The sequence below is a fragment of the Hermetia illucens genome, chromosome 2, assembly GCF_905115235.1.
Source record: "Hermetia illucens chromosome 2, iHerIll2.2.curated.20191125, whole genome shotgun sequence".
NCBI lineage: Eukaryota > Metazoa > Arthropoda > Insecta > Diptera > Stratiomyidae > Hermetia > Hermetia illucens.
The window spans coordinates 96,725,496-96,786,443 of NC_051850.1; the positions used below are offsets into that span (position 1 = coordinate 96,725,496).

The 60,948-nt window shown below is 41.8% G+C and overlaps 1 protein-coding gene across 1 annotated transcript; it reads left to right on the top strand.

The window, feature by feature from the left end:
• The first annotated feature begins 46,238 nt into the window (after positions 1-46,238).
• On the top strand, positions 46,239-60,286 carry LOC119649426 (trafficking protein particle complex subunit 11). The gene is made up of 17 exons (XM_038051573.1): positions 46,239-46,496; positions 46,559-46,802; positions 46,868-47,027; positions 47,086-47,269; positions 47,327-47,557; positions 55,740-55,879; positions 55,939-56,108; positions 56,168-56,301; positions 56,363-56,570; positions 56,624-56,814; positions 56,873-57,125; positions 57,183-57,337; positions 57,402-57,550; positions 57,605-58,086; positions 58,834-59,598; positions 59,657-59,851; positions 59,919-60,286. The coding sequence occupies exons 1-17, from the start codon at positions 46,354-46,356 to the stop codon at positions 59,949-59,951; spliced, it is 3,837 nt and encodes a 1,278-aa protein (XP_037907501.1). The 5' UTR covers positions 46,239-46,353; the 3' UTR covers positions 59,952-60,286.
• The last annotated feature ends 662 nt before the right edge of the window (positions 60,287-60,948 follow it).

Consider the following 60,948-nt stretch of genomic DNA (forward strand, 5'->3'; position numbering starts at 1 on the left):
GAGAAAGCACTAATCGTGATCTTTCAGTACCTACATTTGGTGGAAAAAATTTTACACCCGCTTTTAGCATGTCCGAATATGCTTCGAGTAGTATAGGCCTCAGGACGAAACGTGGATTGGCACTCACAATGGAGCATAAAACCTGGGAAACGCCTGCTGAACCAACACCATTAGCTCTACTACCAAACCCTATCTCCATCTCCACGTGATAACCGCTGGGAGCTCTTTCTTAACGAAAAGCTGCAGACCGAGGAGGACGAAGGCGAGTTTCCCGCGCCTAAAAACGGAACAAATTGTACTAATTGGTCCTCTAGGTTGGGGGTTGGGTAGGGCTGACAACCCTACACGGAAATCCAACGTTACGAAACCACGGAAGGAGCCTCGGACAGAATGAATTTTACAATGACAAACCCGGTAACGACAACAGAATAACGAATTACGCATTTTCAGAGATGGAGCTATCAAGCAGCTATACGATACCCCATATAAGGCTGATGTAACAGCATTGCAGGAAATCTGTTGGATAGGGACCGCTTTCGGGAGAACAGGTCTTAAAAGTGGGGAGAAGTGAATCGGCGATTTCAGCAAACCCTTCAACACGAAGGTGTTGCAAAGGAAATTGGGACACTGCGGGAGCAGTTGTTACCAATGAAAAGAGAGCTACTACACTATCATTTGAACACTTGAAAGCACCTGGCACGAATGGCATCTACCCAGCGATGCTAGAAGAGAGTGTAGAGCACTTAGAGCAACTTCTAAGAAATATTCTTGGAGGATGTCTTGCTCTGGACTACGTAACTTCCTCTTGGTAGAAGGTGGAGTTTGTCTTGACACCAAAGCCTGGGAAAAATGACTATGCAAATCCAAAGAACTTCAGGCAAATCATCTTAACATCATTTTCACTGAAATATCGGGAGGGACTGGTTGAGCGTCACATTCGCGATAAGGCGCTAACGACGCAGCCTCTTAATGAAAAGCAACCTGCTTATCAACGTGGAAAGTTCCAAAAGCTCTGTGATGCCGCCAAAGAGCATGGTATTGACGAAACTCTAATAAAGTGGATCTACGCTATGCCAACGCAGAGATTGCTGTGTGCTGAAGTGGGTGGTGATCACTACGTAACAACAGAAACGACGAAAGGCTGCCCTTAAGGAGGTGTGCTATCGCCACTTCTGTGGAGTATGACGTTCAAGCTTATGATGTGGCAGGGGGTGATGTGGCAGTGCTGGCTGTTGGTCGAGATCTCTGAATGGTGTGTAGAAATACACAACGTGCCGGTGATTTGAATGACAGTTGATGTCTCAGGCACGGGCTTTCAGTAAGTCCAAATAAAACCAAAATGGTATTATTTACAAAAAGGAGGAAACTGAATGGGCTTTGCCTTTCAGAGATGAGGGGTACAACCGTTCAACTTTCCGAAAAAGTGAAATATCTGGAAGTTATTCTAAACAAGAAGCTTCTTTGGAACAATCATGTAGAGATAAAAATGAAACGAGCTCTCACAGCTTATGGGCTGTGTAGGCGGACGTTTACCTGGACATGGGGACTTAGGCCTCAGGTAGTAATGTAGATATATGTTGCTATCCTTAGGCCGATGTTCGCTTATGCATCCGTAGTGTGGTGGGTTAACGTGAAACAAACGAGTTTTCGCTGTAAACTTGCCACACTGCAAAGAACTGTGTGCCTGGGTATCATCGATGCCATGAGCACCACATCCGGTGCAACTCTGAATGCATTACTCAATTTGCAGCCCTTGGTTTTGTTTATTCAGAGCATTGCAATGACAGCAGCTCATAGACTAATGCGATTAGATCTATAGGAAAACAATGAACGTCGGGGGCACAGAGCACTGGAGGAGTCATTGGGAGAACTGAATCTAGTTTTCGCAATGCCTCAATGGCTTAAAAACAGAAAATGATTCCGGAGCAGGAGTCTACCTCTCGAACAAAAACGAGAAGTGGGCTTTTGCTTTGAGACAATACTCAACGGTCTGCAATCCTAAGGACGGCAACCTGAATGACTGACGAGCAGTTGAAGGGCAGGCACATCGTAATCTGTAGCGATAGTCAAGCTGTACTGAGAGCGTTGAGTAGTACTTTGATCACTTAAAAAGTCGTCCAATAATATAGAAACCGATTGAACTCTGTTTCTAGGTCCAATATGGTGGATTTACTGTGGATACCTGGTCATTGTGGTATAGAGCGAAATGAAATCTCGGATATCTTAGCAAAAGAGGGTTCTCCATGCCCGGCTGGAGCCAGCAATTGAGATGTCAGTAACATTGACTGATGCTGCTTTCTAAAACTGGGAACAATCTTCCCATAATGACAGGTGGCAAAGGTTTAATGCTGCTATACAGACCAAACTTTTCTGTCAGAACCAAACAAACATACTGCAAAATTTATCCTGTCGAAAAGCAGGAAGACTTGCAGAAGTTTTGTGGGCATTCTGACTGGTCATAATTCACTAGCTGGGCATATGTTCCACCCTGTAATGAGTAGGCGCAATCTACGAAACATTTTCTATGTGAATGCACCGCCTATGGATGCATCCGACATCAGAACCCTCGACCGCGTTCGAGAGAAGAATCCGTCGAAGAATTTTTGGTCCCCTACATGAGCAACGACGATTCCATAGCCTACATAACGACAAAATCTATGAGCAATACCGTGACCGTCTGGTAGTGGATACAATCCGGCTCAACAGGTTACGGTGCGCGGGTCACTTAATCCGTATTGGTGAGGATGTTCCAGCCCGGAAAGTCTATAAGGGCAATATCTATGGTAGAAAAAGAAGACGAGGCAGACCCTGTCTCAGATGGAACGATGGCGTAGGTCAAGACGCCAGATAGCTTTTAGGGATATCCAATTGGCTAACCTCGGCGAAAAACCGGGGTGTCTGGAATTCTTCATTAAGGCAGGCCTAGACCGGATACCGGTTATTGCTTCGTTGATGATCATGATGATAATGTAACTCACTACATACGCGAGAGCTCGTACTCACAATGTCGCAACAAGATTTGTGTCAATAAGTGGAATGCTTCCCAAATATAAAACTTACAAAAGGAATTTGAAATTCAATCAACAAAATTACTCTTGATATTAGAGTAAGAATAAATATTCGGAAAAAGCCCAGCTTGACCTCAGTTTTGGCAGTTTAAACAATCATTGCAAATACAATGCAATGATTGCTAATTAGATGGGTGTACTGATAAATACCAAAAACACCAAGATTTCTCAGGCTGGCAAATCTCCACACACTGGAAAGCCTAAAACCCTAAGTTTGCGCTAGCACCAAAGTATTCTCACCCGACACAATTTCAAACACAAAACTATTATACTTCGGTGCGCTGACCACGTAGCGACGTGCTCACTAACCCACAGTGGCTGAAGAATGAGTCGCCGTAGAAATATCTAGTACAAAACATATAAATGTGGGCAAGAGTCCTCGTTTGATCTCAAAAGAAAAATCTAGATTAACCATAATTGTTCATATTGATTGCAATGAAGATTTGTGATCTTGTGTAAACACAAAACCTTATTAAAATCGGTTTACCGTCTGTCTGTCTGTCTGTCTGTCTGTCCGTCTGTCTGTCTGTCTGTCTGTCTGTCTGTCCGTCACACGCATTTTTCTCGGAAACGGTTATAGCGATTGACATCAAATTTGGTAGAAAGGTGGGAACTGTGAACGCTCACGCATACAGTGAGTTACATCCTTTTACGTTGAATTTAAGGGGGGGTCCCCATACATGCAAAAGGGGGGTGTAAATTTTTTTTTCATCAAATATACTCATGTGGGGTATCAAATTAAAGGTCTCGGTTAGTACTTTTCGAAGCCGGTCTTAGTTTTGACATTTGTTAGAAAGGTGGGGAGTGCGGGGGATTGAAAGTGACCATTCCTTTAAGGGGGCCATTCTCAGAAACTACCCAACCGAAAAATCTGAAAAAAATCAGTAGACTGCCACTATATGGTGCCTGGGCTCCGAAATACCTTCCATACTGATATCTGTACAAATAAAGTTAATAATAGTATATTACCATAATTTTTAGTAATTCGCTGCAAAACCCCCCTTAAGTTCATGTTAGCAACATGAAGTTTCGCAATAATATAGGGTATAACATAGAGCATGATCTGACCAAGTTTGGTCAAAATACCACTATTACTAACAAAGTTAAAATACGTCAAATTTGCCACTTCCTTGTAAATTCAAGACTATGAATGTCAATGTCATCCGAAAGTGGATATTCTCACATAATATATGCATATATTACGTGCTACGTACAAAGAAATACACAAAACCTTTCGTACCTGAAGCATCCAGCTTCCGGTTTCTCGACTTGTTTTTAACTTAAGCTCAGTACAAGCATACATTAATTTAAAACACAGTCGCCGTTTTTCAAACATACAGCTTAAAATATACGGGTCATTTGTTTTTCATACAACCATTAAAGAATACCATTATTTGCAATCGATTTTAATAATAGTACAGTGGTGCAATTTTATTGAAGTGGTTTCGATAAATATCCGGAAGAATAGCGCATTACACACAACAATTAATTCTCAATTTCCAAGAAAACTGTTTGCTGAAAAGAATCACAACCTTTCAAAGGGTTAATGTATTATGTCCACGGCCAACAATTGTTGGTCCACAACAGTTTCGTTATGACAGACCCAAAAAGAATTAACGAAACCATCTCGGCACCCCTTTATAACCATAAAGAGTTAAACATTGGGGTAGGACAAAAGCATTTCAGTAAGAGGAACTGTGGGAGCAAACAAATCGGCACTCTTTAAATCTCTAAACGGTTTTGTTTTTGTTTTTTTTTTATTCTACGATTTGGTAACTACTCAACCCTTCCGACTGTTAACGACGGCAATCTCGTTCATATCACAATTGTTGATGTCACCAGCTTCCTGAAGGAAGAGTTCCATAACGAAAATGAACATATGCAAATGAGCTCGCTCCTGAATCGAGAGGAAAGAAAAGTTTCATAAAGTAATATTTCATCATTTTTTTGGGTGTTTTTTTCAGCTACGTACCTTTCTAGTTTCGTTCCGCTAAACTTTCTCATCATAACGTGGAAATACTTAACAATGTGCGCTGAGTATCACTGGGTTCGTTTCCTTCAATGCAGTTACAGTAAAACCCGTTTCAAGTTGAAAACCGATGCAAGGATTGTGGATTTCAGGTTTTTTTTACATTCAATTTTGGCTTTGATTATTTATTATCAAAGTTTTATAATTGTATAATTTCGGAGATGCAATAGGAATGAAATTTGTTCGAAGATAATTATACCAGGTTTTCAAATGCCTCCTTTCACAATTAGTCGGACGCTAGCTAATTGGATGCTGTTAGGTTATCGCTCCATTGAATCTTTAATTCTGAGTATCAGCAATCCAAAATATATCAGAATATATATGTAGATATGATAGATATGATATCGACGCTCATGTATCGTCGAGCGAAAATACGATATACTTCCTACGTTCGTATAGGGAATTATTTAATTTCTCAGGTAGTCAAATCACACGACTCGGGAAACTTCAACTTGAATTATTCGACTTTCCCCTGGAGACATGTGATACACATCTCGCCTTAAAACGTTTCTGTTTAGACCTAACATATATTGCAATTATTAACTCTATAAAGGATTTCCAAATTTTCAAAGAAATAACGCTTTGTATATTTGTTGTTCTTGGAGATGAAATTGAAATGAAGGAAATAGCAATGTACTTTTATTAATATCGACGGTTATTGATCGGAACTGGTATCTAACATCAATGAGGCAGGGCCTTACTGATAATGTCTACCGTTGTAGACATTTATTTCCACAGAGAGTGCTGCAAAACACTATTGCAATTAGTTGATCAAGCCATTATGCCACTTACCACATTCAAACAGATAGCAGAGCCTTTGGACAATATCTTCTTGGTACATACAATGCAACCCTCACTGTAGTCAGACCGATTCGCTGTCCTCTCAGCCCTTCGGACACAACTAATAATGAGGCATCAGCGATACCCTACCGCCTTTGTTTCTAGAGCAATATGGATGATATTATTGCTTGCTGAAACTGGTAGTTTTCATTCGTGTGAGTGTGTTTGTTTGAAAAGCTAATACCTAACCTATAAATCAAATAAGGGCCTCTGGTCCAATCACATGTCCAGTCCGTTCGCACGAGTTCCGATACAAACGTGTTTGCAAGAACTTTAACAATATATGATAAAGAAACTATTATGATAAATACACTTTTGGCCGTTTGCTCACACTTACTCGTGGTGTTCTCGTGGGTGGTATCAGGAAAGCCTGTTAGCCTGCCGGGACCTCAGAGGGCAAACAAAAATCAACAACAGCAACTGCCTTTATGTATATGAGTAGTTATGAGATTGGACTAAACGAATTAATACTACTATATATATATAATCTAGATCTATGCTATCTGCAAACTGGAATAAATTTAGCGATGTTGTGCAACAATTGCGAATTATCGACGATAGCCTGTTATATCTTCCCTCGCTGAAAAATACTAACTGCTAATAGCAGAACCCTTTTACTTTGATTGATATTCTTATTTTTCTTCAGCCTTTGTCCCGTTCACAAGCACGTTCGGCTCGTCGTGATCGGTTTCCCCATTTAGCTCTATCGAATGCCTGATCTGGGTGCAATCTTGAGGCTTCCAAATCCCCATCCAGCATATCAAGCCACCGTTGTTTCGTCCTCCCTTTTGGTTGTTTACCGTCGACTTCAATGTTGAGGCGAATCTTGGCAAGTGAATTCTCCACGATCGGTGCAACCCCATAACGATCGCGGGTATCCCCATTTCGGATGTGATCAAACGTGTCACGCCACTAGTCCAACGCAACATATTCGTCTGCATTACCGCAAGACGCCTTTCATTGTCTTTTATAGTTGGCCAACACTCAGAACCATAGAGGGTGACAGGACAGACCACATTACGGTAAATTGTAGATTTGAGATCACAAAGAACACCAGTTGTGGAACGCCACTTCATCCAGACTGTGTTGCATAAGGCGATCATTCCATTTTTGGACAAGTTGCTCGAGATCATTTTTGCTGTCAGACGCTAGGAAAACATCATCTGCATAAAGCAGTCTGTAGGGCGCTGGACGTTGGATATCCCATGTGACGGTATCCATAACAAGAACAAAGAGGAGTGATGAGAGGTCGCTTCCTTGATGAACACCAACAGAAACATGAAGCGGTTTTGATATGCCCGCCATACTTCGAACTTTACTTTTCGGATCGTGGTAGAGCAATTGAACCCAGCGCACGAGTTCTTCTGGCACTAGGTATTGTCATAAAGCATACCAGATAAGTTCGTGTGGCACACGGTCAAACGCTTTCTCTGGATCCAGAAATACAATGTAAAGAGGGCAATGCAGCGTGTATTGCGTCAGTAGTTCCGCATTTTTTAACAAATCCTGTTTGATTCACGGTTATTTCAATGATTTCGCGAATACGGTTGTCAAGGATGCGTTCAAAAATCTTCATGGTATGGGAAAGTAACCGGATCGGGCGATAATTTGAACATTCTGCTGGATTACCTTTTTTTTTCCATATTGGAACAATGGTATTTTCTTGCCAGTCAGATGGTGTTCTTCCTTCCTGAATAATTCGATTAAAGAATTCACTGAGCGACAGTCTTGGGTCCCAGCTCTTCGCTTTCCAGAGCTCAGATGCAATGTCGTCAGGTCCTGTGGTTTTCCCTGATTTCATTCGTTTTATTGCTTCCTCGACTTCAGTTGCGCTGACAGTGAGTCCCTGAGGGTTTAACGTGACCACCTGTCTGGACGACTTAATCCCACGATCTTCTTAAGACACGGATTGATTTTGTGACCACAATTAGAACCCTGCTGAGACAAGCAACAACGGTACCAGTCTACACCAAGCGCATGGTTTAGCATTTATACTGGTGGATGCAAGACCTAAATCTCTACCGAACTAAAGAGGACGGCACCCGTGTTGAAACGCAACACCACGAAGGTCTCTTTTCGCTTGAGCATAACCAACAACCCCCATGAAGCTCCCACTAGGGGGCCAACCGCAAACAACCGAACTGTACTCACATACAACGGGAATTCACCCGCAGTATGTGAGTCCAATTTGCCACTTCAGATGAGTTCCCGTGCAGACTCGGGTGTGATCGCCCTGATTAGACCTTTGTAGCATTCGCCTACTGCATCACGGCCGGCAAGCCAACGTGAGTACAGCGTCTCCCGGTACCACCACTATTGATGTTCCCCTCAGCCACTTGGTTTTGGTTTGGCCGACAGGGTTGCCGCCCCGCCTTCCCCACCGCCACCTCTGAGCACCAGTTGCGCTTACAGGTGGAACTGGCCCAAATGTCGGCAATGATTGTGAAAGTGGAGGATGAGCAAATTCTTCAGTTGAAATCTGCTCGAAGTATTCTCGCCATCTATCCGTTGCGGCTCGACGGTTGGTAAGCAAAGTACCGTTCTTGTCATTAACGCAACAGAAGTATTCGATATCCTGTGTACGTTCGTTACGGCTTTTAGCAAGTCGATACAAATCTCTCTCGCCATCCCGAGTGTCCAGTTTATCGTAAAAATTTTTGTAATGGTTCGCTCGGCTGACAGCGACTGCTTTCTTTACTTCTCGGTTGGCATTCTTAGAAATTTACTAATTAGCAAGCGTTTTATCGTCCAGAAATTTGTGGTAGAGCCGTTTCTTTTCACGGACTTTGATAGATATTAAACTAAATAATAATCGCAATTCAGCTTGCCCAGCAAATCTCAATAAATTGAACGAACTTTTAACCTAGTTCTTGGTTCTGAAGAAGTTTCTTTCATCACCTAAATAACAAAAGCAAGTAATCACTTTTGCTCTCCTGCAAATGATGGTATCCCCAATCTTAAACTTTTCAAAGTCCTCACATTCTGTTTATGTAGAATACCATCTAACAATAGTTGGCGAGTTACCTAAAAACCCCGTGATAATCCAAATTCCAGGCTATAAATCATACCTATGTTTTGAACTTTTCAAGCGAAAATGTTTGAATAATGAAAATTATCCGTTTCAGACACCAACACAAAAGAGTTGGAGCTCATTTTCCTAATAGTGTCTGACGTATGTTTTATTCGCCATTCCTTTAATTACTTTTCTCAAATTGAACTCGCTCATTATGAACTTACAGGTTTTCCACCAAGTGGGAATTTCGAAATAATTACCAGTGGCGCGGAAAATATGCATGTCAAAAAGCCCCATAGCTCTCGCTTCTCATCTCCAAGGATCTGTGTTTTGCCCGCCATAAGATGCAGCATTTGCTTTCATATAATTATTATCATCAGATTCTGTAAAGACGAAATCTGAGTAATGAGCTTAAATGTAAACCTCTTGAGCTTAATTCGTTTTTTCATAAAGAAAGTTCTTTAAAAATTGCACTCCCCTATTTTTTCCTTGCGATAGGATGCGAATGCAAAAAGTAAACTGCAAAGAACGCGTCGTTAGTGGTCGCCGTCGCCGAGAAATCGAAATGTTTTGTGTGTCGTCGGAGACAGAGCTCACTAATTCAGAATCAGTTGGTCTGATGCGGAGTGCAAGAAAAAATGGGATGCGGTCTATCTTGTTCCCACTTACAATTTGGAGCTACCGTGCCCCAGGGGCGGAAGGATAAAAAGAGAGAAGTAAGCATGTAGCTGTGTGAATAGCATCCATGACAGGAAGTGAATGGAAAAATCACAGTCTACGAATCCAACTAGCTTTCCAACCCAGCCCAAGTGTACTTCTGTTAGAGGGGTTCTCGGAGCTTTCTATCCGAAGTGACTCTTATAATGCGCACTGCTACCCTCTGCTGCTTCTCTCCCAACTTCTAGGCCCGCTATGCTATTTACTCCATTTTTTCGAGTCGGCATAAAAATATGGCGCTTAATAAAAATGGGTGGATTATGAAGGGTGATTTTTTCCACCCTCGCCTGAACTAAAAAAAATTAAACACCCTCCTCCCTCAGCTCTGGCTGCTGTGCGCCATTGGGCGAAGTCGCAATGTAGTTGGCTGGCACTAAGGCAGTGTATTATAATGATATGCACAAGAGTTCAGTTCAGTGTCACCCCCTCTATATGTAGATTTTTAATTATGGGGGTGGAAAAGAAACCAATATGGACGCGGCAAGAGCATGGCGTACATTTACACCCCAATAACAAGCAGGTTGTAGCATTATGAGCTGTTGGTTGAATGGACCCTTTGCTTTAATAGAAAGAAAAAACGAAAGCATATTATTGCCAACTGTGCAATGAACGTCATTTTCCCTTTCCCCTTCCGTAGGCAATATTAGGCAGACGAGGTAAACGCAGGGAAGCTTGGAAATGATGGAAAAAAATGTTTCTCTCTACCCTGTAGTGCGACGCAAGGCTGCCGCCAGCAGCACATAGTGCCTGGCCATGTTTATTTTATTCATAGAAACGCGGATATTCAGAGTTTCAATTCAATGAAACAGTCGGAATATTGGAGAGCAAGCCAAGCAGATTGGACGGATAACGACGATGATAACAAGGGGATAAGTGAAGTAAATATTTGAGCATTTCATGGAAATACACTTGTAGTATACTGAAAAATGCTTTCATGTGGGAATGAAAGCCGCCCCAAGAAGGACGTTGCTTGTGCGCCTAAATACGGAAATAAACTTCAAATAGTGCGAAACTCTTTTCCCTCAAAAGCAGTGTATTTTCGTAAAGACATACCTCCAAGAAAATAATTGGTCGCGCCTATTCATTAGTATTCAATCTGATGTAATTGCTGGTTTGTGAATATAGTTACTGCGATTGGCGAAGAAAGCCATTCGTCAACAAACGATTCAATAAGAAAAGCCTATTGAAAGGTGAAAAAAGATACGCTAAGAAGCAAAACCGTTTGATTGATTGGGACTGGTGAATCTTAAAACATACTCAAGACGCATTGGACTTGGAAACTCAAAGCATGTTCTAAACTGCAAAACAAAGGGATTCTGCAGGGTTCCAAAACCAACAAACACCAGCGATAATTGAAGCAATTTCACCTGTCAACGCCGCAGAAGTTAAAGATTTAATTAAACGAAATAAAAAAGCAATAGGACCTGACAACATCGCAGCTCAGCCCTGGGAACCGAAGAGCTGGCACCGGAAGGATACAAAGTGTGACAGATATATCAATATGTTTAAGGTTTTGGGTAAAACAAAACCTCTTTAAAATCGGTGTACTGTCTTTCTGTCTGTCTCTCCGTCTGCCAGTCCATCTGTCTGTCTGTCCCTCTCTCTGTCTGAAAGTCCGTCCGTCTGTCACATGCATTTTTTCGGAAACGATTATAGCGAATTTGGGCGAAATTTGGGAACTGTGACCGCTCACGCATTCAGTGAGTTACATCATTCTATGTGGAATTTAAGGGGGGTTCCCATGCATGCAAAAGAAAGTGTCAATTTTTTTTCACCGAATATAGTCATGTGGGATATCAAATGAAAGATCTCGGTTAGTACTTTTCAAAACCGATCTTAGTTTTGACATTGCAAAGGTGGGGAAAGACCGATATCTGTTCAAATGCGGTTAATAATAGCATAATCAATATTAATAATAGTATAATTAATATAATATACAGCTCCGGCATAGCCGATCCGTCACTGTTGAGACGAGCACAATGATGTATATATACGAAATCTAGGCTTCCAAATACATTCCATTTGGATATCTGCACAAATAAAGTTAATAACAGTATATAACTATATTTTAGAAATTTTCCGGAAACACCTTTAAGCTCATCCTAGATATACCAAATTTGGCACTAGTGTAAGATATAATATAAAGCATAACTTTGCTTGGAATCCAATAGGATAGATATGTGTGTACGTTAGCACCAGTGGCATCTACTTTAAGTATATTTGTGCGCGGAGTAAAGTGGAAATGCGTGAAGATGCTTTAGATCAATTTGGATGTGTACATATATATGTATTTATCAGTATGCCGTAAGGGACAAAGTTTAATTTTTTTTTCACGGAATATAGTCATGTTGGGTATCAAATGAAAGGTCTCAATTAGTGCTTTTCGATGCCTACCTTATTTTTGACATTTATTGCAAAGGCGGGGAGTGGAAGGGGTCGAAAGTGATGATTTCCTTTACGGACCCATTCTCAGAAACTACCCCACTGAAAAATCCGAAAAAAAAATCATGAAGCTACCTCTGTGCGGTGTCCAGGCCTCAAGTACTCTCCATATCGATATCTCCGCAAATTAAGTCAATAAAAGTATATTTTATGTTTATATATATTTTTGAAGAAATTGTGTAAACGTAAAGGGGTACGTTTATCTTAGAGTTATAGTAGTAGTACTATAGATTCTAGTATGAAGCATATTATCCCTAAATTTAATGAAGATCATATTATTACTAACAAAGATACAGTAGCTCAAAGTTGACTTTACCGATTAAATTTACTACAACTAAATATCAACATCATACTAAAGTGAGTAGTCTGATATGCCAAATACATACATAAAGAGCTACGGACAAATGGGATAGTTCTAGCTAGATAGCTCAAATATACTCAAAGAAGAAACAAACAAAACCGTTCATACCTGAAGCGCCGAGCTTCCGGTTTCCCGACTTATTTCACGCTTTTTTTAAGAATTTCTCTGTTAAGAACTGGATAGAATTTTTCACTATACATTTAATAATATTCTAAGCATGCGAAGTAATTTTTCCAGGCCGATAGCATAGTTCATTATTGAAATACAAAACAACTTATACACCCATCTCCAAAAAAGGTCTTTTCTGCTACTGTGCTAGAGGGCGCTGTGATAATCTTAAAGAAAAAATGTAAACAGCATTTTAACGTGCAGACTTTTTTTTGGTGTCTTGTTAAACTTTTTTTTGTGAATTTTGGTATTTTTTCAAGGCTTTTTTAATGAATAAAAGAAAGCTACTGAATGAATTGCAATTATCCCAGCTTGCGGACCGTAGAAATATGTTCTGATTAAGTCGTGAAAATTTCAAAGAATTTAGTTGGATAGATTTTGGGCTATAGTGGCAGCAGATTTTCAACATTCTTAGGTTTCTTAAAGAAACACATCTAAAGCCTTGGCTTCATCATTATCATCATCTTAGCGAAGGCATTCGAATCTCATTCGGACCGATAAATACGCGTTTATAACGGCGATCGACGTTAATCTGGCCTGTAATAATTTATCTGTTTAATACTGTAATTTCCGATATATCTATATATATTCGAATCTTATATTTATTTGTGGTTAATGACTAACTGCTGATTCGGAAGCTGTGGCTGCATCTTCCTCTCATGATGCTGATTTTTTAGCGTTGCAGTTCATTATGCACTGTCAATCCAACGGATTTATATTGCTTCTTCCCCCATTTCCGGAGAGTAGTCCGGTAGGCATCATTTTCTGCAATCCTGGAGCGGATAATTAGATGCATCCAGGATTAATCTTTTCAAATCGAATGCATCCGCACCTCTCGAGGCTGCGGTCAATCATTAATCTTGGATGCATCCATTTCTCGCTGGGAATCCTCACCCGCAACCCTCAGCCATCGTAGAATTACACACACTATTCCCGTAGATCACTGTATTGCGTAGCGCTCAACAAAAACCCGCTCTTTGACTTCTATAGAAACGTTTTATTTCAACCTAATGTCCAATAATTATTTGATTCAAATCGAACCGCATTTATAACCGGCGCGTTTCATTCTAAATCTGGAGTCATGCCAGTATTCTGACGGCGAAGCTCAGGCATTTTTATACCCCGCAGAACTCTCCAGGGAACTCTTCGCTATAAAAATAACTTTGTCATTTTAACAAGATCTCCTTACTGACATTCGAACCACCTGTTTCTAACTAAATATACACTCTACTGTTATACAATGTCAATCCCCTAGCTAATTGTCAAAAATGCGATTCAAATTAATGTCACACATTTCTGCAATTTTCATTATTATATTATATCTTCAGCCTCTGCGGGTAGGTGTGGAAAGTGCAGGAACTCTGCGGTCCTGCAGATTACTCACTAAAGCAGCTATCAAGTATAAAATACGCACCCATCAAATGAGAAGAAAATATTTAGGGTCCGGTACGGACAACAGGTGCGCGGGATTCATATGACTTGGTGAATTGGTAAGACTCCCGTAATGGACAACACGGTGAGATCCAAGATGAGTTCCAAGAGCATGTATTGCATTTTCGGAGTGGGGCCTTTGCATAGCCCAGGCATTCTCAAGTTCTGTGCATTTTCAGTAACTCGTAGAATTCTATCACAAATTAACGATATGATTTCGTCTCGGCTGTATACTGACATACCGCTACTGCAACTATTATCATTGTGAATTGTCGTGCAGCTGCAACTGTCAGGTTGCAATGCCATTGGTTTTGGGTAATCGAAGAGATTCACCATGAAAAATTCGTTCGAAATGTCGGCACAACCAGCCAGCCTGAACACTACTAAGCTAACTCAAATCAACGCTGACAATGCCAGCAGTAAACGGTAAATAATAAAGTGCAGAGGATTTACCGAAACTGTCAGTTAACCGCTCAGCACGCTGAGTGGATTACCGCTGAAAGCACTTGCCATTACCAAAGAAAAGTTTCGACGAGATTTTGACAGTTGGGGAAGCTAAGTGACCTTGGTCTGAGTCGGGTGCAGGATCTCAAAAAGTGGTTGTACGTATTAAAAACCAGGTCATTAGTCGGGTGAAGGATTCCACCCTTCTTCAGTCATAACGTAGGTTAGTGGAAAGGTCAATGCGCACTTCGATACTAACGACATTTTTTCCAACGAGCAGTAGGGCTACTGAATTGGATCAATCACGCTTTTTCCACGTTGTACGGCACGCATTTTCCAAATTATATGCCACTGAACCCACTTCATTATTCTAAACCGCCAATAGTTTGAGAATAAGCAAGAGTAAAGCTAGATTATTATTGGGATGTGAGGGATCCTAAGTACACATCCATTTGATGTTGGACCGGTTCAATTATATAAAGGAGCGTTTTCCACCTGTTGCCACTTTTGGTCACGCTGCTCCCAGGGCAGAGGTGAAGCAGCGTCTGATGAGTTGCCTCTGCCCTAGACGGCACCGTGAATCTCTCCTTTTTATGAAGATATATGCTGATACTGGCCATCTTACAAATCGATTGGTCATAGTTGATGGTTCAGCCGTAATATTCGGATAGAATAGACAAGCGTCGAATCCCTATCATTCACAAAGGTCATCATGAGCCTTCACACCTTCACATCCAAACTCTGACCGAGGTAAATTTCTGCAAGTACATAGGAATTCTGCAACGGACCCATGCTCGAGTTAGTGATCTGAAGGATGTTCTGCTGTCCGAAATCCTGCAACGTGTGAAGCTGGTGCTGACATCGCATCTTCCGGGAAAGATATGTATGCATATGCATTCGGAATATTGCCGAGGATGCAGATCAATGTAGAAAACGTCCAGTGATGTATACGGACTACTATTCCCGAATTCCAAATGCATCACCTGCAATCTGTCATGGAGCGAATGAACCGTCTGTCATGTCGACTCGCTACGTGCATATTTTCACAGCAAGGAGCAAGCAAGTTCTCGGCTGTTTATAAGGCAGGTTGCGGGCTGACTCGACTTAACTTAAAAGATTGACCATTCATTTTCAATCGTCTGAGTGGGGTGAAATCAGAACAAATCAGCGGATTGCTGAATGGAAGTCGAAGACAATGCACGGTAAACACGTGAATTATCTCTGGCAGTCGTTTGTCGATTTCCATTTGTCGAACAAATGGTTGTGCCCCAGGAAGCTCTTTGCTGAGACTAAGGTTCTCGGCTGAATTTCCCCCATTGACACAACCAAAGTCCCTATATATTTTTTATTAGGTAGGATCGTTCGGGCCTAACTTCTGAACACTTAGTGCTAGCGTCAAGTCCAACACCTACCGAAATTGTGACAACTCGAAAATATTATAGTAACAAATCGTTGGCATGGCAATCCAATTGGATCTGGATCTTGCACTCGTTCACGAAATCCATCGTTCTGCCATCAGTAAGATTTGACCCGCGACCTTCCGCTGCGAAAGCAGATCGCTCTAACCACTAAACTATACGGACATAGATCGTAGCCCGTCTTTTCAGTACGTAAATAGCACCGATTAATCGACCTATTGCTCATCAATCTTTTCTTTAGTCCACAGATGGTTTCTACAAGTGCTCAGAGCCAATCGAATGGTGAAAATGACTGTTAAACTTAAAACACTAAATCTTTTTCCTAAAATGTAGAACTCCCAAATTGCCTTGGAGGAACTGTCGCATCAACCCTACATTAAATTAACGCTACTAACGCCGACCTTCCATATTACAAAAGCACAGTGCCCCGGAAGCAATAGGATGCCCTCCTGGATGTCCAGCGATATCATCGAAATTCTCGCTCAGCTTGTAGCAAACGCACGATATTCTATCGAGTACTGAGCGCGTTTCTTCAGCAAATTATTTCCGGAAATCAGGAGTATGAGTTTTATTTTTCTGTCAATCCAGTGAGGTAATTTGAAGCATATCAAGCGAAAATGAATTGTGTACCCTGCGCAAATTTGAGTGAAAAAAGTGCCATCAATACACATAATAAATAACTTCATAAATGTTGAATGATCTTCTTTATACAACATCTTAACAATTTAGTCTCGATCTAAATATTCACGCTTCATTCAATTTTACTGACTTTTCTCTTCCTATCTTGAACATCGGTATTGAAGGTAATGGAACCATGTTGAGGTCCCAAAACGTTTTTGTTTCTAAAATGTTTAAGCCGATTTCAATTTTTATTTATTTCTTAAGCATCCTTCCAAATGAAAGTCCTTCTAATAAAAGATCGAAAATACCAAACTGTAATACATACATATTAACATTTACTCTCTAGCGAGAAATAGAATGAAAAAATCGACAACAAATTTATAAAATGGAAACAAACGTCAAGGAATTAGGTTTTTGAACATTTTAAATCGTCTGACCTTAAAGACATCCGACCAGAAAAATGTTTATCATATATGAACTTTTACACACGTAGCAATAATATATTTCAACTAGACATGGACATTGTACATATGTTTGCCAATTTGCGCAAACATTTTCTATACCGAGAGGTCTTAAAGCAGTGGAAGGCTTGAACCCTTTCGAAGCACCATATGTGGAGAAAAAACTGCACGTATGTGCAGATTTCCTCCACATATATAGGTGCACATTTATCGATAATAAAATCTAAACGCCTGTCACTTTTTCATGGCACTACTGTTCACTGGTCCAACTTGCGACCGCTAACATTCAAGGACCCGATGCCGCAAGAAATGTGAAAGTCACTTCTCTCGGGAGAAGCGAAAAGGAAATACAGTTTACTGTAGTCCACTTTTTCACCACTTCCACAAATTCCCTGCCGACACACAGAAATCAACCCTGAAAAAGGAAGATGTGTATATCCCACCCCAGCACTTTACCTACCCCCCTCCATTCTTCAGTCTCTGCGACTACTTTTTCGTGCGACTCCTTACGATTCGCTAAAAACGACCCCGCACATTTTTTCTTCACCCGAGTCCCATGGTCGGGGCCAAGGCACGAATCAAGGATAGTGAAGTGAAGGCAACCACATTTAGATCACCCCTGTATTAGTGTTATTTATTTTCCATTATGAAAGTGTACATACATATACACTCTAATGTCCTGACGTTGAGAGCTGGCATCAATCAGGGGGCGAGGCAACTCCCAATCAACGTCGCAGCGAAGCCAATATGCGACCTGAAGTCGTTTTGTTGGCATTCGATTTGTGTATCGATACTCCGTCAAATTGAACGACCGCCCGTCCTCGTTCCCTTCATATGTCTAATGGTGTATTGGTGTGTCTTTCGCTACCGACGAGCATAAAATCGATGCTTGCCGCTTTCTTTCAATTTTTCAACTATGAAAGGAAGAAGGAAAGTCCAGTGCACATTCATACTTCTCACATATTTATGTTGCGGAAATATTCGTCATCTCTCATCTTCACCCACACCTCCCAATCTACCCACTGTACAGTAAGCCGGCAGCAGGCCGAAAGTAGAATACAGGACTCAGACAAATTTCTCTGCCACTATCGGGAGCGGCTAAGGACTCAATCAATGTCTAATAAAAAGCTCTTAATTAGTGTCTTCCGATTGTTTGTAATAATCACAGCATGCAGTACGGTTCAGAAGTTTTAAAAGAGTTCGAGAAAGTTGCCAATCTTTTCACATTTGTGGAGATGGAAAAGGGGCAAGTTATTTGTTAACTATTCCTTCTTAAAACTAGTATTCCCCTTAATGAAACCTTCCTAGAAATCAAATGGTCGAAATTTGGTATACATTTCGGAAAGGTACTGATCTCTTATTCAAAACAAGTCGGGAAACGAGACGCTGGACGCGATGAAAGGTTTTGTGTATTCCTTTTACAAAACATTTGACTGTGAATTCGTCCCATTAGTACGTAACACGTAAAATACACACATATTATTTGAGAATATCCACTTTTGGGTGATATTGGCATTCAAAATCTTGAATTTCCAAAGAAGTGAAACTTTGATCTATTATAAATTTGTTGGTAATAGTGCGATTTCCACCAAACTTAGTAGAATCAAGCTCTATATTATAGCCTACATTACCGCAAAATTTCGTGCTAGGATGAACTTAAGAGGGGTTCTGCAGCCAATTACTGAAAAGTATAGTATTATACTGTTATTAACTTTATTTGAAGGGACAGTAAACCGATTTTAATAAGGTTTTGTTTTACACAAAACCTTAAACACATTTTTCTGAGGTTTGAGCCACTCCCAGAAATTCGACAGAAACAGACACCCTGAAGCAGACGTTTGGCTGAGACAAGCACAGAGAGTTATCTGATGCAGAGAAATTTTTTCTCTCAAACAAACATTTCTTAACGCAGACATTTGTCTGTCTAATGTCTGGAACATGCACAGACATTTGTCTATCTGTTGTCTGAGACAGCCGGAGACATTTTTCTACGAGAAATAAAAGTAATAATAGTGTTTGCAATATGTTTACCTTGCAAATTAGGTGGTGTCATTCCAGTGGGCGTTGGGCAATCTGTCGTGTTGTGTCATGTACGTCCAGTGCACGGGCTTCTTTAGACTTTGCTCGGTCACCAAAAAAGGATAGAACAGTTGACATCGACACAAGTGCGTTCAACATAAGGGCATGGCGCATGCCTTCCAAGTGATACATAATGAGCCCTATGCTCATTGTCATTTGTTTGGTACAGGACCGTTGGTATGCTTATGGTTAGTTAGGCTACGTCATGCCAACACATGATAGAAATTGGCATGAATATGTATGTATATGATATGTGGTGTAAAATGCAGAAAACTGTGTATATGTATATTATATTGTACGGAATATCGAAATGAAATTTGAATCAACAGAATGGAATACAGCGGGGTACATGAAAATCTATGACTCGTTACACGAAAAATTTTATCTTGAGCCGGACAGTTAGAAGGCCTACTGGAAGACTAAATCATGCGAGGACTGTCAAACCTGTAAAATTTTCGAAAAAAATTCGACTTCTTGCACGGCAGAATTTTGGCATAGATATCCAACAAACACCCTCAAACATAGAACAAATGTTGTCAGAAGGCTAAATGGAGGATAAAAGGGTGTCAGAAGTTTTGAAGTTCCAAAAATGACGTAAAATTTGCATATTAAAACGTGATTCTGACAATTTGCAATTATTACCTTCACGTATACAGGCTGTTTCAAAATTGCCGGTTAAAGTGTATGCCAGGCGATTCTTTATGCACATCTAAGTAAGTAAGTGCAAAGAATAAAGAAATACCCCATTTTATTTGTAGTCAATCATAAAATGTTGTTGTGTGAAATGACTGTTCAAAAATACGTTGTTGGTGCTTTGCTTTTATTTAAATATTGCTCAAAAGCCAACTGAAGGTAACTAAACATTAAAAATTTCTAGACAAAGTAGAAGTATTATATAATGCTAGAAAAAATGTCAAATTTCCAACCTTTTGAACGAAAAAACAAGACGGGAGCTGGAAACTCAACGCCTCAAGTGTGGAAACTTCAACCGTCTATATATACAACAAGTCGGGAAACCGGAAGCTGGGCGCCTAAGGTATAAAAGGTTGTGTTTGCTTCTTCTGAGTATATTTGGATGTAGAACTATCCCATTTGTCCGTAGCCCGCTAGGTATATGCGTTTAGCATGTCTGACTATCCACTTTAGTGTGATGTTGATATTTAGTTGCAGCAAATTTACACGGTAAAGTCAAATTTGAGCTACTGTAACTTTGTTACTAATAGTATGATTTTGATCAAACTTAGTAATGAGATACTCCATATTATATTTTATACTACTGCGAACTCTGGGATAAACTTAAGGGGGATTTTATTCAATTTCCTGAAAAATATTGAAACATACTATTATTAACTTAATTTGCACAGATATAGATGATATGGAGGGTATTTTGAGGCCTGGAAACCATACAGAGGCAGGTTCATGATTATTTTCAAATTTTTCGGTTGGGTAGTTTCTGAGAATGGATCCGTAAAAAAATCATCATTTTCCACCCCTCCCACTCCTCGCCTTTCTAATAAATCTCAAAACTAAGATCAGCTTCGAAAGGTACTAACTGAGACCTTTCATTTGATACCCCACATGACTATATTCGGTGAAAAATCTCAACGTAGAAGGATATCACTCACTGAATGTCTGGGCGTTCATAGTTCATAGTTCCCAACTTCTCACCAATCGGTATAGCTGTTTCTGAGAAAAGTGCGTGTAACAGACAGACAGACAGACAGAACAAAAAAGAACAAGTCGGGAAACCGGAAGCTGGGCGCTCCAGTATATTCGAATGTAGAACTTCCCCATTTGTACATATGGTAGCCCGTTATGTATATGCATTTAGCATGTCAGATTTAGTACTTCGGGTTGTAAATTTATACGGTAAAGACAACTTTGAGCTACTGTAACTTTGTTACTAATAGTATGATTTTGATCAAATATGGGATAATAAGCTTCATATTATATTTTATACTACTACCAGCTTTCATAACTCTGGGATAAACTTAAACAGCTTCATGAATTTTTCCAAATTTTTCGGTTGGATAGTTTCTGAGAATGGGTTCGTTAAAGAAATCATCACTTTCAACCCCTAACACTCCCCGCCTTTCTAGTAAATCTTATAATCCCCCTTTTACATGTATGGGGACCCCGCTAAATCTCAACGTAGAAGGATGCCACTCAGTGCATGTCTGGGCGTCTACAGTTCCCACCTTCTCACCAAATTTCGTGTCAATCGGTACAGCCATTTCTGAGAAAAGTACGTGTGCCAGACAGACAGACATTGAACCGATTTTAATATGGTTTTGTTTTGCAAACAAAACCTTAAAAGGATAGACATTAAACCGATTTTAATAAGGTTTTGTTTTGCAAACAAAACCTTAAAAAGACAGACATTGAACCGATTTTAATAAGGTTTTGTTTGTAAAACTTTGTAAAAATGAATCGCCAAAATGTATGTACGCGCATAACATCGGAACGACTACACCAAACTGGGTGATTCTTTTTTTTTAACATGTCCCCATACATGCAAAAGGGGGGTGTAAAACTGTCGGTTCTGTGCAAATTCAAGACTATGAATGTCAATATCACTTGAAGGTGGATATTTTCACATAAAATATGCATACTTTACTTGCTACATACTAATGGGACAAATGCATACTCAAATCTTTTTATAAAAGAAATACACAAAACCTTTCATAACTGAAGCGACTAGCTTCCGGTTTCCCGACTTGTTTATATGTTCCTTATTGTCAGGACAAGGTTTATATATAAGATAATTTATAAAAAAAACATATAGATTTTTACAATCTAACAGAAAAAGTGATTGACGGTATGTGAAAGAAGGCTTTGGCAGATCTTTGACGAAATAATCGACGTTTGACAGATTGTCAGTATGGTGACTTCTCAAATAGGTACAATCAATTACGGTTTCTTTGTCGACAGAAAAAGTTTGTGTGTGTTTAGAGATTTATCGTCGTGTTATCTATTATTATTGATTGATTAATAAGATAATGTCACCAGCAAGTTACAACAGTGTGTTCTAAATGACTTCATTTCATCATCATCAACGGCGCAACAAACGGTATCCGGTCTAGGCATGCCTTAATAAGGAACTCCAGACATCCCGGTTTCGCGCCGAGGTCCACCAATTCGATATCCCTAAAAGCGGTCTGGCGTCCTGGCCTACGCCATCGCTCCATCTTAGGCAGGGTCTGCCTCGTCTTTTTTTTCTACCATAGATATTGCCCTTATAGACTTTCCGGGTGGGATCATCTTCATCCATACGGATTAAGTATTGAGCCGGATTTTATCCACAACCGGACGGTCATGGTATCGCTCGAAGATTTCGTCATAGGCTACGGAATAGTCCATCCTCATGTAGGGGGCCAAAAATTCTTCGGAGGATTCTTCTCTCGAACGCGGCCAAGAGTTCGCAATTTTTATTGCTAAGAACCCAAGTTTCCGAGGAATACGTGAGGACTGGCAAGATCATAGTCTTGTACAGTAAGAGCTTTGACCCTATGGTGAGACGTTTCGAGCGGAACAGTCTTTGTTAGCTGAAATAGTCTCTGTTGGCTGAGAACAACCGTGCGCGGATTTCATCATCGTAGTTGTTATCGGTTGTGATTTTCGACCCTAGATAGGAGAAATTGTCAAAGGTCTCAAAGTTGTATTCTCCTATCCTTATTCTTCTTCGTGTTTGTGTTTGACCAATGCGGTTTGATGTTGTTGGTTGATTCGTCTTCGGTGCTGACGTTGCCACCATATATTTTGTCTTGCCTTCATTGATGTGCAGCCCAAGATCTCGTGCCGCCTGCTCGATCTGGATGAAGGCAGTTTGTACGTCTCGGGTGGTTCTTCCCATGATGTCGATATCGTCAGCATAGGCCAGTAGTTGGGTGGACTTGAAGAGGATCGTATTCGCCTCAGCATCACGGATCACTTTCTCGAGGGCCAGGTTAAAGAGGACGCATGATAGCGCATCCCCTTGTCGTAGACCGTTCTTGATGTCGAATGGTCTTGAGAGTGATCCTGCTGCTTTTATCTGGCCTCGCAAATTGGTCAGGGTCAGTCTAGTCAGTCTTATTAATTTCGTCGGGATACCGAATTCCCTCATGGCCGTGTACAGTTTTACCCTGGCTATGCTATCATAGGCGGCTTTAAAGTCGATGAACAGATGGTGCAACTGTTGTCCATATTCCAACAGTTTTTCCATCGCCTGTCGCAGAGAGAAAATCTGATCTGTTGCTGATTTGCCTGGAGTGAAGCCTCTTTGGTATGGGCCAATGATTTTCTGGGCGTATGGGGTTAGCAAGATAGTGGAGAATATCTTATAGATGGTACTCAGCAAAGTGATACCTCTATAATTGCTGCACTGTGTGATATTTCCCTTTTTATGTATGAGACAGATTATGCCTCGTTGCCAATCGTCAGGCATTGATTCGCTGTCCCATACCTTGAGCACAAGTTGATGAACCACTTGGTGTAACTGGTCGCCTCCATATTTAACCAATTCGGCTGTAATTCCATCGGCTCCTGGCGACTTATGATTTTTTAGCCGATGAATTGCACGGACTGTTTCTCCTAAACTTGGTGGTGGCAGTATTTGTCCGTCGTCTTCAGTTGGCGGGACCTCCAACTCGTCGATGTTCTGGTTGTTCAGTAGCTCATCAAAGTACTCAACCCATCGCTCTAATATTCTCATTCTGTCGGAAATCAGATTTCCCTCTTTGTCTCGGCAGGATGAGCATCGAGGTGTATAAGGCTTCATCCTGCTGACTTGTTGGCAAAACTTCCGCGCCTGGTGCGATTGCTCCCTGTTCTTTTCTAGTTCACAGACTTGTTGGTTCTCCCAGGCTTCCTTTTTCCGTCTTTGAAGTCGCTTCTCCGCTCGACAGAGTTCGTGATAAGTCTCTGCGCGTGCCCGCGTTCTTTGAGAATGCAACATTACTCAGTATGCGGCATTCTTCCGTTCCGTTGCTAGCTTACATTCATCGTCAAACCAGCCGTTCCGACTCCTTTTGCGGCTGGGGCCAAGTATGCTTGTGGCCGTATCCATGATAACGTTCTTCAGGTGGTTGTGAAGATCATTTGTTGATGCTTCATCTCCAGGTCCTCTGTTGACTGCGGTTATTGCGGCATCCATTTTCCTCTTATAGGTGTCGCGGAGAGTTGTATTGTGGATGGCTTCAGTGTTCACTCTCACCTGATTGTCAGAGGGGATTCTAGGTGGTATTGTTATTCGAGCTCGGAGCACCATGCCAACGAGATAGTGATCCGAGTCTATATTGGCCCCCCTATATGTTCTGACATTCATCAAGGCTGAGAGGTGGCGGCGTTCGATCAACACGTGGTCAATTTGGTTGAAAGTGGTCCCGTCTGGAGAGGCCCACGTATGTTTGTGGACCGCTTTCCGCGCAAACCAGGTACTTCCAACAACCATTTCGTGTGACCCTGCTAAGTCCGCAGTCCGTTATCATTTGTTTTTTCGTGTAAGCTATGGGAGCCAACGTATCGCCTGAATACGGGCTCCTTCCCTACTTGGCTGTTAAAATCCCCAAGTATGATTTTGATATCCTGTCCCAGGCTTCGAGGGTTCGTTCTATTGCCTCGTAGAAGGTATCCTTCTCCGACTCTGCAGTCTCCTCTGTAGGGGCGTGAACGTTTATGAGGCTTATATTTCTAAACTTGCCTCGCAAGCGCAGAGTGCATAGCCGTTCGCTTATGTTTTCAAAGCCGATAACAGCAGGTTTCATTTTTTGGCTGACTAAGAAACCTACTCCGAGCACATGGTTTACTGGATGACCGCTATAATATATGGTGTAGTGACTCTTCTCCAGGAAACCGGTTCCTGTCCATCGCATCTCTTGCAACACTGTTATATCAGCCCTATATTGGGACAGGGCATCGGCTAGCTGCTTATCAGCTTCATCTCTGTACAGGGAGCGCACGTTCCATGAGAAAATGCGCAAATCGTTGTTCCTTTGTCGTTGCCGGGTCCGCCGTTTTAAAATCCGTCCTATCCGAGGCTCCTGTTGTGGCTTCGTAACAAGTTGTTTTCCGTGTAGGGTTGTCAGCCCTACCCAACCCCCAACCTGGAGGACCAGTTGATACAATTTGTCCCGTTTTTAGGCGCAGGAGACTCGCCTTCATCCTTCTCCGTCTGCAGCTTTTCGTCAAGAAAGAGTTCCCAGCGGTCACCACGTGGAGGTGGAGATAGGGTTTGGTAGTAGAGCTGTTGGTGTTGGTTCAGCAGGCATTTCCCAGGTTTTATGCTCCATCGTGGGTACCAATCCACGTTTCGCCCCAGGACCTATACTACCCTTTGACCACCTTCATTTGGTGCAAATATAATTGAAGAACGTGGTTTCAATCCAACTTTTAAGGTATCTTTTTTTACACTATACAAATACATTGCAACATAAACATATTATATATATATGAAAATTGTTTTATTATAGATTGAAGGGGAAATTAACCACCCTGCAGGAGCATTGTTGCCTACAGTTGATGGTGAATATAAATTTCTTCAAATTTATTTTCTGGAAAATTCTGAAGCTGAAGTAAATTGACGCTATGCTATCAATAGTTCAGCTAGGAAAGAGATTATCATGCAGCTGCAACAACTCTTCCATGAACATAGTCATTTGATCCAATTGTTCAAAACAGCCTTGGAAATGATACCATCCGACGATCATAAAATAGTGATCAGAGCAGACCAATGTTAAAGGACATTGCCATTGTGGTTGTTGAAGAGAATATGGAGTCGCGCCACATGGTCATTCCACGTCGTGATGGTGGCAACCTTCAGCGTATTAGCAAAACGCATCGGTCCAACGATGCATTACAATACCCTTTAATATTTTGCCGGGAAAAGAATGGATTTTTGGTCAAGATGATTAATCCAATAGTTGGTATGTATCAAATGCAACTAATGACAGAAATGACGCTCTACTTTTATTGTTTACAAACCAATATATTATATTGTGAAATTATTGATAATGCAACTGATTTGATTTTACCGGAAGGGTTATATTTCCTCAGTCGCGACTGGGGAAATAAACAAGTCGGGAAGCCGGAAGCAGGACGCAACTTTGACCTGTTATAACTTTGTTAGTAATAGTGCGGTTTCTATTAAACTCGGCAAGATCATGGTGTATACTATAGTCTACATTGCAAAATTTCGTGACGAACTCAAGGGGGGTTTCGCGGCCAATTACTAAAAATTATACTAAATATGCTATACTAAAATAATATACTATTATTAACTTTGTTTGTTTCGGTATGGAGGGTATTTCGGAGCCTAGAGATATAGTGGCAGCGTCTTGATTTTTTCAGATTTTTCGGTTGAGTAGTTTCCGAGAATGGGCCTACTAAAGAAATGATCACTTTCGACTCCCCGTACTTCCCACCTTTTCAGCAAATGTCAAAATTGCCACCGGCTTCGGAAAGTACTAACCAAAAACTTTCATTTGATAGCCCACATGACTATATTTGATGGAAAAAAATGTACACCCCCTTTAGGCAGGAATGGGGACACCCTCCCCCCTTAGATTCGACGTAGAAGGATATAACTTACTGTATACGCGTGCGTTCACAGTTTCCACCTTTCCACCAAATTTGGTGTTAATGGCTGGCCGTCTCCGAAAAAAATGCGTGTGACCGACAGACAAACGGACAGACAGACAGTAAACCGATTTTAACCGCCGCGGTACGAAATTCGCCGGGTCAGCTAGTAGTATATATATATAGGATGTTAGACTATTCATTCTAAGGGTAATACAAGCATTCTATGCTATCTTAAGGTAAAGTAAATTCACACGAAAAACGCAACCTTGATCTATTATACTGAACAAACAAAAACAAACCTCAATATTTATTAACCCAACAAATTCAATATATCAATATCAAATTTATTTTTCTAAACAAGTCGGAAAACCGGAAGCTGGGCGGTTCAGGTATGAAAGGTTTTGTTTGCGTCTTCTGTCAGTATATTTGAGTGTTTTTTTTTGTGGGGTAGGGTAGGTGAATGCATTTACGCACACAATGTTGGACTCCCGATTCGGTACGTCGTCGGACTACCAACTAAACACCTCCCCATCGTCAGAGAGCTAGCCTGGAACCGTTTGTCAAATTACTTCGGGCTAGTCCCCGAACTCTCCCGCTTTGCGTAGCCTTCCAATCAGGGAATTCCTTTCACCAACAGGAGGGGAGAGGAGGAAGGGAACTGTCAATTCAAGGAACCCCCTGCCATCCGGCTCCTCCACCGGTCGAGTTCTACCTTCTTAGCAACGAGAAGGACCCAAGCGTAATGGGCAACACGGTTCCACCTGTCAGCAGTCCTCAGAATCTCTTCGACAATGTTGTCTGGAGAGAGATCCCCTGTGTTTAAATAGAGCTGCTGACGAACCCCATCCCACCTTCCACAAGAAAAAAAAGTGTGGTGGGCGTCGTCCACAACTCCATTGCAAAACACACAATCCGGAGAACGCGCCTTTCCAATCTTGTGCAGGTAAGACTGAAAACCTCCATGCCCACTTAAAAATTGGGTAAGGAAATAGTCAGTCTCACCATGCTTCCGACTCAGCCACGCCCCTAAGTTGCCGATGGGCCGCGCAGTCTATCTGCCTCTAGTTTCATTTTGCCAAGAGAGCTGCCACTCGTCTAGAGTGTGTTGCCGTTCTTCGCGAGCAACCACCTCCCTTGGCTCATCTCCCTTGCGCTTGTATATGGCCTGACGCTCCCTAGCAAGAAGGGCAACTGGGATAACTCCCGCGATCACCATCACAGCCGGTTCAGAGACAGTGCGCAGACGCCACCCGTAAAGCTCCCCGTCTCTGTACTTACGCGAGGCGTTTACGATATACCTCCTTTTTAAGAGCGCCAGCCCATACCTCTGCGCCGTAGAGCAGGACAGACTAGGTTGAGCTCATCAGGAGACGTCGCCTACTAGATGTAGGACCCCTAATGTTTGCCATCAGTCTACTTAATGCCAAAACTCCAGCCGCAGCCTTGTTCGCTGCTGCTTGGATTTGCTCAGAAAAGCTGATCTTTGAGTCAAGAGTCAACCCGAGGTACTTTACCGCTGATTTTGACTCGATGATCGACTCGCCGAACGATATGGGACGCAGGGTCGGAATTCTCTTTTTAGTCAGGATGACTACTTCGGTTTTTTCCAGTGCAAGGTTGAAACCATGAGTAGTCATCCATCCGCTTACCCATCGCATCAATATGCCGAGTCTGCTTTGCGCCTGTTCGACAGTGCGTCTAGCAACAAGCGCTGCGACATCATCTGCGTAGCCGACCAGGCGCGACTCTTCTGGTATGTCGAGTTTAAGCAGACTGTCATAGGTAGCGTTCCAGAGGTCCGGCCCTAGGATGGATCCCTGTGCTACCCCCGACGTGACCTCCATCCACCTTTGACCCTCTAGTGTTTCATAGAGCAGGGAGCAGTTCCTCAGATAGTCCCTCAAAATCCATAAGAGATAGTTCGGCACGTTGAAGGTATTGTCTAGTGTGCCTAGAATGTCTTTCCATCTTACGGAATTGAAGGCGTTTGTGACGTCAAGCGTTACGAGGAGCACCACCCGTCGAGTTCGACAGCTATGTGGCCCTGCTCGTCGAACGGCGTCCACGACTTGCATGACAGCATCAATTGTCGATCCCCCTGCCCTAAAACCAAACTGCCGGGGAGATAAATCTCCGGCAGCGCGTATCGCTTCAGCGAGTCTACTTCTGATGAGCTTTACGAGCACTTTCCCAGCAGTATCAAGCATACATAGTGGACGGTATGAAGACGGCAATTCGGGGTCGCCTTTCCCTTTAGGGATCAGCGCAAGCCTCGCAACTTTCCAACGAGCAGGGAAAATGCCCTCTTTTAGGCAAGCGTTGAATGCGCCGAGCAGTAGGTCTGGCCGGTGTTGGAATACCAGCTTGTATACCTCTGCTGGAATACCATCGGGTCCTGGCGCCTTCTTGTTTTTCATAGAGAGGACTGCCTGTTCCAACTCTTTTATAGAGAAAAGTGGACAGTCCTCTGCGCTCTCCGCACCGACGTCACCATCCCATACGGGGTGCGCAGGGAAGAGTGCCCTTAGAATGCGGTCCATCTGCTCAGCCTTAAGTGAACAGGGTTTCCGCAGAGCCCCGATTTTTCGGGTTACCAGTTTGTAACCGAGTCCCCACGGATCCCCATTCACCTCGTCGACCAGATCTTGCCAGCAGCGAGCTTTGCTCCTGTTTGTTGCGCTGCGGAGTCTCCTTTTGGCTGATTTGTACTCCATCATTATGGTACATGACCCCCCCCCCCTCCCGGTCACCTAGACGTTGTGTTAAGCGGCGGAGCCTGTGACACTCCTTCCGGAGCTTTGCGATTTCCACTGTCCACCAATACATGGAAGGTTTGCCGCGCCTCGATGTCTTCCTGGGCATGGAGGCTCCGCAGACCGTCGTTATCAGGTTCATAACTGAATTCACGACAGTGTCAGCTGCGGCGCCACCGCCCCCAGGAGTACCCTCCAGCGTGGTCCCACCTGTTCCCAGAGTTTCGACAAACTTCCCGGTGTTCACTTTCGCGACGTTCCATGTACAGAAAGATCGCTGGGGTGGCGCACACCGAGAGTTTGTGTCCACCACTTCGAAAGCAATGTATTGGTGGTCACTTGCGGAGTAGTCTTCCAGAACTCGCCACCCGTCCACCAGCGACACCAGTGATTCCGACGCGAAGGTTACGTCTGGAATGCTTCCTTCGCAGCCCGGGCGCCGGAACATTGGGGTAGATCCGGTGTTTAGAACTGCCAGTCCTGTTCCCGCCGCCTCGGGAGTTCGCGGAGGTGATACCAATCCAGACATTGGTTACCTCCGGACATTCGCGTTTGATGGCCTCTTCTACCTCGTTCTTTTCCGTGAGACAGTCAGGGTCTCGGATTTCCAAAGCACACGTGGGTTCCAGGCTGGAAACCATAGCTTTTTCTCCTAGAAGCCCCTTGACTGCATCACAGAACGTGACTTTATTCATAGTCTTCCGGCCTAGTTCGACTAATACTCCACCACCCTTCGTTTTACGTATGGAAGACACTTCCGCTCCGTTGTCTTCGGGTTTGATTTTGAAACGGATTTCGCTGAGGACTTCCGCAAAAGTCTTGCCTTCCGCCGGCTTAATAAGCCTTCGTCTCCCCACCGTTTCTTTTGGTACTCCGTCCTTCGTGTCCGCCTTAGTTTTAGGCAGAGGTTTTTCTGATGGCGCGACGTGTTGTTGTCTTTTGATCCTCTTCGCCTTCTTCTTTTCAACCCTGGAGAGTACCTGAGTGAAGTCTCCTTCAAATGTCCCTTCCTCCTTTCGTTTTTTACCAAGTTCGCTCTGCAATGGACTGTCAGCGATCCGTTTGGTACTCGTGGTGTTCTCCTCGGTAAGCACGGTTGTTTCTGCTTCCTGCGGGTTTTGTCTTACTTTCCACGCTCGCCTATAGTATGAAATCCTGCCCAGGGGCTCTTCCAGTTCCATTAGCCCGTTTTTCACCCCCTTGCCCACGTTTTTCTGGAGGAACGTCGCAGATCGCATGTGCTTCACAACTGCCGTGCATTTCTTAATAAGTCTTTCCTCTTCAGCTTGCGCCAGAATAATCGACAGTCCTCCCACTCGGCTTATATTCGAAACCATTTTATTAATTTCGGCAGTTTCCACTGCGCCTCTTTCCCCAATTATAGCATTGTACGGTATGGTCTGGGTTCCTATCTGTGTGGGTCCGTTAAAGAAATCATCACTTTCCACCCCTCCCACTCCCGACCTTTTCAACAAATCTCAAAACTAAGAACGGCTCCGAAAAGTAATAATCGGGGCCTTTCATTTGATACCCCACATGACTATATTCGGTGGTTTTACATGTATGGGGACCCCCCCTAAATCTCAACGTAGAAGAATGTCACTCACTGCATGTCTGGGCGTCTACAGTTCCCACCTTCTCACCAAATTTCGTGTCAATCGATATAGTCGTTTCTGAGTGTGACAGACAGACATTGAACCGATTTTACTAAGGTTTTGTCTTGCAACGTGTTGCAAACAAAACCTTAATAACAATCAATGTAAACATTTTCTTCTTCCAATCATCATCAACGGCGCAACAACCGGTATCCGGTCTAGGCATGCCTTAATAAGGAACCCCAGATATCCCGGTTTTGCGCCAAGGACCACCAATTCGATATCCCTAAAAGCTGTCTGGCGTCCTGACCTACGCCATCGCTCCATCTTAGGCAGGGTCTGTCTCGTCTTCTTTTTCTATCATAGATATTGCCCTTATAGGCTTTCCGGGCTGGATCATCCTCATCCATACGGATTAAGTGACCCGCCCACTGTAACCTATTAAGCCGAATTTTATCCACAACCAGACGGTCATGGTATCGTTCATAAATTTCATCGTTATGTAGGCTACGGAATCGTCCATCCTCATGTAGGGGGCCAAAAATTCTTCGGAGGATTCTTCTCTCGAGCCAAGAATTCGCAATTCTTCTTGCTAAGAACCCAAGTCTTCGAGGAATACGTGAAGACTGACAAGATCATTGTCTTGTACAGTAAGAGCTTTGACCTACATTAATTTCGACTTAATCAGGAAATTTTTTCGGTATGTAAACTTCATTTTTTGCTATCGGAAATTTACCCAAATGTTATTGTTAGAATTAATTAGTGTAAAGTTATAATAAAATAGGAATATATAATAAAGATAATTGTAATTCTTTCAACCAACTATTTTTTGAATGATCCACTCAGATTTAAATTAAGATTAAATCTAGAGTCTTCCCCAAAATCGTTCAGGCATAACTTAAAATTGTGCACTGAACACAATGGACTTCAACCCTACTTATAGTATGTCCCATGCGATTCGTAAAGCACTGATTGAAAGCTCTCATGTGATATCATCCATAGCTTTTTTCGAAAATAAAAAATGTGAGAGGCACCATCCTCTTCAAATTCAGACAGCTTTCAGGAATATCGAATTGGTGAACCTCGGCACAAAACCGGGGTGTCTGCAGTTCCTTATTAAGGCAGGCCTGGACTAGATACCGGTTGTTGCGCCGTTGATGATGATGATGATAGTGATATATGTATATATATTAATCACAATACGAGTGAAGTGAATTGCCTAAGATACGAAAAACGTGGTAAAACGTTCTTATTCTGAGAACTTATAGAACCGAAAAATCACGATAATACCTCTGATTCTGTTTTTGGCCGAATTAAGTTAATAATGGCATATATTCTAAAAATTTCGTTGAAACCCCTCCTTGAGTTTATTCCAGAATGCACAAAATAATTCAGTAATGTATATCTATATGTATAATTAGCCTTATTCCTACGAGAATTACGAATTATCATACGCTCATTACCAGTTACATCCACACACATATTATGACATTACACCACAAATCATTATATTACATCATCAATATCTGAAACGTGGTCACCACCTAGAAATTAGTTTGACCAATCAGGTAGTCTGTCGAGGTTAAGCGCTTTCAACGAATCGTAAATACTTTGATTGGGAACCAGATGGAAATTTTAATTACTTTTTTTTGCTTTTTATGTAAACTGGATTCATAACAAAAGTCATGATACTACCAAGTTTCGTAGGAATTCTATTTTTATTAGTAAAGTTATAACGACAAAACGTCCCCTTCACGTAAATTTATTGCATTCTAAGACATGAGAAAACAGAAGCACCAAATTAAAGTTAACTGTCTATATTATGGCGCACGGCCCACGCCCATATATAAGACGAGAGTTTTTTGTTACCTGTAAACTATTGTAAAATTTTTTGAAAACCGTCTGACCTGAAATTCATTTACTAAAAAATACTATTGCGTGCATAATAATAATAATATTAATAGTTCTCGGTGACGGAAGCGAAAGAGTATTGGGGTGGACTTTGGGGGTTACCTGCCCAGCATGCTGAGCATGCTGAGTGGATCACCGCCGAAGGCACCCGCCATGCCAATACACCTGGCATGAATTTCGCGGATGTTACCGAAGAGGAAGTTCGACGAGCCATAAACAGCTCGAAGAACTGGAGGGGCCCAGGTCTGGATCGGGTGCAGAATTTCTGGTATAAGAAATTTACCAGCGTACACAGTCGGTTGGCACGCAGTATAAATGAGGTCATGAGGTCATGAGTCGGCCGGAGGAATTTCCACCTTTCCTCACTGCGGGGATTATCTACCTTATCCCTAAGAAGGACAAGGCGCAGGACCCCGCAGACACAAGACCGATCACTTGCTTACCAACCCTCTACAAATTCATCACGTCCATTATTAGTGGAAGGATCAATGCGCACCTCGAGACCAACAACATTCTGTCCGAGGAGCAGAAGGGTTGCCGAGTTGGGTCAAGGGGTTGCAAAGAGCAACTCATTATCGACTCGGTAGTTGTAGAACAAGCAACTAAAGGCCACAGAAACCTCTTCAGTTGCTATATCGATTATGCCAAGGCTTTCGACAGCGTTCCGCATACCTGGCTAATCGATATCCTACATCTGTATCGCATTGATCCGAAACTAATAAAGTTTTTGGCGACAGTCATGGAAGGGTGGCATACCACCTTATCAGTCCGTACATCTGAGGGTGCTAATACCTCAGAGCCCATCCGTATACGGCGGGGCATCTTCCAGGGGGATTCATTGAGTCCCCTTTGGTTTTGTATGGCACTGAACCCCCTTTCATGGCTACTGAATGATGCTAGAGGGCATGGTTTTGCAATAAAGTATGGCCTACGTGCTAAGTGCGAACTGACACACTTGATGTACTTAGATGACATCAAGCTGTATGCTGGTACTGACGACCATCTTAGAAGTCTGTTGCGAATAATAGACATGTTCAGCCGTGATATTCGGATGGAGTTTGGATTAGACAAATGTCGAATCCAAGCCATCCGCAAAGGTCATCACGAGCCACATGCCGGACATAGCATTGGTGACCTCCACATCGAAGCTATGACCGAGACAGACTTCTACAAGTACCTAGGAATTCTGCAAGGAACCCATGCTCGAGTTGGTGATCTGAAAGAAGCTCTGCTGTCCGAATTCCTGCGACGTGTAAAGCTGGTGCTGAAATCGCATCTCTCGGGGAAGAATAAAATAAGCGCGTTGAATGTATTCGCCATCCCTTCACTGGCTTATGCATTTGGAATATTGCCGTGGACGAAGACCGATCTGGAAAACGTCCAGCGGCGGATACGGACAACTATGTCCAAATTCCGAATGCATCACCCAAAGTCTGCCGTGGAGCGGATGAACCTGCCTCGTGACATCGGAGGTAGAGGCGTGGTTGACGTGGCGGCACAACATCATCGCCAAGTCGACTCGCTGCGCGCTTATTTTTACAGCAAAGAGCAGGCGAGTCCCTTGCATGCGGCTGTCTGTAAGGCAGTCTGTGGACTGACTCCACTTAACTTGAAGGATCGATCCTTCAATCCTCTGAGTGGGGTGAAGTCGGACCAAGAGCGGATCGATGAATGGAAGTCGAAGGCAATGCACGGTAACCACGTGAATTGTCTTTGGCAGCCATTTGTCGATTTGCATCTGTCGAACAGATGGCTGTGTGCTGGGGAGCTCTTTGCTGAGACGGAGGGATTTATGTGTGCCATTCAGGATGGCGTGGTCGCCACCCGAGCTTATAAAAAGCTCATCATGAAAGAACGGGTGGAGAACGACCAGTGCAGAATGTGTGGTTCGGCGTTAGAGACGTTGGACCATCTCATTTCTGGCTGTACTGTTATGGCACCGGTGCAATACATCACTAGGCATAATGCTGTATGTAAGGTTATCCATCAAAACCTTGCATATAAACATGGGCTGATCACGGGGACATGTCCGGTTTACCGATATGAGCCGCAAGCAGTACTTGATAGTTCTGCTTACAGCATGTATTGGGACCGGCAAGTTCTGACTGATCGCCATACAGCACACAACAAGCCTGACATACTGTTAGTTGACAAGACGGGTCGCTCCGCGTATATTATTGATGTTGCTATCCCCCATAATAGCAACATTGAACGGAAATACGTGGAGAAGAAGGTGAACTATGAGCCATTGGCTCCGGAAATCAAAGAAATTTGGCGTCTCGAGCGGGTGGTTGTAGTTCCCATAATATTGTCAGCTACAGGTATTGTACCTAAATCCCTAACGGCTTCCCTTGATGTCCTGGGACTTTCGCACAGTCTGGTTCAAACCATGCAGAAGTACACCATTCCGCATACGTGCTCGATGTTGCGGGGAGTACTCGACGGATTCTCCCACTGACCTACCACCGGCCACCACCACCAGTGCCCCTTTAGTTTTTAAGTAAGTAGGATCGTCCGAGCCTAAATGCTTGGCACTTAGTGCTAGTATTAGGTAAAATCCGGCATCTGCCGAGATTGTGATAACTCAGAAATAATAATAATCGTGAGGCAGCATCTGATAAGTTTTCTCTGCCATGGATGTCTTTTTAACGAACTTGAGCGCTTAACCCAAACAGGAAAAGGTCCTTGGACAACCAAATTTAGCAAAAAACTCTCCCCAGTTGGCCCGGTCTGCCATCAAACTATTGCGGCCTCAACTCTTCTGCTATCCGTGGACAACAATGTTGTATATTTAGTTTGCAGTTGGAGTGCATATCTTATGTGCAAAGGATGATGGTTAGCGGCGTGCTTACTATGGACCTGTCTATCTGGAACGGCATTTGCAACCATGTGCTATAGATCAAACTCTTAGGGCAAGTTACACATATTGGCTATGGCGATAACATCGCGATTGTAGTAATAGGGGTTTGGGCATGTAATATATCGGTCAGCCTAATCAAGGAATGGCTGATTTCAGAATGTGCTTATCGAGTAGAATTTTGTTGGCTATTGATGCTTCAAAATTACTCTAACCAGGTTTGTCGAGAGTGGGCTGGAAAAGGGAAAATTCACCCCGGGCTCGTAGTTTTCTCAGGGGGCCGGAACAGGAAATTCAATGAACAAAGGGAATAATAAGAGGCCTACACAATTTCCACCTCATACCCGTATAATTTTCACCCCGGGCTTCGCTTTTTCACATAATTTTCACCCCGGGCACGGAGTTTTTCTCTACGACCCTGCCTGTAACTAACCTTAAACTTAAGTTAAACTTGTAGGTACATACCTAGTTACTAGTTTTTAAAAATGTTATTGTCCGAGCATGATGTCCGGATAGCTCAGTGGTTAGAGCGCTGGGTTGTCATACGGAAGGCCGCGGTTCAAATCCCGCTGGTGGCAGTGGGATTTGTATCGTGACTGGACGTCGGATACCAGTCGACTCAGCTGTGAATGAGTACCTGAGTCAAATCAGGGTAATAATCTCGGGCGAGCGCAATGCTGACCACATTGCCTCCTACAGTGTTCTGTAGTGTACCGTTACGGTCTTGAATGAAGTGCTCTAACACACTTCAAGGCCCTGATCCAATATGGATTGTTGCGCCAACGATTATTATTATTTTTTCTGAGTTATCACAATCTCGGCAGATTATTATTATTATTATTGTCCGAGCAGCCCACTATTAAGATCTTTATAATGAACTTAGTACTTGGGATGTAGAGGGAGATCTCTATCAACTGACGTGTCGTTCCAAGGCGGACAGACGAAAATACTTCGAGCATTTTACAACAGAAAAATTTCGGCCTCCGCCACTTCCGTAAGCATACAGACAATTGGAACAATTCCATCTTCCAGAACCATAAAAGTTTAAGAGGCGATTAAATGAATGAAACCGTTCCACTATGGAAAAAGAAATACAGTTCCGCGGAGTCTTCAAATTATTGTCCGATCTGGTTGTTAGTCTATATTATGAAAATTTTTGAGTCCCTTTTTCACGCATACAATACTTCGTTCAAATTACCGGGGACCAAGCCTAGGTTGTTGAGAAAGACTAGCATGAATGTACTCCTGGGGAAACACCGTAAAAGCATCACCTTGTTTACATTGCCTTCCTGAAACCGTGTTGCTCACACACTCATTGCCCAAAGTATCAAGTCCATCAAAATCGCGCCATATCTCGATCAATGTTTATTAAGAAAAGAAATGGACAATCTCAATGAGTAAGACAGCATTTTTAACAATTAACCCCAATGAAACAAGCACTGTCACAGTCAGTGACAGGAACTTGGCCAGAACTGAGCGGCTTAAGTATATATCTCGAATCAATGGTATCAATCAATTATGAACTACGCTATGAAATTGATTTAAACATTAGCGCTATCAGGATGAAGTGATGCCACATAACTTGGGCATCGTTCATCCTGTTGCCTTTTATGGTTCTGAGTACCTTTCGACTATCAAAGGCAAAGCGAAAATGTGGTGTTGAATCAGTGGCGTAACACGCTACAATCGCTTTTGATATGACTTCATTTACGTTCGATATAACGTTCCACCCACTGTAGAGATGTTGGAGGAGACGCATTGATGATATGATCATATAAACCATGCGGATGTGAAGTCATCACCATCATCAACGGCGCAACAATCGGTTTTCGGTCTAGGCCTGCCTTAATAAGGAACTCCAGACATCCCGGTTTTGCGCCGAAGTCCACCAATTCGATATCCCTAAAAACTGTCTGGCGTCCTGCCCTACGCCATCGCTCCATCTCAGGCAGGGTCTGTCTCGTCTTCTTTTTCTACCATAGATATTGCCCTTATAAACTTTCCGGACTAGATTATCTTTATCCATACGGATTAAGTGACCCGCCCACCGTAACCTATTGAGCTGGATTTATCATGGTATCGCTCATAGATTTCGTCGTTATGTATCGGAGGATTCTTCTCTCGAACGCGGCCAAGAGTTCGCAATTTTTCTTGCTAACAACCCAAGTCTCCGAAGAATATATGCGGACTGTCTTGTACAGTAAGAGCTTTGACCCGGAACAGTTTTTGTAAGCTGAAATAGGCTCTGTTGGCTGCCAACAACCGTGCACGGATTGTGAACTGGCTAGCTAAAATGACCTTGAATGTCGGAGTCGATAGGAAACGATCGAAATGCAGACCAAAACAATAATGGTTTGACATACTAAATGGAGATTTATTAGTCTTTCAGCTTCACCCAGACCAAGCGTATCACATCTAAACAAAACAACAGCATGGAAAAGTCTAAAAAAGAAGAGGATTAATTAATTGATAAATTGAGCCTATTTTGGGTCCATATTACTAGAACGAAAAGGGCACTTGTTTACCACCCGACAATAAAAACAAACTTTGAATTGATTTGTCGATTCTTATATGGCTGAAGCAGAAACCTCTACCTTAAAGGAACGCTCCGCTTCTTTTGGGGGCTACTAACCTAGCCTTCTAAGCCTTAGAATTTACACTAAAGCGAACATTTTGACCTACTATAACTTTGTTAGCAATTGTGCCATTTCCACCAAAATTGATCGAATCATGCTCCATATTATAGTCTATTTTGCTGCAGAATTGCATGATTTTAGAGTGAACTAAAAGGGGGTTTTGCAGTAAATTATTAAAAATACTATTATTGACTTTATTTAACAGATAACGGTGTGGTGGGTATTTCGCAGCCTAGGCGCCATATGATAGCAGCTTCTTGATTTTTTCAACTTTTCCATTGGGTAGGTTCTGAGAATGGGTCCGTGAAAGAAATGACCAACTTTCAGCCCCGCGCTCCCCCGATGTACATTAAATATCAGAACTGAGCAAGATTTGGAAAGTATCAATCCAGAATTTTCATTTGATACCCCCCGCGGCCATATTTAGTGATAAAAATGTATACCCCCCTGTTGCATGTATTGAGACCCCCCTTAAATTCAAGAAAGAATGATGTAACTCACTTCACAGTTCCGACCTTCCCGCCAAATTTGGGGTCGGGATAACCGTTTCTGCGAAAAATGCATGTGACAGACAGCAGACAGTGAATCGATTTTTATAAGGTTTTGTTTTACACAAAAACCTTAAAAGGCACTCATATTCTTCGTAATTTTATAAAAAATCATACCTCCAAATTTCATAATGATTGGCTCTATGAGTTTGAACTGCCGCAAATGGGAAAAAATCATTTTGAGAACAACACGTTTAAAAAAGAAATGTTTGCAAAATCCTCCTTCCGATATTGAGTCATTTCTTACTCCTAATTACAAACAAAATACAGTCACAACAAATACAAATGTGCTCGTATCTATGCAATAAAAAAATAGATCCTGTAAACCTAATAATGTGATTTCCACCCTTAAAGGCTAAATATCAGACAGGGTAATACGAGAGCCTTTTGACTCCGAATTCCAGTAACCAAACGCTCAGAGGCAATTGTTACCTCAAACAGGAGCAATTTATTTTACGCGACGATACTGAAAAATGTCAAACCTGATCCGTACCTAATAGTCTAGTCGAAAATATAAGCAAAACCGATAAAACCACAAAAGGCATCTCATGTTTGAACTGTTTCGTCACTTCCGTCCAAGTATATCCTGTAAATATAACTACGTCATAATGTACCAGCCTGTAGCATCCATCCCTCATGAAGCGTGGGCATCAACTTACAATTGTAACAATTTACCAAGACTGGCAACAACAGATATTCACACGTCAATGGTGACTACAGGCATTAGAAATCTTTCATTGATCTCTTCAAAGTTATTATATGTAGTAACTCCACATACAGAATACCTGATGAGCTATAATAGTTTCTCATCTTACTGTGGACACCTCTACCCTAGAGGAAACCCTGCTTCAACAATAGCACAATGATGATGATTTACATTGATATGATCATGAGTGTGGAAAGAGAAACTAAAGAGCTACGCGACTTTCTTTTGAGAAGGCATCAACTGCGACCACGCCGTCTCAATCAGCAGATTGTGCTGTTATACTAGAAGATCTTCAAATACAACAACGAATATACTTACTTTGAATGTAAGAAACCTAGTCATACCGTACTAAACTATTCAGAGACAGCATCAGTAACCCCCAATCTAGCCACGAGAAGACGTGCTTATAAAGCACTCTTCAAAAAGATGGTTTTAGCAGCCCCGTTGATCAACGCGGGAGAAGGCAAAGCAGAATCGTGTCCAGCAGAAGCATGATGGACTTAAGAGCATGATGGAGCATGAGCATATCAGACAACATTTCATTGGTTTCGATGGTTTAGTCAATCAAAAATGGGTTATACAAGCACCGAAGATGCACCTCACTCTGGGGAGGGGGAGTGTGGTAGCTGTCTAGTATCTAACTGTGGTCCAAACTGTAATTGAGTCCCAAATAACCCAAAGCGCGTATTATTCTCCTGTCCGAAACTCTAAGTGAATTGCTGGTTCCAAAAAATTAATTTTAAGTTGAGAATGCTCGCATGACAAAAGTTGGAATGCGTTCTGCTCTGTGGTTGGATCTGCCTAGCGTAAAATGAGAAAAGCGGAAAAAACCAGCAAAACGAATTACATGCGTCGAATAGAAGAAAGAAGATTTTAATTAGAATAGACTAACCTCGTCCCATAATTGAATACCTTACATTAGTCCACGGGGCAGTTTGGTTTTGGTTTTAGTGCATAATCATCTCACACAGCAGCTATTTTTTAAAGGACCATAAATACAGCTATTAAGAGACAAGCATCAATCCATGGGGTAAAACCTATAGAGTAGGTTTGACTGAACTTAAGGTGGAAAAGGTCAACACAATGTAAAGAGTCCGTCCGTACGGATTAAATGACCCGCCCACCGCAACCTGTTGAACCGGATCTTATCCACAACATGACGGTCATAGTATCGCTCATAGATTTCGTCGTAATGTAGGCTACGGAATCCTCCATCCTCATGTAGGGGGCCAAAAATTCTTTGGAGGATTTTTCCCTCGAATGCGGCCAAGAGTTCGCAATTTTTCTTGCTAAAAACCCAAGTCTCCGAGGAATACATGAGGACTGCCAAGATGATTGTCTTGTACAGTAAGAGCTTTGACCCTATGGTGAGACGTTTCGAGCGGAAAAGTTTTTGTAAGCTGAAATATTGGCTGCCAACAATCATGCGCGAATTTCATCGTCGTAGCTGTTATCGGTTATGATTTTCGACCCCAAATAGGAGAAATTATCTCTCCTATCTTTGTTCTTCCCGTGACCAGTGTGATTTGGTGGTGTTGGTTGGTTTTCGGTGCTGACGTTGCCACTATATATTTTGTTTTGATCAGGGTCAGCCTAATCAGTCTTATTAATTTCGTCAGGACACTGAATTCTCTCATGGTCGTGTACAGTTTTAACCTGGCTATGCTATCATAGACGGTCTTAAAGTCCATGAAAAGATGGTGCAACTGATGTCCATATTCCACCAGTTTTTTCATCTCTTGCCGTAGAGAGTCTGTTGGCTCCCAATTAAATCTGATGTGTTGTTGATTTGCCTGGAGTGAAACCTCTTTGTTACCGCATTCCGCGCAAACCAGGTACTTCCAACAACCATTTCGTGTGACCCTGCTAATTGAATAATCAACAGCCCGTTATCATTTGTTTTTTCGTGTAAGCTAAGGGAGCCAACGTATCGCCAGAATACGGGCTGCTTCCCTACTTGGCTGTTAAAATCCCCAAGTATGATTTTGATATCATATCTGGGACAGGCTTCGAGGGTTCGTTCTACTGCCTCGTAGAAGGTATCCTTCTCCGACTCTGCAGTCTCCTCTGTAGGGGCGTGAACGTTAATGAGGCTTATATGATATTTCTAAACTTGCCTCGCAATTGCATAGTGTGTGCATAGGCGTTCACTTATGTTTTCAAAGCCGATAACAGCAGGTTTCATTTTTTAGCTGGCTAAGAAACCTAATACGAGCGCATAGTTTACTGGATAGCTACTATAATATATGGTGCAGTGACTCTTCTCCAGGAAACCGGTCCCTGTCCAACGCATCTCCTGTAACGCTGTTAAATCAGCCCTATATTGGGGCAGGGTATCAGCTAACTGCTTGACAGCTCCATCTCTGTACAGGGAGTGCACATTCCATGAGAAAATGCGCAAAAGGTTATTTCGTTGCCGTTGCCGGGTTCGTCGTCCAGTCCGAGGCTCCTGTTGTGGCTTAACTTCCATGCAGGGTTGTCAGCCCTACCTATATGAATTTTTCACGTTGTAATTTTTTCAGCCCGATTGCACAGTTCATTATTGAAATACAGAGCAATTTATATACCCATCTTCAAAAAAAGGTGTTTTTCTGCTGCCACGCTAGAGGGTGATCATCTTAAAGAAAAAAGTAAACGGCATTTTAACGTGCAGACTTAACTACAGTCCGCAAACTAAGATTATTAAAAAATATTAAAAGCTAAATTTTTGGCACCTTGTTAAATTTTTTTTCCTGAATTTTGGTGTTCTTTTTAAGGCTTTTTTAATGAATAAACAAAAACTACCGAATGAATCGCAATTATCCTAGTTTGCGGACCGTAAAAATAAGTTCTAAATAAGTCAATAAGTCAAATTTCAAAGAATTTCATTGGATAGATTTTGGGCTATGGTGGCAGCCGGTTTTCAACATGCAGTTTCGAGAAAAACGCATTTAAAAAGTAGAATATGTATTTTAAGCCATAAAATCTTAACTGATCATTAATCTGCTATACCTAGTCGATAAACACATGCCTTGGCTTTAATTCTTGTCCTTTTAGTGAAGTCAAAAACTCACTTTTCCCATATATTCTACACTATGTCTAGATACAATTGATGCCAAAAAAAAATCGATTCCGCGGATCCAACACACGGGATGACCCCCTTAAAGTGGAGCCAACTCGACAGAATTTTGGATGAGGAACGGGAAAGAACATATAAGAAGATTATGCAAGTGCAAGTGAATGTGTTGAGGTTTTCACGCTGGCGAAGTTAATTCTTAACATACCTTTTTACCTTTTCTATTTTATTTCGTATTTCATTTTATTTTCCGAATTGTCACAATCTCAACAGATGCCGGATTTAACCTAAGTGCCAAACATTTAGGCTTGGCCGATCCTACCTACTTACATTATAAATGGGCGCTGGTGCTGGTGGCCGGTGGTAGATTAATGGGAGAATCCGTCGAGAATTCTCCGCAACATCGAGCTCGTATGCAGAATGGTGTACTTCTGAATGGGTTGAACCAGACTGTCTGAGAGTCCCAGGACATCAAGGGAAGCCGTGAGGGATTTTGATAGAATACATGCAGCTGACAATATTATCGGATCTACAACCACTTTCTCAAGACGCCAAATTTCCTTGATTTCCCCAGCCAGTGGTCATAGTTCACCTTCTTCTTCACGTATTTCCGTTCAATGTTGCTATTATGGGGGATAGCAACATCAATAATACATATGGAGCGACCCGTCTTGTCATTAATAGCACGTCGGGCTTGTTGTGCGATATGTGGCGATCAGTTAGAACTTGCCGGTCCCAATACATGCTGTAAGCAGAACTATCAAATACTGTCTGCGGCTAATATCGGTAAACTGGACATGTTTCCGCGATCAGCCCATGTTTGTATGCAAGGTTCTGATGGGTCACCTTACATACAGCATTACACCTGTTTGTGTATTGCACCGGTGTCATTACAGTGCAACCTGAAATCAGATGGTCCAACGTCTCTAACGCTGAACCACACATTCTGCACTGGTCGTTTTCCACCTGCTCTTTCATTATTTATAAGCTTGGGTGGCGGATGGGAGAGATCGAAAGATGCGATTTCAGTACCAGCTTTACACGTCACAATAATTCGGACAGCAGAGCATCCTTCAAATAACCAACTCCAGCATGAGTTCCTTGCAGAATTCCTAGATGCTTGTTGAAGTCTGTCTCAGTCATAGTTTCGATGTAGAAGTCACCAATGTTATCTTTGACATGCGGCTCGTGATGACCTTTGTAGATGGCTTGGATTGGACACTTGTCTAATCCAAATTTCATCCGAATATCACAGCTAGGACTTCTGAAGTGGTCACCAGTACACAGCTTGATGTACAGTGCACAGTACACAGCTTGATGTCATCTAAGTACATCAAGTGTGCCAGCTCACACTTAGCACGTAGGCCATATTTGATCGCGAAACCAAAAACCTCTAACATCATTCAGCAGCCATGAAAGGGGGTTTAATGCCGTGCAAAAACAAAAGGAGACTCAACAAATCCCCCTGGAAGATGCCCCTCATATATGGATGGGCTCTGAGGTATTGACACCCTCAGATGAACGCACTGATAAGATGGTACTTTATTAGTTTGGGATCAATGCGATACAGATATAGGATTTCAATTAGCCAAATATGCGATACGCTGTCGAAAGCCTTAGCATAATCGATATAACAACTAAAGAGGTTTCTTAGACCTCAAATCGCTTGTCCTATAACTACCGGGTGCAACCCCCTGAGATGACTCGACAGCCCGACACCGAAAACTGTACTGTCTGGACGCTCTCTTGGGATTCGTTGAAAGATCTGAAAAGAAACTCCACTGCTTCCTCCCATACGTTGCATTCTGAACATGTCTGGAATGAAAGTTTCTGCTTTAGTGTGTCCAGAATTTCAACTACGAGTGTGTCACAGGGAATGGCATAGTTCCTCTAAACCCTCTGCACTTTATTTCTCACCCGTCTGCTGGCATTCCCAGTGTTAATTTGAATCAGCCTACCAATATCCTGCCTTAGTAAGTCTCGCCGTCGTTCCAGACGAATTTTTCATGGTGGATCTCTTCTGACCATGTAATCTGACAGCCGCACAAATGATTGTAGTTGCAGCAGCGACATATCAGCCAACAGCCGAAATGCAATCCCATCATTGATTTGAGAAAGAATTCTCGGTGTTACTGGAGATACATAAAACTTAGGAATACCTGGTCTATGTGAAGGATCAATTGCCGAGAATTCCATACACGCTCTTTGGAATTCATCCCGAACCTCAGCGGAAACTTCAGCTGGAGAAGACTGCTTCGCCGAGTACTGGAATTATTTCCTGCAGCGCGGCGTGGTGTTGTTGTTGCCGCCGCCTCTACCTCCATCGACGGTCGGTCACCAGTTTCGCGCGATGAGTCGAACACGCTTCCTGATGATGACGGGGATTGTGCCGCTGCAAGTAATAAAGCGGTACTGGTGTGCGACTCGCTGCGCAGTTACTTGCGCGAATTGTGAAAAACGCTTGACAAATCTCTGGCGCGACAAGGGGCGGTAAGATGTTACTTGCCCCCGCCGATATTTCACAGTAGGAGCGGATTATGAAAAGGTTCTTTTCTTCAGTCCACTTCATCCGCTGCCTACGTGAACCTGCTGAAATTGTCGCCAGAGATTGTGGCGAAACAGCTGCAGCAGGCGGAGCAATGCCCCTGGTCGTCGTGGTGCCTAGACATCGAACCGCCCCACGACTAGCGGTTTCGACGCCGTGCTGTCCATTACGAGAACCCGACTCAGTCAGTTTTATTTATTATGATAGTTTTTATTATTTTATCTATTAATAATAATAATAATCGTTGGTGCAACAATCCATGTTGATTGATATGGATCAGGGCCTTGAAGTGTGTTGAGCACTCCATTCAAGACCGTAACGGTACACTACAGGATTGCAGTACCCTGTAAGAGGCAATGTGGCCATCATTGCGCTCGTCCGAGATTATTACCCTGATTTGACCCAGGTACTCATTCACAGTTGGGTCGACTGGTATCCGACGTCAAATCACGATACTAATCTCGCTGCCACCAATGAGATTCAAACGGCGACCTTCCGTACGACCGCCTTGTGCTAGAGCAGAGTTAGAGCTATCTGGACTCCACATCTATTATTTTAGGATAATATCGACTCACAGCGGGGATGAAACACTCGTATGAACGCAGGGAACAGAATCGGCAGTTTTGCAAGTGACATCACCTTTCAGACGATGCCCTCGCTATTTGGCAAAATGGTGTGCGTCACAGAAAGGATACGCTAGTTTGATACGCGACCATCGTGAAATTATCATGCAGTTAACCGCTGGCTCTAGAAATACATCTCAAAGCACGTGACAATCCTTGTGAAACGACGATTTTTCATGTGATATTTGGATCCGGTCAAGACTCCGGTTTGAGATTATTTCGCGCCATCTATCAACCACTGGGTTATATAACATAAATACAAATGGATTTTGCGCCATCTGCAGGCATTCTAGATAGCAAACATGACAAACTTCAGTCCAATGCGAATTCCATCTGACAAATTGACATTCCCCAGCTGATAACCTGCTGTCACTCTGGCAATTATAGATAAGTTGGAAACTATTCGAAAAATTGTCTGTGTTAGCAGAAACCTCATTGGGCAGAGCCGAATGACCGTTCTTAGAGACAATACAAAATGACCCTGGATGCAACTGCACTCCCTTCAGAGCTTCTAGTGCCGCCGCAACCTCTAATTGGCTTTGCCGGACTCGACATCACCAAATCTTCGATCCATAAAACAATTTGGGACACTTTCAATAATAACAAAAGGCCAGAGAGGTAGATTCGCTTTCCATTACAATTTAACAAATTACTCACAATCATAACATCCATGCTTGCAGGGGAACTGTACAGTACAAGCTACTTCCACCAAACTATGAGTTTCCCGTCTCAAAGCCAAAAAGAGCGTCGTATGAGTGGTACCACCCCAAGGGGATCTTTAAGCGCAACTGGATGCTCAAACACCTTCATGTTTTGCCTGCGGTCGTCGTCCTCTTTCAGGACCTAGAATGGAACGACCCGCAGTGGTCGGAGAAGCAGCTGCACTGCGCCTCGCTCATTCAATCGCTGAAAAACAATTTACAGGTTTTAGGATCCAACAACGAAGCTTATATAATATTCTTGATAAATGTGTTTTAATTTATTTCAAGGGACGCAATACTCGCTTGGCTTTAGTGCTCATTCAGAAAACTTCACCGCTCCCCGCTTCCGAGGACTTGTTTGCTTCAGAAAGAGCTGCCAGCTTGACGACCTCCTGTGCAATCAGCGCAAAAATGCTTTTCATTCTTCCACACAGTGATCACCTCTCAGGTGCATGTTCGGTTTTTTTCAAATTCACCGATATAAATACTTCTATTTTCCTTTTTAGGTTACACCGTTCGCCTAGAGTCAGCTTTCCTGGAAATGGCTCAATCTTACTATTCGCAAATGTCCAAGAGAGTTCGCATGCACCGCGACCAACTGACATCTGCCCACCAAACACTGAGAATTCGCCATCAATTCAAGCTGGGCTTCATATCGGAAATGAGATCAGACTTTAGTACAGCTTTGAAGTAGAACCTTTTAAAGTATTTCACAGTCAACGACTCTACAAGATCACTTCGTTCCAGGCACTATACTCAGGCATACTCCAATCTAGATGAAATTCAAATAAAAGAAGCCAATTGCCTCGAACTGAAGACCCTTGCTGGATTCCTGAATTATAAAATTTGCAAACTCATGTTCAAGCTGAAAATACCCAGAGATTCGATTAATCATTTCATGAATCACATAGAAAAATACAAAAGCCATGTAGGCTACAAGGAGTTGCTGTTCGAACATTACGCATGGTTGAGTGTGCAGTAAGTATCTTCCTAAATTATAAACTGAAATAATCCCAATGCAAGCAGGGACCAACACATTTTCGGAGGTGCCGTTTTGCACCAACCGTCGAGTTGCTCAAGCTTATCTACGAACCAGTTTCCCTTTACATTAACGATATATTTTCACGCTTTGGTAGTTCAAATATCCCTTTTTTACAAAACTGCCGGTCCTTACCTTAAAGGCAGAGCAAATAACTGGGAAAACTGTCGAATCGACCTTTGTGAAGTGCGCCTATTGACAAGTGCAAGGTTCAAGGGCTTAGTTTCTCAGGGTTCAAAATTCTGCTGTAGTGGATTCATCAGGTTAAGAGTGAATACTTACATTCAAGTCCAGTCACACATCACAATAGACAGATATGAATTTTTAGGATTTCGTTTAGCCTCCTTTTCCTTCTGTAAAAACCTCAATTATTGTCGATGACGATTCTACACTTGGATGATTTTTCCAAAAGCTGTGCTTTCGTTGTGATACTATCTTTAGCCACTTGCCCCCTTCATCATCTCCCAAATGCTTTCGATTGAGTTCATGCCACAGCTATTACCTGGCCAATCCAACTTGGGGACATTTTTGCAGACCCAGCTGTACGGTAAAGCTCCATCTTACATAAAATGGAATGGTTCCCCATTTGGAAACCATTCTTTAACTGCCAAGCAGTTGTAGAACTTCTCCGTATCGGTCCTATCTTGATGTGTCTTTTACAACTTAACGGAGTATCCTTGCTACTGATAACAGACCAAATCTCTCCTCCCGACGACGAAACACTATTCGAGGTGTTTTTTGGCAAAAACCTGAAAAGTGCTTTCATCGCCGAATTCTTCATCTTCAACAGTGCAACAACCGGCATTCGATATCTCTGAAAGCTGTCTGGCGTTTTGGCCTACGCCATCGCTCCATTTCAGGCGGGGTCTGCCTCGTTTTCTTTTTCTACCTTAAATATTGCCCTTATACACTTTCCGGGCTGGATCATCCTAATCTATACGGATTAAGTGACCCGCACACCACCACTTTGAGCCGGATTTTATCCACAACCAGACGGTCGTGGTATCGCTCATAGATTTCGTCTTTATGTAGACTACGGAATCGTCCATCCTCAAAAATTCTTCGGAAGATTCTTCTCTCGAACGTGGGTTCGCAATTTTTCTGGCTAGAAGCCCAAGTCTTCGAGGAATAATGAGGACTGCCAATGTCATTGCCTTGTACAGTAAGATCTTTGACCCTATGGTGAGACGTTTCGAGCGAAACAGTTTTTGTAAGCTGGGATAAGCTCTGTTGGCTGCCAAGAACCGTACACTGATTTCATCGTCGTAGCTATTATCGGTTGTAATTTTCGACCGAAGATAGAAGAAATAATCAACGATCTTAGAATTGTAGTCCCGTTCTTTATGGTTTTCGTTTGACCAGTGCGATTTGACATTGTTGGTTAGTTGGTTTTTGGTACTGACGTGGCCACCATATATTTCGTCTTGCCTTTATTAATGTGCAGTCCAAATCTCACGCCGCCTGCTCGATCTGGATAAAGGCAGTTTGTAGGTCTCGGGTCGTTCTTCCCATGATGCCGATATCGTCAGCATAGGTCAGTAGTTGGGTGGACTTAAAGAGGATGGTGCTTCTCTATGATAGGGTATCCCCTTCTCTTATTGATATTGAATTGTCTCGAGAGTGATGCTGCTGCTTTTATCTGGCCTCGTACATTAGTTAGGGTCAGCCTAGTTAGTCTTATCAATTTTGTCGGAATACCTTCTAATTCTCTCATGGCCGTGTACAGTTTTAATCTGGCTAGGCAATCATATTCGGCCTTAAAATCGATGAAAAGGTGGTGCAACAGGTGTCTATATTCCAACAGTTTTTCCATCGCTTGTCGCAGAGAGAAAATCTGATCTACTGCTGATTTGCCTGCAGTGAAGCCTCTTTAGTGTGGGCCAATAATGTTCTGGGCGTATGGGGCTATCCGGCCTAGCAAGATAGCGGAGAATATCTTATAATGTGATAATTGCTGCACTGTGTGATATTTTCGTTTTTATGAATAGGACAGATAATGCCCCGTTGCCAGTTGATAAACCGCTTGGTGTAATTGGTCGCGGCCATATTTAACCCATTCGGCTGTAATTCCATCGGCTCCTGGCGACTTATGGTTTTTAAGCCAATGAATTGCACGGACTGTTTCTTCTATACTTAGTGGTGGCAGTATTTGTCCGCCATCTTCAGTTGGCAGTACCTCCAGCTCGCCGATGTTCTGGTTGTTGAGCAGTTCATCAAAATACGCCACCCATTGCTTTAATATGACCAATCTGTTGGTATTCAGGATGAGCATCAAAGTGTATAAGGCTCCATCCTGCTGACTTGTTGGCAAAACTTTCGCGTCTGGTGCGGTTGCTCCCGGTACTTTTCGAGTTCGCAGACCTGTTGGTTCTCTCAGGCTTCCTTTTTCCGTCTGTTAAGTTTCTTCTCCGCTCGACTGAGTTCGTGATAAGTCTCTGCGCGTGCCCGCGTTCTTTGAAAATGCATCATTGCCCGGTATACATCATTCTTCCGTTCCGTAGCTAGCTTACATTCATCGTCGAGCCAGCCGTTCCGATTTTTTTCGCGGCACGAAGTGGTCATGATGATCTTTTGTTGATCCTTCATCTCCAGGACATCTGTTAGCTGCGGTTACTGCGGCATCCATTTCCCCCTTACAGGTGTTACGGAGGGCTGTGTTATGAATAGTTTCAATATTCACTCTCACCTGATTGTCAGAGGGAATTCTCGATGGTGGCCGAAACAGATCTGTAAAAATACAATAACTGTTGAAATGTATTAGTTTTAATTAAGATGTTGTGATACTAGTTCACATCATTACCAAAGCGCCGCTTCTTCCGTTTTTGCCGCTTTGCTTTTATTGCCGTCGCACTCTTCCTGATTGCATTAATTTGCATAACATCGAAAGTGTTAAATAATTAGTATATCTAGGCGTTGTTTGCGCCGAACTTGATGCTACCCGATACATTAACAACGATAAATCCGCCATCGCTCTTTTGCCAAAATTTGGAAATTCATTTTTGTCATTTGTCATCATGGTGAACCCTTTTCGCGCCAGTGTTCTTTCTGTCCTAACACCTGGGAGAAGTACATGGAAAATTATCGTCACTGTTGCTCAAAACTGCAAACTTTCATCAGTTCATGTCTGCGTCGTATTAACAGGGTATCCTGGCCTAAAGCAATAACTAACGAAAAAATTGGTCGCCGTACGGGCTAGATACCCGCGTAGGTATGGTTGACTCGCAATACCCCACATAAGGAACTATGAAAACCACAAAAAGCAGCTGAAAGTTAACTGCATAAAGTAAGTGACACAATTTCAAATTAAATTTAAACAGGGGTATCAAATAATAATAATAAAATAAGTAGAGAAAGTTCGACGAGGCATAAACAGCTCGAAGAACTGGAGGGGCCAGTATACATGGTCCGTTGGCAGCATCAATCAGGTCATTAAACGGCCTGAGTAATTTCCACCTTTCCTCACTGTGGGGATTACCTACCTTATTCCTAAGAGGGACACTGTGCAGGAACCACAACAGCAGAGGGGCTGCCGAATTGGGTCAAGGGCAACTCACTATCGACTCGATAGTTGTACGAGAACAACTAGAAACCTCTTTAGTGGCTATATCGATTATGCCAAGGCTTTCGATAGCGTCCCATATAACAGGCTAATCGATATCCTACATCTGTATCGCATTAATTTCGGATTAGTAAGTTTTTGGCGACAGTAATGGGAGGGTGGCACACTACCTTATCAATGCGTACATCTGAGCGTGCTAATACCTCAGAACCCACCCATATACGGAGGGACACCTTCGAGGGGGATTCATTTAGTCCCCTTTGGTTTTGCATGGCACTGAACCCCCTGTCATGGCTGCTGACTGATGTTAGAAGGCTTGGTTTCGCAATCAAATATGGCCTACGTCCTAAGTGCGAACTGACACACTTGATGTACTTAGATGACATCAAGTTGTATGCTGGTACTCACGACCACCTTAGAAGTTTGTTGTGAATAGTAGCCATGTACAGCCGTGATATTCGGATTTAGTTTGGAGTGTCGAATCCAAGCCGCATGTCGGACATAGCATTGATGACCTCCACGTCGAAGTTATGACCGAAACAGACTTTTAAAAGTACTCAGGAAAGGAACACATGCTCGAGTTGGTGATCTGAAGGATGCTCTGCTGTCTGAATTCCTGCAACGTGTAAAACTGGTACTGAAATCGCATCTCTCGGGGAAGAAAAAGATAAGCCCGTTGAATGAATACGCTATCCCTTCACTGGCTTATGCATTCGGAATATTGCGATGGGCGAATACCAATGTGGAAAATGTCCAACGTCCAAATTCCGAATGCATCATTCAAACTCTGCCGTGGAGCGGCTGAACCTGCCTCGTGACAGAGACGGAAGAAGGGTTTGGTTGACGTGGCAGCACAACATCATCGCCAAGTCGACTCGCTGCGGGCTTATTTTTACAGCAAAGAGCAGGCAAGTCCCTTGCATGCGGCTATCTATAAGGCAGACTGTGAGCTGATTCCACTTAACTTGAAGGATCGATCTTTTAATCCTCTGAGTGGGGTGAAGTCGAACGAAGAGCGGATCGATGAATGGAAGTCGAAAGCAATGCACGGTAAACACATAAATTATCTTTGGCAGCCATTTGTCGTTTTGCATTTGTCGAACAGATGGCTGTGTGCTGGGGAGTTCTTTGATGAGACGGAGGGGTTCATGTGTGCCATTCAGGAAGGCGTGGTCGCAACCCGAGCTTATAAAAAGCTCATCATGAAAGAACGGATGGAGAACGACCAGTGCAAAATGTGTGGTTCGGCGTTAGAGACGTTGAACAATCTCATTCTGGCTGCACTGTTATGGAACCAGTATAATACATCACCAGGCATAATGCTGTATGTAAGGTGATTCATCAAAACCTTGCATACAAGCATGGACTGATCACGGGAACATTTCCTGTTTACCGATATGAGCCGCAAGCAGCACTTGATAGTTCTGCTTACACCATGTATTGGGACCGGCAAGTTCTAACTGATCCCCATATTCCGCACAAGCCTGACGTACTGCTGGTTGACAAGACGGGTCGCTCCGCATATATTATTGATGTTGCTGTCCCCCATAATAGCAACATCGGACGGAAGTACATGGCGAAGGTAAACTATGAGCCACTGGCTGGGGAAATCAAAGAAATTTGGCGTCTCGAGCGGGTGGTTGTAGTTCCCATAATATTGTTACCTAAATCCCTTACAGCTTCCCTTGATGTCCTGGGACTCTCACACAGTTTGGTTCAAATCATGCAGAAGTACACCATTCTGCATACGTGCTCGATGTTGCGGGGAGTTCTCGACGGATTCTCCCATTGACTTACCGCCGGCCACTACTCTTTATAATTTAAGTAGGTAGGATCGTCCGAGCCTAAATGCTTGGCACTTAGTGCTAGTATTAGGTAAAATCCGGCAGCTGTCGAAATTGTGACAACTCGGAAAATAATAATTTCTGAAATTGATTTCAACAAGCTAGAGCATAATGTAGAAAGCACTCGAAATACACCGTTGGCTAGAAGAACTTGACACATTCCTTTTTTCAGCACTAATATGTCCACTCTCTTTCTTTGTGAATATAGTGCGGCAGTTGTCGGCCAATATCTTTGGAGTTTGCTTACCCTGATAATGTCTTCCCCTTTTTGAAATGCCCTAATGGACCCTTTCTCCACGCTCATCGCTTACAGCCCCTAAATCTTCAGGAAAAAAAATCATATGTGAATCTAGACAATGAATTTTAAGCGACATATTGCAAGCACAAGCTTACATGTCAATAGAAAGCCACTAATCAACGCTCCTGGTTCATTGCCATACTGATTTCTTCAAGGAAGTACATTGTCGTTATGGATGACTGCTAAGATTCTATTTTCAAAACCACCATAACTCAACTTACTTTATTACAATATACCAAGTTCCTGTCTTGAGAAATAAAGTGTTTAATATATTATAACGATTTCGATAATTTTCTGTTAATTTCACAATGTATGTAGTAAATCAATTTATGGCTTTTATTGAAGTAAGACAGAAATAGCAGCACATGATCTCGTGGGTCAGTACTTACCATATCAATAACAGATCGTGTATGGCGTAATCCTTCCTTCCAATCAATTACATTTTTCACAATGCTACGCCAAAAATGTGTAGCTTTGTCTTACTTGGCGTTATACAAATAAAATATTATACTGTAGTTATACCTTTTCCTAGTTTAAAATCAGTTCACTACAAATATATATAAGTAAAAAACTCGACATATTCGCAAAGGCACAGGCGATTTGAGGAAATGTATAAACAGAGTGTTTGTTGTTGTTTTGTTGATATTTATCGTCAGTCTGACTCTGCCTCCCCACTTCTCCAAGCCCAGGTCGACGGTCCATGACGGAACCTTCACCTTGAACAACAAAATCATTATCTAACCCCCTGCGTGTTATTTCCCACTAAACATGGTCGTAAATCTGAACAAGAATTCTGTGTGGCTCCATTGAAGTGTTTTTTTCTAATAACGTAGTCCAACAAAATTCTCCTCCTTTCTTATGAAACTCAACATGTTTATCTGCACTCTATTTAGTATTTTGTGGAATATAAGACATCCAAACTCTTCTTTTAAGAGGTTAGATATTGTCTTCTATTTATAGTTAAGTCTAAAATTGATAGACCAGTAGCTTACTCCAAACTACAATTTTATTTTATTGTGTATATATATATTTCGGGAGCAACTTACTCCCTTCATCAGTACAAAGCTACTGAAAACAATTGCGATTATAAGGTTCTATTTATACTAAAAACACTAATTACCATAATTACTTTTTAACAAAAAAAAAAAAGAACATTAAATTATTAGCCTAATTACCTATTAATTACCGCCGCGAGTCTTATTAATTTTGAGGGGCGATTACCCGAATCTGTGGTTAATAATCGCATCGCGTCTTCTCTTAAAATTTCTAGACTTTCCCAAGGATCCAAGGTTGTCGTTAGGTTTGTATGCCGCAAGAGTTCAAGATTTTCGCGTTGAATGGTACGGGCTTCCTCGACTATGTGCGCTGCCACTGATGATCTTATGCACGACTTTTGTTTCCGAACACTACTTACCGCTTCCTTGATGTGTTCATTAAATCTAGTCGTTTCGTCTGTCCTATTTACATCTTATTACAGTCGCTACACTTTATTCGGTAAGTCCTCCGCTGCCAAAGGATCCTTAGCGCTCCCCAGTTAATTCCGCAAGGTGGACGATCGACTCGAACCTACGACTTCCAGTTGGTACTTTTTTACCCAATTCCTGATGTTGTTAAATAGGTAGGAATATGGGATACTTATTCGTCTGGTGATTACCTCTTTCTGCTGCGAAAATAGTGTTGTATAGGCACGCCTATTGTGTTGCTTGAATTGGGTAAAATAGTACCAACTGGAAGTCGTAGGTTAATTCCAAGACTGCCAGAAACAGTTGCGCTTGAGTGATTTGATGGCAGAGATGATTTCGCTACAATTTTCGCATCTACGTGTTATTTTTACTTGCCGTATCATCTGCAAGAGTCGCAACTTCACTAGATATCATGAGAATCATGTCCTAGTGTATCGTTACGGTCTTGAATGAAGTACTCTAACACACTTCAAGGTCTAGATCCAATCAGATTGTCCAGAAAGGATTATTATTACTATCCGAACTCTAGCACATCACGCTTACCATTATTCACAGCAATCAACGAAGAGACTACCTATTTTACTCTGTTGTTTTCGATATTATGCCCGGAAACTGCCCAAAAGAGGAGAAAAAATGGAAAATCAATTTGTCAGTTGTGATAGAAATCTGTTTAAACACTTAAAATGATACCATTCAGAAAAAAATCAAATCAACTCACGCAAAGCAGTTGCTTAGAAAATAATACTTAAGAATGTTTGTATGACCTAGAGACACGAAGTATCCTAAATTTGAATATTTCTGAAAATTAATTTCTTATCAGACATTATGGTTGGGTTAGTGAGTCTCACAGGCACGAAGAACACTAGGCAATACACAAGCATGTTATGTTAACGACATTCGCTTTGAAATAATACTTGAAACTTTGTGTATGTTGTAAAATCTGCTTTCCCTGAATAGGTACAGCGCCTTCGCCGAATTATTCTGTGAAGCAATAAAATGCGGACTTCCAGCCCTTCAAACGCAACATCCTGGGATTTATTTTCACAAAGCCGCTGAGTATATTGGAAAACGAAAAGAAGCGTTTCTGCAATGTTGCTGTGAGTATTTGTCAAATGAATTAAAAATAATTAAATTTTGAAAAAACTCACATTTACAGCATTGAGCCTTTCACCTACCGATAGTGAAATGAATAATGCAACAACAAAGCCAACAAACTTAATCAGCGACTTCTACGGAATACGAAATACCTCAATCAATGGAGAATTCATTTCAGAACAACAAATAATTTCACTTGTACAAGATGCAGAAAGAAACTTTAACCATTCGGTAGGCAAACGCTAAGTACTGATCTTTGTATATGTAAAGGAATTTTCTTGAAATTTCAGGCTAGCATAATCACCTTGCTTGGGCAGGCGATGGCACAATTTAAATTTTACAAATGCTTACGATTTCGCAAGAAACTTGCCATTGACATGGCTGAGGAATATTTCAAATGTGGCGATCATGCCAAAGCCCTAACGTATTTAACAATTTTGTTTTGTCCATTTCATATACGAATATGTCATATACCATTATTTCAGGCTTTATTCACTAATGCTTCCGGACTATCGCCAAGATGAATGGAATGTAATATTCACCGAGGTATTGCTGAAAACACTTCGTTGTGCATTTCTGTCAGCTTCAGTTGCAGATTTCATGTCATGCAGTATTGAATCGTTGAGTCCTAACATCAATTGTGATCAAAAGGAGAGGATAGTAGTCTTAGAGAACTTATGGAAGGTATTCCAGGTAAGATACAGGATAGTACGATAAAGCAATCCGGTATACGATACTTTTTATAGAATGTGCCCCCTGTATCGCAAAGTGTTATTGCGCCCGAATTGCGATCGAGCTGGGAAGCGTCACTTTCTGCCTTTAAATCGCCTATCACAGTGGACTTAGAGAAAATATCAGGATTATTTGAATGCATAGTAAGTTTCGATAAGGCTCAAATAAAGAATGACGACAAGGTGATTGTTAAACTATTTATAAGGTACGTTGACATTGGTATTTTTACAAAAAAAAAACATACGAATTGGAAATGTTTTCAGATCAAAAACAGATGTACCACTAAGAATTAAACAATTTAGTGTAGTTTTGTCAGATGGAGTAGAAAATGTTAAGCTAAAAGCAATAAACGCTTGGTCATTCGATAGCTTAGGAGAATTGAGAAATAACGAATTCAACGGCAAAGATTTCCCAATCACAAAATTAGATGCAGATTTTAGAGTAGAGCCAGGGAAATCATATAAGATTTTGTTCGACAGTGAATCACATCAGTTTTTAGAAAACATTGAATTACAGGTAACTTTAACCTGACCCTCTCATATGCCTCTCTAATAAAAAGTTTACCTCTAATAGGTTTCACATGTAGAAATAGAAATGGGAACTGATCGGCATTACATGGTACTAACGAAAGCTACTAAAGGTGTCAACAGACCTTTTAGAAATTATAACCGTTTTAAAGATTTGATTGATAACATTAAATACAATCCGACATGCTACGTTGTTCCAACGTAAGTGTTTTCTTTTTCCATATTATATCCTGTAACGACACTTCGCCATTCGATCGTTTGTTAGATTCCATTTGACCACGCAGAACAACCAAATGCAGCAAATGTTTGTCAATGAATTCTTCAAGGTAGCATGCAGTGTAACGAATACATTCAACGTGTTTCTTCAGAATGTCGGCATAAGTATTACGGTCCCATCAAACTTCAGGAACACAGGTAAACCCAAGGAATCACATAGAATATGTTATGGTAATCTTTTTCAATCTATAGTATTCCTTGCAACGGATCTCACACCAAACCGCCAGAAACTACTGTCCCACATTCAATTTGATATTGGTGAATTGCAGATGCAAGGCAATTCCAGTATTGTGTACTACGTTTTTAGTTTGTCAGAAGCAAACATTGAGCTTCAGCAGAAAGTATGGTATCATTTAGAAACATCAAGGCCACGTCTAAACTCTGAACATTCACTACCTGAAGAAAATACCGTACCAAATAAAATGGAGAAATTCCCATGTAGAATCAGTTCCAATATCAAGATTGAAGTTGAAGACGGCAATCGACTGAAGAAAATTAAGGAGGATGTTATCATGTTCTCATGTGTTCCAGAATTTAAATTTTCTGGTCGATTTTACACACTCAATCGGCAGCCCTTATTGAAAGCGTACCGTGGCGAAAACTTTCTTTTTCGAGCGAATATTGAAGTACAGACACCCTGTAATATAGATATTTTAGAAACGTATTTCATGTGTGTAAGTATATTGGACTTTTCATTATTACAATATCAATATAATTTACATCCAGTAATTGAAAAGAGTAAGCTCCTTTGATTCTTTCTTCTAATTACTCCAACTAGAAAGGTGCTGGTATTTTTATTCTATTGAAAACTACTAAGTGTTTTACAAAAATTACAAAAATCAATTTAGCAGTCTTTTTCAGACATCTCAGTAGAATTTTGTTCAAAACGGAACAGTACTTTTCAGCAGTTTTTAAAATGATGATGTTTAGGACGATTCAGAATATGAAATCTTGTCAAGTTTAAATGCAGTTATTGAAGGCGAGTCATGAGAATAAAACAAAAAATAATCGAGCAAATTATTAGATTTGGCCGAGCAATCTCACAAAATAGACGGAATAACGTGGTATTACAAATACAATTCAGTGAAAAATGTGTCATCTTATGTCTTTTTGTTAATAGTGATTTGTATAGAATTTCCTGACTTGCCTTCACTAAAAAAATTAAAAAAAAAAGATTGCTAGTTTCGAATTTGAGGAATGGTGCTTCTTCTATCGAATTGGCATATAAAAAAAATTGTGCAAAAATTGCTGTCTGTGGCAAGTCCCCTTAAGGCGATAGCTATAGAGATTGGAATGCAAATTAGCGCCTAAAGTGTAACCGAACGCTAAGAACGTTAGAATCTTATTCTCCTTTAAATTAATTTCAAAAACCTTATCAAATTCCCATTAAATTATTCTTCGCAATTGGCATTTTGTTTCAGGATCATAATTTAAATCAATCACCTTATAGTTTTAAAAGAAAAAAGCATAGCAATATATATAGTTGCGGTGACAACATAGAAGACATAATTTTGTTGCGATCCAACGTTTGCACACCAGATTGGGTTACACAAAATAATTTCGAACAAAGTAGAGATAACTTCCCCCTGTTTACCCGGTTTAGAAAAGCTGCAAGACGTGAGACAAAGTCTGCCATAAAAGTAGAGAACTCTAACGCAGTTACTAAGAATTTGAACACGAAATCATCTACTAATGCAGCAATATTTGGTGGCAACTTATCAAGCAGCCAAATTTCGAATATGAGCAACTCTCTAACATCGGAAGACGGTAAACTGCTGGCAGATGATGTCGCCTACAAAGATAGTAATCACGTAGATACTAAAGCTGTAACTAAAGTGGTTTACAATAGAGCAAAAGATGCTCTCCAAGCGACAGGTCACTGCCGTGGTTTCATAAAGGGAATTTCATTATACGAATCAGCCAGTAATCTAGTGCCGTTTTTCGGTGTTTATTGCATTAAATGGCGCCGAACTGGATACAAAGATGAAAATGAGTCTAAGTTTATCATAAGCGGGATTGAAGTTGAGGAACCACTCATGAATATATATTGCGCCATAGAAGATAAAATGTTTGTAAAAATACCAATGACGCTTAAAATAGTGCTTAATAATCCAACTTCGAAGGTTATTCATCTTATTGCGGCTCTCAGCAATACAGATAGTTTTATGTGTTCCGGACATAAGCAGGTTTGGTTCTGGATGTATTTAACTTGAACTCTGGACTAAGAATTATTCATTATTTCAGCTAAACATTTCAATTTTTTCCCAATCGGAGCAAGAACTAATTTATAATTTGTACCCACTCAAAGTCGGATGGCAAAACTTACCAGACCTCACTCTTGAATATAATACTCAATTGGATCCGGATCGAGACGAATTACAACAGTCCTTGCTAAGTCACCTAGTACAGCGATCTATGCCCAAGAAAGTATTCATTCTTGTAAGTAAATTAATCCATTTGTTTCAAGCCAAATAAAAAACTTAATTTGTATAATTTTATTCGATAGCCTCCCCCGAAACAGCACTCTTTATTTAAGTAGAAAATCAATGAATCCAGTTCTAGTTCATAAATTGTGAATCCCGGTACGAAGTACACCAGGTTTACATTTATCAAATCATAACGATTCGATTTAGAATAGAATATATGCAAACAATATTGAAATAAATGTCTTGCGACCTTCCCAAGTCTATAGATTCACTGGTTATCGACTTGTCGCATACTTTTCGTAATAGGTGTTTAGGAAAGTAAAACTGGTATAAAAGCCCATTGTTTGCAGTTAAATGTCGTTTTTAATAGAAACAAAATTACGTATTGTTTTATATTTGTAAAATATATAAAGGATTACACGATTAAAGTTTTATGAATGCATAAAAATATATAATTTCTTTCAATATCAGGTCAGAAAAAGTGGTAAATAAAAATATAATATATAAGCCTCCATAAGACCGCTGATACAATTAGGTTCTTTAATTTTTTCTTCCTAGCTATACACTGGCTGACGAAAATGTGAACCCCTGGAGAAAATCATATTTTCCAAGCTTGCAATACATATTTTATGAGGCGGCCTTTATTTTTTAAACCTCATCGAATCGATGAGATTCTGCAAAAGAGCTGTTCTAATTTTATCATACCACACATCTTCCATCACTTTATCCAACTCAAGAAGAGTTTTGGATTTCTACTTCATTGCTTGCTGCTTCATGACGTGCTAAGATTGCTCAATAGGGTTCATATCGGAGCTGTTTCTAGGCCAGTCTAGCATGAAAATGCCGATTTTTGCTAAATAATCAATTATCTTTGTTTTTTTTTTTGTGGTGAGAGGGATGGACATCTTTAAATGTCTAACCCAAGGTTCACGGCCCTGATAGTGGCATCTTTACCCACTAAAATCGCTTCTGGCCAAACTACGAATGAGATACCCCCATCCAACAGCTTCCTTTCCATATTTCAGCTACGCATCTTGGTTGGCCGAAGAAAGCTGTGGAACTGGCTATTCTTCAAAAGCTACAGTCTTTTGGCAGTTTGTCCTTTATGAT

Coding starts and splice junctions, on each gene's coding strand:
- LOC119649426 (XM_038051573.1), top strand. CDS start 46,354: ATGACCCTGGATGCAACTGCACTCCCTTCAGAGCTTCTAGTGCCGCCG. Junction 57,338..57,401: donor ACATGCTACGTTGTTCCAAC/GTAAGTGTTTTC, acceptor ATCGTTTGTTAG/ATTCCATTTGACCACGCAGA. Junction 59,852..59,918: donor CCAAGAAAGTATTCATTCTT/GTAAGTAAATTA, acceptor TTTATTCGATAG/CCTCCCCCGAAACAGCACTC.